The sequence below is a fragment of the Heterodontus francisci genome, chromosome 34, assembly GCF_036365525.1.
Source record: "Heterodontus francisci isolate sHetFra1 chromosome 34, sHetFra1.hap1, whole genome shotgun sequence".
In the NCBI taxonomy this organism is placed as follows: Eukaryota; Metazoa; Chordata; class Chondrichthyes; order Heterodontiformes; family Heterodontidae; genus Heterodontus; species Heterodontus francisci.
Window position 1 is genome coordinate 13,884,825 of NC_090404.1, and position 72,089 is coordinate 13,956,913.

General features: G+C 44.5%; 1 protein-coding gene and 2 gene segments (V, D, J or C); 1 reads left to right on the top strand and 2 right to left on the bottom strand.

The window, feature by feature from the left end:
- The window catches only part of LOC137348662 (T cell receptor alpha variable 17-like), a 711-nt gene extending 372 nt beyond the window's left edge, over nt 1-339 (bottom strand). The window contains 2 exon segments of the V gene segment in view: nt 1-176; nt 261-339. The exon segment at nt 1-176 is cut by the window's left edge and continues 372 nt beyond it. Coding sequence covers nt 1-176; nt 261-315 — 231 coding nt within the window.
- A 5,823-nt stretch (nt 340-6,162) lies between these two features.
- LOC137348663 (T cell receptor alpha variable 20-like) lies at nt 6,163-6,656 on the top strand. The segment is given in 2 exon segments: nt 6,163-6,208; nt 6,295-6,656. Coding segments are annotated over 2 exon segments (408 nt in total).
- On the bottom strand, nt 6,653-52,506 carry LOC137348664 (C-X-C chemokine receptor type 1-like). Its single transcript, XM_068013922.1, has 2 exons — nt 51,641-52,506; nt 6,653-6,734 (listed from the first exon to the last, which is right to left on the bottom strand). Exons 1-2 carry the CDS (start codon nt 52,504-52,506, stop codon nt 6,653-6,655), a joined length of 948 nt encoding a protein of 315 aa, XP_067870023.1.
- Between the last annotated feature and the right edge of the window lie 19,583 nt (nt 52,507-72,089).

Genomic DNA, 72,089 nt, shown 5'->3' on the forward strand with positions numbered 1-72,089 from the left:
TTTTCCACTCGATAGACGCTTTATTACCCAGTCCAGTCCGTGGCCGGATTTCTGTTTGTACCAATGCATGCCGTAAATGCTGGACACGTCATAGCTGCAGTTCATCTGCACCGAATCCCCACTCCGGACTGTTTTCGCAGCGGGAGACTGGAGCACCTGCTCCGTGAGACAGCGACCTGAAAGAACACATTCAGATCATGAAACACTGAAGCAACGTGAATAAAAAATAAACACAGCGGGTTATTGAATAGAGTTCCTACACGTTAGCAGCGCCAGAACGACGGGTAATAGATTCACTGATTCCAAGTAATACATCCTTGTAATTACAATGTTAATAAGAAAACGGCACACAGTTCGCCGCAGAACAGGAACATTGAACATTTGTCTGACGAAAGTCGGAGCCGCCCAGAGAAAGTCTCAGTCACGTGGGTTTGCTGCTCTTGGATTGGCTGGAACAGGACATTGCTCCCCGATGTAAGGAGGCAATTTGTTGATCCGCTGCTGCCTTCGCCAGCGGTTCACATCTGAACATGGAGTTGTCTAATGATGAGATTGTTCCTCTCCTCTTGTGAACGGAATTGAGGGAAATCCTATCCCTTTGTGATAGTGACTCTCTGAAGGGACAGGTCTGGCGCTGGGTGTTAAAATCCAGTAAAATCTTTTCCTTACCGAATAAATGGAGCCTGTGGAACTCCACCCCATAAAGGAATCAATATATTCCGGACTGTCAGAATAACCCTTTCTGAATGGGCTGGATGATTTTTGCAATTTATATAAATGACTGAGATAAAGGGACCGAAGGTATGGTTGCTAAATTTGCTGATGACACAAAGATAAGTAGAAAAGTAACTTATGAAGAGGACATAAGGAGGCTACAAACAGATATAGATAGGTTAAGTGAGTGGGCAAAGAACTGGGAAATAGAGTATGATGTGGGAAATTTTGAAATTGTCCACTTTGGCAGGAAGAACAAAAACGTAGCATATTATCTAAATGGTGAGAGATTGCAGAGCTCTGAGATGCAGAGGGATCTGGGTGTCCTAGTGCATGAATCGCAAAAGGTTAGTATGCAGGTACAGCACATCATTAGGAAAGCTAATAGAATGTTATCGTTTATCGGGAGGGGAATTGAATACAAAAGTAGGGAGGTTATACTTCAGCTATACAGGGCATTGGTGGGAGCACACCTGGAGTATTGTGTACAGTACTGGCCTCCACAGTTAAGCAAGGATGTAAATGAATTGGAGGCAGTACAGAGAAGGTTTACTAGACTAATACCTGGAATGGAAAGGTTGTCTTATGAGGAAAGCGTGGACAGGCTAGGCTTGTATCTGCTGGAGTTTAGAAGAGTAAGAGGCGACTTGATTGAACCATATAAGATCCTGAGGGGTCTTGACAGGGTGGATGTGGAAAGGATGTTTCTCCTTGTGGGAGAATCTAGAACTAGGGGTCACTGTTTAAAAATAGAAGGTCGGCCATTAAGTCAAAGATGAGGAGACAATTTTTCTCTCTCAGAGGGTCGTGAGTCTTTGGAATTCTCTTCCTCAAAAGGCAGTGGAAGTAGAGTCTTTGAATTTTTGTTTAAGCAGAGGTAGATAGATTCTTGATAAGCAACGGGGTGAATGGTTATTGGGGATAGATGGAAATGTGGAGTAGTCAGTTCAGCCATGAACGTATTGAATGGCAGAGCAGGCTCGAGGGGCCCAGTGGCCTACTATAATTCATATGTTTGTATGTTCGTATGAAACCTGTAGAATTGTACCTCATGAAGGAGTCAACAGATTCAGGAAAGTCTGAACAACCCTTTCCTAATAGGGCGGAGGAAGCAGGTGGAACTGCAGCCAATAAAAGAGTCAACACAGGAGAGAAAAGTAGATGTGTAGAGATTGCCTGACAGGGACCTGCCGCAGATATTGTATTGGAGCGCTTAGTCATTGCCTCACAGTGCCTCACTGCACAGTAATACACTCCAGCGTCTGATACCAATGTGCTGTCAATACCGAGAATGTTATAGTTTCTTTTTGGTTCAATAAAGAGTCTGAACCGCCGGTCAGTGGCGTTGCCGTTGATTGCAGATATGATAAATCTGGGGCCACGGTTCGGTTGTTCTCTGTACCAGTGGATAGCGTCGGTGCCGCTGGTGGTTGCATTGCATTGGATTTCAATCAATTGCCCCTCTTGTGCACACATCTGTTGTGGTTGGTGGATTAGAGCCTCTCCGCCGATAACTGTCGATGCAAAAGAGACAGAGAAATGAGAAATGATTAAAAAAAATAACCGCAAACGCTTTTTCTGCAGAAAACACTCACCCAAAATCAAAAAAGTGATAGTTGCAATTTCATTCATTGCGTTTTCCTGGTTTCTGCGCTCGGTGAATCAGGAATATTTCTAGAAAATCGAGTTATTTTGGCATAATTCTGACGTGCAAATGGTGATATTTGCTGCCAGGTATGAAGATAAGTATCGCTTATATATTCACTGAGGGTCAGGGAACAGTCCACGTGCTAATCTTGTTCTCCCTGACACGCCCTCTGGTGGCCCTATTTCTCACTTCTCGACTTCAAACAGTAATGGTCTCTGAGAACTTGCGGGGAACTGCAACGTGATGAGTCAGACACTTGTCCTTTGATCATCATGGACGTGGGGTCAAAGCCAGTCTAGGCAGAATGTGATGAGTGAGGCTGTGGGGAAGGCTTAAGTATGGGCGGGAGAGGCTTTTGAGGTTTGTCGCTGTAAGCAGAGCCGTGATATATGTATGGTGGACATAGCATAGGCTACACAGTATTGACTACCCTCGCATTCTACACCATTAGCCGTCACCTCATCACATATAAACTCCCGGGAATGGAATACAAAATAAACATTTGGACATTTTAGGAGGATCGAAAGCTCTCGATGCATCAGAGCGCAACCTGGCTGCCCATTCCAGTAAATACTTGATTTTCAAACCTGTAATTTAGAGAGAGGCGCGGGGGGAGGGGGGGGGGGGGGTGCGGGGTTGGGGGGGGGGGTGGGTGGCGGAGTAGAAATACAGGGAGAAAGACTGAGGAGAGATAGAGAGAGAAAGACAGATAGGGATGCAAGAAGAAATATTGAAAGATTGACACAGACGGAAAAAGCAGACAGCGATACAGGCAAAAAGACTGAGGGAGACTGAGCAAAGTACCAGTAGAGACACGGGAAGAAAGAGAAAGAGAGAGAGAGAGAAAGAGAGAGAGAGAGAGAGAAAGACAGATGCAAGGGAGAAAGACTGAGGGAGAGACAGAAAGAGAAACACAGAAAGAAGCACAGGGAGAAATACTGGGGGTGGGGGGAGAGACAAGGATAGAAACACTGATAGCGATACAGGGAGAAAGAATGAGAGAGGGAAGCACAGATGGGGATACCGGGATAAAGACTGAGGAAAAGACAGAGATAGAAACACACAGAGATACAGGGAGAAAATTGAGGGAGATACAGAGAGAGAAACACAGATAATGATACAGAGAGAAAATAAAGGGAGAGACAGAGAGAGAAATACTGATACAGATGTAGGGACAAAGACAGCGCGGGAAACTAAGACAGAAAGATAGATAGAGGTACAGGGAGAATGACTGAGGGAGGGACTAATAGTCCCTGGAGGCACAGGGAGAAAGAATGAGTAAGAGACAATGATAAAAGCACAGATAGTGATACAGGGAGAAAGACTGAGGGAACGACAGAGAGTGAAGCATAGACAGATATACAGGGAAAAAGACGGAGGGAGGGATAGAGAGAGAAAAACACAGATAACGATGCAAGGAGAAAGGCTGAGGGAGTGACAGAAACAGAAAGAAAGGCAGAGATACCAGGACAATAGTGAGGGAGGGACAGAACGCTAAACACAAATAGAGACCAAGGGAGAAAGACTGAGGGAGATACAGGGACAGAAGCACTGATGGAGATACAAGAAGAAATACTGAGGGAGGGACAGAGACAGAAACACAAATTGAAATACAGGGAGAAAGACTGAGGAGGTAACTGAGGCAGATACACAGACATAGGCACAGGGACAAAGACTGAGGGACAGCCAGAGACGCAAGCACAGAAAGAGATTCAGGGATAAAGACTGATTACGATACAGGGACAGAAACACAGACAAAGGTGCAAGGAGAAAGACTGAGCGAGAGACAGAGACAGAAACACATATAGAGGTACCGGGAGAAAATTAAGGGAGAGACACAGACAGAAAACAAAGGTAGGGATTCAGTGAGAAAGACTGAGGGATAGACAATGATAGAAACGGCGGCACAGTGGCGCAGTGGTTAGCACCGCAGCCTCACAGCTCCAGCGACCCGGATTCAATTTTGGGTACTGCCTGTGTGGAGTTTGCACGTTCTCCCTGTGTCTGCGTGGGTTTTCTCCGGGTGCTCCGGTTTCCTCCCACAACCAAAAGACTTGCAGGTTGGTAGGTAAATTGGCCATTATAAATTATCCCTAGTATAGGTAGGTGGTAGGGAAATATAGGGACAGGTGGGGATGTGGTAGGAATATGGGATTAGTGTAGGATTAGTATAAAATGGTCGGTTGATGGTCGGCACAGACTCGGTGGGCCGAAGGGCCTGTTTCAGTGCTGTATCACTAAACTAAACATATAGAGAGGGCAGGTACAAAGAATGAGGGGAAGACTGAGGGAGGAACACAGGTAGACGCACAGGGAGAACGACAGAGGGAGAGACAGAAACAGGAACACAGACAGAGATACCAGGAAAATACCGATGGAGGGACAAAAAAAGAAGCACAGATAGAGGCACAGGGAGGGAAACAGAGTGAGAAGCAAAGATAGGAAATGAGGGAGAGACGGGGAGAAAAACCGAGGGAGAAACAGTGAGAGAAATGACAGCGAGACAGCTGGAGAAATAGACGAAGATGCAGTGAAGAAGAAGCAGATGCAGCAACAGGGAGACATGTATAGTGAGGAACGGAGAGAAACAAATGAAACAACGAGACAATCAGAGGGAGAGATAGTGAGAGAAGCAGTGACTAAAATGGAAGCAGGAATTCTAGGGGGAAAACACATAGAGATATAAAATAGCATGTGATGCGGAAAGAGTTAATCCTGAAACATACTTTAAATTAAACTGCGGCGGCAGAGCATGTGGGCAGAAAATCAATTCAGTAAAAGGTAACTTGAGGACTGAGCTGAGGAGATCGCTGGTCACACAAAGAGTGGTCAATATTTGGAATGAAATCCCGGCAAAGTGGCAGAGTCTAAAAGCAAGAAATTAGTTTAATGCTGCCCAGAGGCAATTTCAGAGGTGTGGGGATTTTCTGGAAGAATGGATTAAGATGGGAAGAATGGCCTTCCTTATTCACCAATGCTTTGTAACGTCGGGGTTGATCAGCTGCAGTGAAGACGCAAACACGGTGCGGGGGCTCCCTCTGGTGGCGATATGTGGGTAAAATTTGCCTGGAAAATCACTGAATTCTCAAACTGCTGAAGGGGGTTGTGATCTTGTCACATTCCTCTTGTTCTTATTATTGTTACTATGTCAATACAATTTAATGCAGATAAACCTACACACGATGTTAATGCCAACTTCAGCATTAATTATCGTGCTACATACAAAGGATGTAAATATCTCTCGTGATTCATCGCTATCCTATATATTATAGGATTTTAATGCAACTGCTGCTATTTTACACTTGTCACTGAGCTGCGGTTATTATCTTTATCCATTATAATTGCTGCTATTAGAATGGAGTACTTCATGTGGGAAGCTCATTGGAACGAGAGACTGATTTTCTACTCTCTGCACTTGCATGGAACACGGCAGAATGAGACAAGGACAGTGAAAGCTAGAGAGACTCAGAGATGGAGAGAGTGGTGATAGAGACACAGGAAAACCGAAAGACATAGAGAAACTGATAGTAACGGAACCAAAGAGGGAGTCAGAGACTCCGAGAAGGACAGAGACAGAAAGAGGCGCACAGAGGAGTTAATTGGTCCACAACTAATACTGATTGGCTCCCAACTGTCATCAGTTCTGACAAACTAGCCAATGCTGTCCCTGAGAAACGCCCCTGAGTTCCTCAATAAGTGAAGCCTGTCCCTAATCTGAGTTTATTATTTAATATCAGACCAGAAGGGTCAACATAGTTTAAATATTCTATTATTTTCCTTGGAACTCTAAATCAGGCAGCATGTACACCCCATGTGCCTTACTGATATTACTGGTCGTGCTGACTGGTGAGTCTATGCTTAAGTGGTCAGCGTGTGTTTCAAGGGTTATACTTACCCACAGACTTTTTACAAATTCTATATTTATGTTACAGGAACGAACGGCAAAGATTCTGTGCACCAGGATCCGCCTGAATTGACGGTTCAGGAAGGACAGGCCATAATACTAAACTGCCGTTACTCGACAGCTGTTCCAGCTCTGTTCTGGTACATCCAGTGTCCCGGTGAAGCTCTGAAAGATTTAGTGACGATGTATAGCTCGGGAGCTAAAGATAAGTCTCCAATTTTCGCAGGCAGGCTCTCTGCTGGTTTACACAAAGAAAACAAAACGGTTCTTTTAAATATCTCCGGGGTTCTTCTCTCCGACACCGCTGTGTATTTCTGTGCCATGGAGCCCACACTGCTGCAGAGATGTCGCGGACCCCGGACAAAAACCCACACTGAGAGTTCCAGTTAGCGCTCAGCAGAGGGCGCTCTTCCACCGGTAAATAGAAGCAACCATTCAGCCTCCACAGTGTGAGGCATAGGGACCTTCCTAAAAGATAATAAAACACACAGCCCTCAACAAGAACAGGTGAGGACCACTTGTGGGATTATATTAGTTGATTTCAATTCGCATTTACACTATAAATAAACTTCATAAATCTATTTCTGTCTCCTTGATATACGTTCTGTCCTTTGCTGCCCTTTCTGTGCCTGACCACAATATTAAGCAGCCCTTTACCCCATCTCCCCTGTCAGTTTCCCAGATCCTACGACCGCGGCCTGGTCACAGGGTTCATTTGATCAGATTGTGTTGCTGGTTCTGCGACAGTGTATAAACAATGAATAGATTTCACCAGGTAGTGATTTCATTGTTTAAACAAGCGCCAAGCACAGAGCTCCCCCAATGTCCAGTGTCCTTGAGAATGTCTCTTTTAATGCTGGAATGTTTTCTGTCCCCATGAACAATCCTGGGCTGTTGGTGTTGTCATGGGATATTATCATTTCGAATAAAACTTAAAATAAAATGCGAATTTGCAATTTAAAATTAATGCATCTCTATTCCAATTTTTAAAATCCCCTTTGAAAAATAAAGTGAATGAACATTTTTCTGTCTGTAAATTTTTCTACAGTAACGCCAGTGAGCACATCATCTCACTGCCATCTGGGGCGGCTGCATGTATCTAGAAGTTACATCTGACTTCTTTCAGTTCACAAACAGTTTGTATTGAGGGAGACCATTCGGCCGTCCTTGGATTATTCAAATGAGTGATCCTAACTCCCGTCCGCTGTTTGGTATTCATTCTCTTCCTTTATCCATTGCAGGGCATTTTACTGCACCGCTGCATCCTGAAGTTTATTCCATAGCTTGATAGAGTACATAGGTAGAGACAGTTCGCATTGGCAGTAGGGTCGGCATTCAAAGGGCACAGGGTTGAGGTAATTGGGGAGATGATGAGATTGTTTTTTTTTAACACAGGGAGTTATGATGATCTACAATGCAATGCCTTATTGGGTAATGGAAGTAGATTCAACAGTAATTTTCAGGAGGGGTGTGTATAAATACTTGAAAAGCATCACATGGCATGCTTTCCTTTAGTAGCCGAGGCATAGAGTATAAGAGAAAGGAGGTTATGCTAGAACTGTATGAAACACTTGAGTACTGCGTACATAGGAACATAGGAGTAGGAGTTCGCCATTCATCCCATTGAGCACGTTCCGCCATTCAATAAGTTCATGGCTGAACTGATTACTCCACATTTCCACCTACCGCCTGTAACCTTTCACCCCCTTGCTTATCAAGAATCTATCTACCTCTGCCTTAAAAACATTCAAAGACTCTGCTTCCACTGCCTTTTGAGGAAGAGATTTCCAAAGACTCGCGACCCTCTGAGAGAAAACATTTCTCCTCATCTCTGTCTTAAATGGGCGACCCCTTATTTTTAAACAGTGACCCCTAGTTTGGGATTCTCCCACAAGGGGAAACTTTCTTTCCTCATCCACCCTGTCAAGATCCCTCAGGATCTTATATGTTTTCAGTCAAATCGTCTGTTACTCTTCTAAATTCCAGCGTATACAAGCCTAGCCTGTCCAATCCTTCGTCGTAAGACTTCAATGCCTTTTTTCCCCACACTATCCCTAAATCTCTTTATGCCATTGGTATTTAGAAATCTATCAATCTCTGCTTTAAACATACTAAATGACTGTGCTTCCACAGCCCTCTAGGGTAAAGAATTCCAAATATTCACAACCCGCATGGGTGATTGGTTAAGAAGGCTCCATGGGATCCAGGGCAATTTGGCAAATTGGATCCAAAATTGGTTTGGTGGCAGGAAACAGAGGGTAATGGTCGAGGGTTGTTTTTGCAAGTGGAAGCCTGTGCCCACTGGTGTACCACAGGGATCGCTACTGGGGCCCTTGCTGTTTGTAGTGTACATTAATGATTTAGAAATGAATATAGGAGGTATGATAAGTAAGTTCGCAGATGACACGAAAATTGGTGGTGTCGTGAGGAGGAAGGCCTTAGATTACAGGACGATGTAGATGGGCTCTTAAGATGGGTGGAGCAGTGGCAAATGGAATTTAATCCTGAGAAGTGTGAGGTGATGCATTTTGGGAGGACTAACAAGGCAAGGGAATATACAATGGATGGTAGGACCCTAGGAAGTACAGAGTGTCAGAAAGACCTTGGTGTACTTGTCCATAGATCACTGAAGGTAGCAGCACAGGTCGATAAGGTGGTTAGGAAGGCATATGGGTTACTTCTCTTCATTAGCCGAGGCATAGAATATAAGAGCATGGAGGTTTTGACGGAGCTGTATAAAACGCTAGTTAGGCCACAGCTGGAGTACTGTGTACAGTTCTGGGCACCACATTATAGGAAGGATGTGATTGCACTGGAGAGGGTGCAGAGGAGATTCACCAGGATGTTGCCTGGGCTGGAACATTTCAGCTATGAGGAGAGACTGAAAAGACTAGGGTTGTTTTTCTTAGAACAGAGAAGGATGAGGGGGGACATAGAGTCATAGAGTTATAAAGCACAGAAACGGGCCCCTCGGCCCATCGTGTCTGTGCTGGCCATGATTGAGGTATACAAAATTATGAGGGGCATTGACAGGTTAGATAAGAAGAGACTGTTTCCCGTAGCAGAGCGGCCAGTAACCAGGGGGTGTAGATTTAAGGTAAGGGGCAGGAGGTTTAGAGGGGATTTGAGGAAAACAATTCATCCAGAGGGAGGTTGGAATCTGGAATACACTGCCTGAAGTGGTGGTAGAGGCAAGAACCCTCACAGCATTTAAGAAGTATTAAGATGAGCACTTGAAACGCCATAGCATACAAGGCCACGGGCCAAGTGCTGGAAAATGGGACTAGAATAGTTAGGTGCTTGATGGCCGACACAGACACGATGGGCCGAAGGGCCTGTTTCTGTGCTGTATGACTCCATTACTCTATGACAACCCTCTGAGTAAAGAAATTTCTACTCATCTCTGTCCTAAGTGGCTTCCCCTTATTTTGAAATTGTGTCCCCTGGTTCTAGATTCCCCAACCAGGGGAAACATCTTAGTTGCATCTACCCCAGTCTATCCCTTCAATTATTTTATAAGTTTCAATGAGATCACCTCTTATTCTTCGAAACTCTTGGGAATATAGGCCCAGTTTCCCCAATCTCTCTTCATAGGACAGTCCCACCATCCCGGGAACAAGTCTGGTGAATCTTCGTTGCACTCCTTGTATGGCAACAATATCCTTCCTAAGGTAAGGGGACCAAAACTGCACAGGGTACTCCAGGTGCGGACTAACCAAGGTTCTATACAATTGAAGCAAGACTTCACTACTCCTGCACTCAAATCCTCTGACAATGAAGGCCACCATACCTTCTTAATTGCTTGCTGCACATGCATGTTAGCTGTACAGTTCTGGTAACCACATTACAGTGTGATTGAACTGGAGAGGGTGCAGAGTAGATTTACGAGGAAATTGCCAGGACTGGGGAATGTAGCTATCAGGAAAGATTAGATAGGCTGGGGTTGTTTTCCTTGGAACAGAGGAGGGCAAGGGGTGACTTAATTAAGGTGTGTAAAATTATGAGGGGCCTAGATAGAGTAAATAAGGATGACCTATTTACATTAGGAGATGGATCAAAATCCAGAGGGAATGGATTTAAAGTAATTGATAGCAGGATTAGCGAGGAGATGAAGAAACTTTTTTCAGCCAGAGGATGGGGGGATCTGGATCTCAGTGCCTGAAAGGGTGGTAGCAGCAGAAAGGCATTGAAAAATACTTGGATATCTGCTTGAAGAGCTGTAACCTGCAGGGCTACAAATCTAGTGCAGGAAGGTAGGATTACGCTGGGTAGCTCATCATCGACCAGCACAGACATGATGGGATGATTGGCCTCTTTCTGTGTTATAAATTTCTTATGACTTCTATTTCTATGAAACCTTCGCAGTGCCGTGCGGAATGAAGTGGGGAGTGGGATTATTTGGAAAGCTCTTTCAAAGAGCCAGTGCAAACACGATGGTCTGAATGGCCTCCTTGTGTGCTGTGCGATTCAGTGATTCTTTTTAGATGCACAGAGACATGTCAAGGCCACAGGAACACACGCAGCCACATGCACACTGAGGCGCGTACATACAAACCAAGAGCCACACAATGTTTCATATCACTTGGAACTCATTGATGTATAATCATTTGTAATTTGACTGAAATGGAAAGATGTGAGTTGCAGCAAAAAATCAAACACTGGCATTAATTCTCCCACGAACGCATCAAAATGTTTCCAAATGGTCTGACTAGTCACAAGGTTCAATGGCAAGCTGACCTCACTCAGTATTTCTTTCAACCCCCAGTCAGAGCCTGTACATTAGTGTAAAAACAGAAAATGCTGGAAATAGTCAAAGGGTCTGGCAGCATCTGTGGAGAAAGAAACAGAGTTAACCTTTCAGGCCTGTGATCTTTCATCAGTGTCAAGGTCCTGTCGTTTTTTTGGGGGGTGGTGGGGTGGGGGGGGGGGGTGGTGGGCGGGAATATGCAGTTTGCCTTTAAGGCTTGAAAAGATCAGTATTGCTTTAAGAACCAACAAGCCTCAAGAGTTATAGGAAGGTGCATATTTGTTGCCTTAGAAACAGCCGTTTGGAGACTGTGATTCAAAAGGTGCATTCTCACTACCATAGATACAGACACTGGGAGTGAGCATCAAGCGATACATTTGTTAAAATTCAATTTGAACTGGCTTTTTAGTTGAAGACAGTTTGTTCTAACGAGCAGATGTGAGGTAATGCATTTTGGAAGATCTAATACAGGTGGGAAGTATACAATAAATGGCAGAACCCTTAAGAGTATTGACAGGTAGAGAGATCTGGGTGTACAGGTCCACAGGTCACTGAAAGTGGCAAAGCAGCTGGATAAGGTAGTCAAGAAGGCATACGGCATGCTTGCCTTCATTGGTCGGGGTACTGAGTTTAAAAATTGGTAAGTCATGCTGCAGCTGTACAGAACTTTAGTTAGGCCACACTTAGAATATTGCGTGCAATTCTGGTCGCCACACTACCAGAAGGACGTGGAGGCTTTGGAGAGGGTACAGAGGAGGTTTACCAGGATGTTGCCTCATCTGGAGGGCTTTAGCTATGAGGAGAGGTTGGATAAACTCGGATTGTTTTCACTGGAACGACGGAGGTGGAGGGATGACATGATAGAGGTGGAAGCAGGTACGATAATGACATTTAAGAGGCATCTTGACAAATACATGAATAGGATGGGAATAGAGGGATACGGTCCCTGGAAGTGCAGAAGGTTTTAGTTTAGGCAGGCATCAAGATCGGCACAGGCTTGGAGGGCCGAATGGCCTGTTCCTGTGCTGTACTGTTCTTTGTTCTTTGTTTGTTCTTTGTTCTTTGAACACAGACACAGAGGACACGAACAGACAGCCATGGTGTTTAGCACTTGTAAAAAGAGTTCTCAACCATTTAAACTGAAGGAGTAGGATTTTTTGTCTGTTAATTATTATCTCTCAAAATTCTAAAAAAAGTCAAGCCAAAACAGAGATCTCTGGTAATTTAAATTGAAGAAAGAGAAGTTAGATGGTGACAATCTTTGATTCTATTGAAAGTGTTTGCAAGTCGTTAATTGCTGAAATTCACTGAAGAAGGAAAGCATCACCACCTGTTGAAGTTCAACGACGGACTATTCTACTGTGGAAGAACCTTTTATCCCACATTCGGACGACTGTGAGGACTTCAAGCAGCATTCCGTGAGGACTTCAAGCAACATTGGACTGTAAATGTGCAAGGACTCTATTTTTTTCTATTTTAAATGTTGTTTATATCTTCATAATGTTTAAGCATTCAGTTCTTCTAATTAAAGAGTTAATGTGTTGATTTAAAGACACCTGGTTTGGTTAGCCTCATTCGGGGGTTAAAAGATGGTACAATTTGGCTGGGTCTTTCTTTAATTTGGAAAGTTTTAAATGATATGTTAGGCGATCTGTGGAGTGAAGGGATTGAATTAACAGTGTGTTTCTCCCACCGCAATCAGAATGGTATATTTTGGAGCGGTCGGTCATAACATCAGAACTAGACCGGGTTGTACTGTAATCGGTTTCAAGCAAATAAGGAGACAGGGAAATGTGGCAAGGGGAGGAGAGAGGAAATGAAATGCAGAATGTAGGAGATACAAAATGATAAAAGGGAATGATAGTGCAAGGAAAAAGGAGATGGTAATGCGACAAGTAAAGAAACAGCCATAACGTGGCACAGGATCCAAGATATTAGCACTGATGCATAAATGTTCGGTCAAAGAGATAGTTTTTAACGACCGTCTTAAAGGGGGACAGAGTGGACAGGAAGCGAGCTTTAGGAGCATAGAGATACATAAATAAATAGATTGATAGACATATAGAAAAATAGACAGACAGATATTTAGAAAATTGAAAGAGATCGAGATATAAATAGAGAGACAGACACAGCTATATATAATTACTTGGACAGACTGATGGAGAGATTTGGATAGGGCAAATAGATACGTCGATTGGCAGATATCATTTGAATCCCAAAATGCAATAATAAGAAACTGAACAAAAGGGCAGCGAATAATTTTGAATAGAAGCTTATCTCTGTTCGTGTTGAGAATGTGGAAAATTCTCAGTGTCGGCAGCAGGATATGGAAATCTCAGTGCTCACTGACAGCTGAACTATTGCACAGTGTCACTGGCGACCAAGTTCTCTAGGTTATAGAGTCATTTTCGGAGCTGAAGGTGGCCATTCGGCCCATCAGGTCCATAAATAAGGGAGAAGTCAGGATGTGGGAATTTCAGTGATTACTGAAACACTCTTCCATGTACATTTATCACGCTGTGATTGCAGTGCGTTGGCCCATTGTCCTCCCAGTCCTCCATTAGAGAACGGAGACCTTCATCACCTCTGCCTGTGGTTGAAATTGACCGAGGCCCCAGCAGGTGAAAAGGTAGCGACTAGATCCCGGCCTCATCCTGCCCAATGTCAGATAGAGAAGTCTTTTATTATATCCGTCTGTTGCCGAATTTGATCCCAGGTCCCGGGGTCAGTGGGCAGTATGCCACACATGCACACTTAGAATACAATTAAGATTCACATCAGAAATCACATCTAACAGTGGAAGATGGTGGAAAATTGGGGGATAGATAGAGATCGGTAGAGATCGAGAGATAGATGCAGAGAGATAGAAAGGACGATAGAGCGATAGTGAGAGAACTGCTGCAGTCTGTGTAGTGTAGGTACAAATCCTTGCAGACCCACACTGCTGCTAGGGAGGGCATTCCAGGCTATTGATCCAGAAACAGTGCAGGAACGGCAATAAACTTCGAAGTCAGAATGGTGTGCGACTTGTCTTTGTCCTTCTAGGTGGCAGAGGTCGCAGGTTTGGGAAATGCTGCCGAAGAAAGCTTGGTGCGTTGCTGCAGTGCATCTTGTAGATGGTACACACTGCAGCCACGGAGCGCCAGTGGTGGAGGGCGTGAATGTTTAATGTGGTGAATGGGGTGAAGATCAAACGGGTTACTTTGTCCTGAATGATATCGACCTTTCTGAGTATTGTTGGAGTAGCAGTCATCAGCTAACTGGAGAGTATTCGATCACACTCCTGACTTGTGCCCTGTAGGTAATGGAAAGTCTTTGGGAAGGCAGGAGGTGTGTTGATCGCTGCATAATTCCCAGCCTCTGACCTGCTCTTGTAGCCAGAGTATTTATGTGGCTGGTCCTGTTAAGTTTGTGGTCAATGGTGACTGTGGGGGCTGCAGTTGAATGTCGAATGGAGGTATTGAGACTCTCTTTTGTGGGAAATGGTCATTGCCTGGCACTTGTGTGATGCAAAAGTTACTTACCACTTCTCAGCATGTGGGCACATTTTCTGAGAAATTGCGAATGGGAGTGAACACGGTGCAATCATTAGCAAACATTCACACTTCTGACCTTACGATGGAGGGAAGATGTAGCTGAAGATGGCTGAGTCTAGGACACTGCCCTGAAGAGCTCCTACAGCATTGCTGGAGCTGAGCTGATTGGCCTCCATCAACCATCTTCCTTTCCTCCAAGTATGACACCAACCGATGAAGAAAATTCCCCTGATTCCCCATTGACCTCACTTTTACTCAGGCTCCATAATGCTACATTCGGTCAAAGTCTGCATTAATGTCAAGGGAAGTCACTCTCACCTCACTTCTAGAATTGAACTCTTTTGTCCACGTTTGGAACAAGGTTGTAATGAGGTCCGGAGCCAAGTGCCCCTAGCAGGACCAAAACTGAGAACCAATGAATAGGTTATTAGTGCGTAGTTTAGTTTAGAGATACAGCACTGAAACAGGCCCTTCGGCCCACCGAGTCTGTGCCGACCATCAACCACCCATTTATACTAATCCTACACTAATCCCATATTCCTACCACATCCCCACCTGTCCCTATACATTTCCCTACCACCTACCTATACTAGGAGCAATTGCTAATGGCAAATTTACCTATCAACCTGCAAGTCTTTTGGCTTGTGGGAGGAAACCTAAGCACCTGGAAAAACCCACGCAGACACAGGGAGAACTTGCAAACTCCACACAGGCAGTACCCAGAATTGAACCCGGGTCCCTGGAGCTGTGAGGCTGCGGTGCTAACCACTGCGCCACTGTGCCGCCCTAGTGCCGCCTCATAACACTGTTAACAACCCTATTCATCACTTTGTAGATGGTTGAGAGCAGGTTGTTTGACTATAATTGGCCAAATTGGATTTGTCCTCTCTTTTTTGTGGAAAGGACATACCTGGGTAATTTTTCACATTGTCGGGCAAATGCCAGTGACATTGATGTACAGGAACAGCTTGGCTAATGGCACAGCTAGTACTGGAGCACAGGTCTTCAGCAATTCAGGGGGTTGTTGTCGGGTCCCATACTCTTCTCTGTATCCGGTGCACTCAGTCGTGATTTCTGCACTTGGATCCGGAAACCTAGCTTATCCCTATTCAGAAAATACTCTGCTCTATCTTGCTTAGGTACAAAGTAGATGACATCACACTTTCCGGCAATGAAATCCATCTGTCTCAGTTTCACCAACTTACGGAATCTAAGAGATACGTTGTATTGCATTTTCTGCTCTGACCTACATTATTTATTTTTCCACCTAACTTGGAGTCGTCAGAAAATTTATATATGCGACTCTATTATTTCATTCGACTCTTTTATTGGCATGATTAAAAACTGGCGCACTAGCACTGATTGCAGGTGATGCCACTAGTTATATCCTGCCAGTTTGAGTACGTAGCCTACACTTTCTCCTGCCTTCTAACCAATTCCCTATCCAAACCAATAGATTGACTCCATTTTTGTTAGTAGTTTCTTATGAGGAACAGTGTCAACTGCCACCTGCAAGTCCCTATAAGCAACAACCATAGACACTCCCTTATCTACCACGTTAGTTGCCACCTTTAGAATTCAACTAGGTTCTTTAGATATGACTTACCTTTACAAATCCTTGAAGACCCTTTCCAATCAGCTCATATCTGTCCAAGTGCTCAGTCATTCTGTCTCTAACAACAGATTCTAATGAACTTACTAACGACAGATAGGTCTATAATCTCTTAATTTATCTTACAACACTTAAATAGTGCAGCGGCATTGACAATTTTCCAATTCAAGGGGATAATTATTAAATCAAGAGAGTAATGCATCAGAAATCACTTCACCTATGCCTTTAACACCCTAGGGTGGAAGTTACAGTGCTCTGCAATCTTTAGTCTCATCGGTATATCGATTACAATTAGTTCCTCACCTTCATTTCTTTTCTTTTTTTCAGTTTTCCTTGCATCTCTCATATTTTTCCACATCATGTAGTGTGAAGTGTGATACTACAAAGTAACATTTAAGCAAGTCTGCCATTTCCTCAATTCCAATTACGATATAATTGTGTCTGTCAACAATGGGCCCACATTACTCTTACCCACCTTATTTCTTAACAAAAAACAGTTGTAAAACCATTTAGTCCTCTCCTTGATAGCCCAAATAAACTTTATCTCAATAGAGAGGTAGGCAGTATACGCTCATGTATCAATGGATAAATACAAGTCTATACGATAGAAAAATGTCACATTGATTCCCAAAATGCAATAACAAGAAAGGGCACATAAATGATTCTGAACAGGAACCTATCTCTGTTTGCAGTTTGTGTTTAGAACGTAGAAAGAGCTCAGAGTCATCATCAGGGTATGGAAATCACAGTGTATAGTGACACCTGATCCACTCCAAATCAGACTGGAGATCAAGGTCTGTAATAATGTTACTGCTATGGTCAGGAGACGGACACCTCAGTGTGCACTGGCAGGTGTCATAGGCTGATAGGCTGTGATGACAGAATACGGCCCATCGTTTCACTCAGTAGCCAATCAGAGATCTTTATCCCTACTGTCTGCAACTGGATTTGAACCCAGGGAACCAAGGATGAGTGGACAATATACATCCCACCAATCCTGGAATTACATGGAGATTCACATGAGTATTCCCATTGCATTGGGATGGAGGGAGGAGCCTGATGTTTGCATAGCAAAGACAAGCACCAACTGCAGATCCAGAACTATAAAATGTCACTGACGCCGGTCACTGCTTCAACTTGTTGGAAGAGGGTTGAAGGATTAACTGCAAATTTTATTTCAATCTTGCTTCTTCTTGTGCTAGATCTGATGCTCCACAATCAAAACAGACTGAACTGTGAGTCCACACAGCCATTCTATGATTTCGACACAGTAAAAGAGTAAGGAGTCCAAAATACACAGATTGAGAGGGAGTGGAAGGTGAGCGGTACTTTCAGCAGTTAAAGAGCAGGGTCAGTTTGGAGGGAGGCACATGTCACTGTCAATGAATGCAGAGTGCGGAAGGAGAAATAGGCAGTGAGGAGAGGAGAGTAGAGAGAGATGATGGGGGTATAGAGAGTGCGGGTGGGGAGTAGAGAATGAGGATGGGAAGTGGAGATGGGGGACTGGAGATCGGGGATGGGTAAATAGAACGTTGAGAATGGCAAGAGGAGAATAGAATGTGCGTATGGGGAAGTAGAGAGTGAGGATGTGGGAGTAGAGAGTGACTTAGAGGAGTAGAGATTGAGGATGGAGGAATAGAGAGTGGAGATTCAGGAGTGGAGACTGTGGAGGAGGAGTAGAGAGTGGGGATGGGTGGGTAGAGAACGGGGATGGGGGAGTAGAGATTGAGGATGGGAGAGTAAAAAACGGGGATGGATGAACAGAGTGGGGATGAGGGGAGTAGAGATTGAGGATGGGAGAGTAAAAAACGAGGATGGATGAACAGCGTGGGGATGGGGGGAGTAGAGATTGAGGATGGGGGAGTAGAGAAAGGGGATGGGGGAGTATAAAGTGAAGGTGGAGGAGTCGAGAGTGGGGATAGAAGGGTACAGAGCGGGGATGGGGAGTAGAGAGTGGTGCTTATGGGTTTGGAGAGTCTGGATTGGGAGAGTAGAGGCCGGGATTTGTGGAATACAGAGCGGGGATAGGATGAGTAGATCGTGGGAAAGGAAAATTAAAGGGTAAGTTCCCATTTATGTTCAATGCTTCTTATTGTGTATTTATTTATATTGGCTGGAATTGTACAGAAATTTGTTATTTAGGTGAGACTGGGAATCGGACGAAACTCGTTACTAGTGTAATATAGAAATCCTCATAGATAGAGAAAGATAAATGGAAAGAATGAGGCAGAGCCCCTGGATAAACAGGGCAGAAACAGAGAATGATGGTGAGTGCAGGTAGAAAGGTAATCAATGAAATGGAATGGAACAAAGATTGGGCAGAGATTGTGAGAGGGAAATAAATATATGGCAAACGGAGAGACTGGAAGAAGTAAACTGTGCGTAGCCAGAGAGAGAATGAGAGGGCGAGACAGCGGGGAGACAGACATATAGATTAACAGGCAATCTCCAGAGAGATCATGATGGAGAGCTTGAGAAACGGATAGAAGAGGAGAGAGACAAAGGCAGACAGTACCAAGGACACAAAGATATAAATACAGTGACCAGGGGAGATAGAGAAAAACAGTAATGAGCAGTTAATGTGTTGCAGCAGGAAGCCAGAGAAAGGCACACAAAGAGCAAGGCAGTGGTAGTGACGGATGAGAGAGAGAGAGCAAGAAGGGAAATAAGGAATAACAGGAAACAGAAGCACATGGGAGAAATCGAAAGCACAAGAGAGAGAAAGGTTCTGAAAACTTTACAGATGTTGGATTGGCTTGGTGATCTTGCCATAGTGAAGCGCGTCTTTGTGAACTGTTGGTACGCCTTTACATTTTCAACATCTATAAGGAATCTGAGATGATGAGTGAAAGAAACGAGGAAAATATGAAAAAGGCATGGATAGGCAAGGAATTCAAATCAATGCAAATAAATGATTGGTAAATGGAAAAATAGTGAAATGGAAAGGCAGCGTCATACACAACGAGGCTGCTTTTGAACCCAGGGGTGAAAGTCAGTCTTGAAGGAGTGAGACATCCCAATCCCTGCACAGCTACCTCTTTGAGGGAGTCAATGTGCAGATGTTTCCATGACAGAGAGGGACAGAATTATAATAGTCAGTGTACTTGTATTTCCCTGAGAAAGGGACTGAGAGACACCACTGATAGTTCCTGAGGGATAGGGACTGAGAGGTATCAATCAATAAAAATATATCTTCTTGAGGGAAAAGAACTGGGAAACATTAGTTGGTGTGCAAATGTAATAATCCTACCCCCGTTTTGGCTTTATCTCGGATCAGGCGTACCCCCCAGATGATCACTCTCATTTAATGTTGAGAAAGACAGATCTCACAGATACGTGAATGAGTCTGAAGAACAGATCAAACTCTCCACAAAGGAAAGGAACCAAATGAGCATATGGCCATACTTCAGGTAGCATTTTTTGCAAGCTTTATCAGATTATAAAAACCCAGATATTATAAGGGTTTGGGAATCTCTCGTGAATAATGTACCTCCCCACTGAAGTGTGTATGGAGATGAGTTTTTGTGTTTGCGATACAGAAGACTATATATTTTCTACATTATATAAAAGGTTATAAAAGAACTGAACATGCAATTCACATGAAATAGGAAGCCAATCGCAACGTTGAGGTTTCTAGGAAAAGAATGAAAGTATAATCTTAATTCTAGTAGAAAATCCAAGTTTTAAGTCTGAAAAAATGTTACAGTAAACTTCTTAAGATATCCATCAATATTTAAAGCAGCATTTACTTTAAATCCCCGAGTAGAACGCTACAGAGTTTAGTGAGATAGCTCTATCCCAATTAAAGGGAGAACTATCGTTACCAGAACACAATGAGTGCCTTTACTCTGAGAAACGCTGGAGTGAATTCAACGAATCTAAATATCCACTGTGCGGTTCCAATATTTATACTGTTTCTAAGCTGCATAACTAGTTTTTTTCTCTTTTTAACGTATGGAGGTTCATCACTTTTAGGAGTGAATCCCTCTTAGCAGAAGCTGCCTGTATGCTCAAAGATGTGGCAATTCCTACATCACCTTTTAGGAAGATACCCTGCTCCTATTTTTTAAATCCCTAATTCATAGGAAAATAACTCGTGTAACATAATAACGCATGTGTATGGCCGAATTCCTTCACAACGATTCCCCGAGGGCTGGGTGATTGAGAGATACCAATGTACAGATATCTCCCTGACAGCGCAGGACTGAGAGACACCAGTCAGTGTACAGATATCTCCCTGAGGGAGAGGGACCGAGAGGCACCAGTCAGTGTACAGATATCCAGAGATCTCCCTGAGGGAGCGGGACCAAGAGACACCAGTCAGTGTACAGATATCTCCCTGAGGGAGAGGGACTGAGAGACACCAGTCAGTGTACAGATATCACCCTGAGGGAGAGGGACCGAGAGGCACCAGTCAGTGTACAGATATCACCCTGAGAGAGAGGGACTGAGAGACACCAGTCAGTGTACAGATATCACCCTGAGGGAGAGGGACCGAGAGGCACCAGTCAGTGTACAGATATCACCCTGAGAGAGAGGGACTGAGAGACACCAGTCAGTGTACAGATATCTTACTGCGAGAGAGAGACTGAGAGACACCAGTTAGTGTACAGATATCCAGATATCTCCCTGAGGGAGTGGGACCGAGAGGCACCAGTCAGTGTACAGATATGACCCTGAGAGAGAGGGGACTGAGAGACACCAGTCAGTGTACAGATATCACCCTGAGGGAGAGGGACCGAGAGGCACCAGTCAGTGTACAGATATCACCCTGAGAGAGAGGGACTGAGGGACACCAGTCAGTGTACAGATATCTCCCTGAGGGAGAGGGACCAAGAGGCACCAGTCAGTGTACAGATATCACCCTGAGAGAGAGGGGACTGAGAGACACCAGTCAGTGTATAGACATCACTGTGAGAGAGGGACTGAGAGACACCAGTCAGTGTGCAGATATCACCCTGAGAGAGGGGACTGAGAGACACCAGTCAGTGTATAGATATCACTGTGAGAGAGAGGGACTGAGAGACACCAGTCAGTGTACAGATATCACCCTGAGAGAGAGGGGACTGAGAGACACCAGTCAGTGTATAGATATCACTGTGAGAGAGAGGGACTGAGAGACACCAGTCAGTGTACAGATATCACTGTGGGAGAGAGGGACTGAGGGACACCTGTCAATATACAGATGGATCCCTGAAGGAGAGGGACTGAGGAACAGTAGTTAATATACAGAAATTACCTTGCGAGAGAGGCACCAGTACTGGTATCTCATTTTCTAACACATAGGATGACAGAATTTTCAATACTTCAATAAGTCCATATCTGTACATTTTCAGACTTCAGAGTTCTATGTGATCGATGCAACTCTGCATTCTGGTACCACGGGATACTCTTGATCTTATTGTTTTTTTATTGGTTTCAGATAAGAACTTCAGGTCTTCGGATAATGAATAATAAAATATTATTAACATCTTGAAGACCCACCTGAACCCTTTAACAACAAATAATCATACAGTGCCATCTCAACAGTTATTGGACATTATCAGCTCTAAGTTTTCATACATTTTCGTTGGTAGTTCTTTATTGTTTGACATAATATGGCTACTTTTGTGAGTTGGAATGCAACAGTCGATAGACCCTGGTTGGAGATTCATTCAACCAATCAGACTGGAAATGCTACTGTTGGGCCCTTGATAGACAGTTCCTGTCAAATCAGCTTCAAGATACAATTGATTGTCCTTCCCGCTCTCCTTGGCCCACTCATTACGTTGGGTATTACTTTAAACTCAATTGCACTCTGGCACATCATACGAATGAAGAAGGTCTCATCGTCAACTGATGTTCTCCTGCTTGACTTAACCATCATCAACATCTTGGTCATCCTGGCTTCTAAACTTGCCCTTCTGCAATGTACAAAGGCACTTATCTCGGTGGTGTTACTGCGTGATATCAGCTTTATCTTAAATATCATCAACCTTCACGGCAACCCACTCTTCATGACCTGCATTGCTGTTGATCAATACTTCGCTGTTGTCCATCCCATCAGGTCTCGTGCCTGGAGAAAGTCCCAATACTGCATTGTTCTGTCCATTGCAATTTGGCTCACTGTGCTATCCCTGAGCCTGGCGCATTTATTCACGAGAAAGGCCACTTTAAACGGCCTACTTTCATGCAAGGCTCTGGTTTCATTCTGGGAGAGGAAACCAGTGCTTCTGCTGTGCCCCAAATTGTTGACATTTTTTATCCCAATCCTGATCCTGTTGACCTGCTATGCTTTGACCGCAAAGAAACTGATCAAAGTGGGAGTTGGTAAGGAATCCATGGAATTGATGAAGAGGAAAGTGCTGCGAACCATTTGGGCGATTCTGGCTCTTCTCCTTTTCTGTTTTGCCCCATTTCACATCATTGAACTATCCTTTGTGTTGAAGAATCTGCTGGTACCTTCAGAGGAAATCACAACGTGGTACCTTTGTACAATTCGGCCGTATACCTGGACTCTCACTTCCTTCAGCTGCATCCTCAATCCCCTCCTCTACATTTTCAGGTCCCAAAACTTTCAGTGGAGGCCACGTAGCTGTTGTGAGTAGAGTGTGGAAAGAGAGCAGGGTTTACGTTGTGATTGATACAAGGCTATGGGGAGAGAATGGAGCAGTGGGATAAGTTTGGGACTAATACCGGGCTATGGGTAGAGAGCAGGGCTGTAGGAATAGTTTGCAATTAACACAAGGCAATGTGGGATTAGTGTGGGATTGCTATAGGGCTACAGGGAGAGAGTGGCTGTAGCATTAGATTGACACTGGGCTGTGGGTAAAGAAGGTTCAATTGTAATAGTTTTGGATTGATACAGGACTACAGCAGGGGGTGGGGGGGGTGGTGCAATGAGATTAGTTTTGGATTAACGTAAGGCAATAGGGAGAGAGTAGGCATTAATATTAGTCTGATGCAGAAAAGTGGTTGCTGAGATTTGGTTGGGATTGATACTGAGTTACGGGGATAGTACGGGGCAGTGCTATTAGTTTAGGATTGATACAGGCATATGGGGAGGGAGCCGGGCCAGAGGATTGGATTGGGATTGATAGATTGCTACGAAGAGAGAAGAGATAGGATCACACAAGGGCCAACACGGGAATCAGTGTTTAGGATTTAAATGAATGATTTCGGATTGTGTCCTGTACCTTCTAATACCAGTTGGATCATATCCCAGTTTCTCCATGTAGACAGCTTAAAGTAAACAATTCATTAATTAGTTGCTTCTTCAAGGAGAAACGCGACCAGGATGTCAACATAGATGTTAATTCTCATCGCCTGTTTCTTTAATGGCCTGTTGGAGTTTGCTCCGAAATGCCGTCTGAATCTATGAATTGTAGCGTTGTAATCAATAAAATCTGCGTCTTTATGTTGAACAGGAAATCCGTTTCATTTCTTACTGAAAAAAATAGACAATTAATGATCCCAAACAAATAGCAATACCTTCCTCGTCTCCCAACAACAACAACTTCTGTAGTAAAACGACCCAAGGCGCTTTGGAGGAGCGTTATAAAACAAGATTTGACACAGAGCCACATGGGACGATATCAGGACAGATGACAAAAAGCTTCATCAAAGAGGTAGTTTCTATGGAGCGTCTTAATTGAGGAGAGAGAGAGGTAGAGAAGTGGACAGGTTTAGGCGGGGGGTGGGCGAGGGTGGGGGGTGGGAGGCTGTTGGGTAGGAGGGGGTGGAATTCCAGTGTTTCTAGCCGAGGCAGCTGAAGACATGGCGCCAATTGTGGAGTGATTAAAGTAGCAAATGCACCAGAGGCCAGAATTGGCGAAGCTCAGTTATCACCATGTGTTGTAGGACCTGAGGATGTTACCAAGGTAGAGATGGGCGGAGCCATGGAGGGAACTGAAAACATGGGCAAGAATTTTCAACTTGGGTTGTCAATGTAGATCAAAAAGAACATGGATGATGGATGAACAGGACTTGATGCGGGTAAGGAATATAGGAAGCAGAGTTTTGGATGAAGTCAAGTTTACAGAGAGTGGAAACCAGCCAGGGGAGCATTGGAATAGCCACGCCTAGCCTAACTAAGGCATAGATCAGGCTTTCAGCAGCAGGTGAGATCAAGCACCAGTGTAGCGAAGAAATGCTACCGAGGTGAAATCATGCCATCTTGGTCTTTGCATGGCTAGGTGGTTGGCAGCGCATCTTGAGGGGGAAATACGACGACAAGATTGTGAACAGTCTGTTGTAGCCTCAGACAGTAGCCACCGAGGGTTGGTGCTTGTGGCTAGTGAATGGAGTTAATGGTGAGGACAGAAGACAATGGGTTTTGTCTTCCCAGTATTAAGTTAGAAGGCATTCCTGTTTATCCAGTACTGGAGGTCAGGCAAGTAGGCTGACAAATTAGACTCAATGGGGGAGGCACGAGAGATAGTGTTTGGGTCGTAGAACTGGATGTCTTCAACGTATATGTGAAACCCGACATTGTATTTTTCGTTAATGTCACTGAGGGCAGCATGTAGTTGAGAAATAGGGTGTAGCCAAGGATACATCCACATTAAGAGGAAATTAGAAGACATTTTTATGGAGCAAACTTTGATATGAGCTGCACGGCCTGAGGCAGATGTTGCTGTGGAAGTTGATTGAATATTACATTTCAGAAATGAGTTGATATATATGTATAAAGGAAACATTTGTCGAGTTATGGGAAAAGATTGGGAATAATTGTACTAGCCAGTAGCAGATGAGGCGTCAATACTCACTGCATAAGAACATATAATAAATAGGAACAGAAGTAGGTTATTTGAATCATAGAATCATCGAGTAGTTCTAACAGAGAAGGAGACCAGATAATTATCCAGTTCCCTTACAACCTCGATTGAATCTGCCTTCACCACACTCTCAGACTGTGCATTCCAGATCCTAACCGCTTGCTGTGTAAAATATTTTTTCCTTATGTCGCTATTTCTTCTTTTGTCAATCAGCTCAAATCAGTGTCCTCTGGTTCTCGATCCCTCTGCCAACAGGAACAGTTTTTCCTTATCTACTTTGTCCAGACCCCTCATCATTTTGAACACCACTATCAAATCTTATCTTCATCTTCCCTTCTCTGCGGATTACAGTGCCACCTTCTGCAATCTATCCACATAACTGAAGTTCTTCATTCTTGGAAGCATTCTTGTAAATATTTTCAGCTCCCTCTCTGATGAAAGGTCATCGACCTGAAACGTTAACTCTGCTTCTCTCTCTACAGGTACCGCCAGACCTGCTGAGTATTTCCAGCACTTTTTGTTTTTGCTTGCAGATTTCCAGCATCCACAGTATTTTGCTTTTATTTTAAGGTTTTACACTGGTTTGGCATTACTTCCTTGCTTTGGTACTCTATGCCCCTATTTATTAAGCCAAGGATTCCTTATGCTTTATTAATAGCTTTCTCAACGTAACTTGCCTCTTTCAGTGATTTGTGCACATATACCCTCAGATCCCTCTGCTCCTGCATCCCTTTTAGAATTGTATCCTTTCATTGCTTATTGCCTCTCCTCTTTCTTCCTGCCAAATTGAATCACTGCGCATTGAATTAAATTTCTTCTGCCACTTGTCCATTCATTCCACCAGCCTGTCTATGTCCTTCTGAAGTTCTACACTATCCTCTGCACAGTTCACAATGTTTCCAAGTTTCATATCATTGGCAAATTTTGAAATTGTTTTCGGTACGCCCAAGCCTGGGCCATTATTATATATTGGAAACAGCAAGGGTCCTAACAATGACCCATTGGGAACCCCGCTATAAATCTTCCTTAGTCCATAAAGCAACCGTTCACCACTACACTCTGTTTCCTGTCACTCAGCCAACTTCCTGTTCATGCTGACACTGACCCCTTTATTCCATGACTTTAACTTTTCTAAAATGACCGTTACATGGGACTTTATTAAACGCCTTATGGAAGTCCATGTATCTCACATCAACCATATTACCCTCATCAACGCTCTGTTACCTCATCAAAAAAAAGAAAACAAAATTAGTTAAACACGATATACACGTCGCAAACCCCTGCTGGCTTCCGTTAATTAATCCATATTTGTCCAAGTGACTATTAATTTTGTCTCGAAATATCGTTTCTAAAATCTATCCCACCACCAAAGTTAAACTGACTGGTCTATAGTTACTGGGTTTTTGTCTTACACCCTTTTTTGAATAAGGGTATTGTTATGACCGCTCAGGACAAAGCCCCCAATCAAAATATACAATATCTAACACACTATCAATTCAATCCTCTCGCGGCACAGGTCACATTACATATCTTTAAGCTTTCCCAATTGAAGAAAGCAGCAGCCGAATTGAAACAATCCAGTAACCCCGAATGAGGCGAACCAAACCAGGTATCTTTAGATATCAACAAATTAACTGGTTATTATAAAACCTAAATTATTAAATACTACTAAGATAAACCAATATCTAAAGACCTTTTAACTTACTTTAAAATAAACTTACTCCTGCATTCGCATGCATATACTCAAACTAATAGTAGTTTGGTTTTTAATTAGCTGCCCGAAAAAATAAAAACAAAATAAAGTCTTTGCAGATTACTCTTCTGGCGAATGGTCTTCGGATAAAACACGGTCAAAGTTCACTTGCAGTCTTCCAAGGTCCGATGAATCCGAAGATCTTTACAGAGATAGGAATTTAGCAGTTCAGTTCAGCAGTTCAGTTCAGCAGTTTCAGTATTAAACTCTTCTTTTTCATCGATGAACACAGGAGATCAATAACTTGTTATTTCTTTAAGAAATTAATCTGGCTTGAAGATTTTTTTTTAGAATTTTAAGAGAAAAACTACCCAGGCTCTACATTGACTTAGAGAGAGCTCTCCTATTTCCTTCACATGCCAGATCCATCTGTTAACTGTAGTCAGTTTCAAAGTCAAAATAGATACATTGAAGTCCTGTTCCCCCTCTCCGTATGGTTGTTGCTGGGCAATCAGAATACACTTTGCCTCACAGTCTCTGGAGCTTGCTGCCTCCAAGCAGGACCGATCTTTTACAGCCTTAAAGGTGCACTGCAGTATTTCGCAAGGAGAAAGGAAAACACAAGATCGTGACTGTAGCAATTCTCCAGTTCTCTGGCACCACTCCTGTATCTAAGAAGAATTGGAAGATTATAGCCAATGGCTCCACAACTTCCACCCCTGCTTCCTTCAGCAATTTAAAATGCCTTTCATCTGGTCCTGATGACATATGATCTTTAAATACAGCCAGCCCATCTAATTTAGTTTAGTTTAGTTTAGAGATACAGCACTGAAACAGGCCCTTCGGCCCACCGAGACTGTGCCGACCATCAATCACCATTTATACTCTCTTTGGCCTCCTTATCTCGAGACACAATGGGTAAGCGCCTGGAGGTGGTCAGTGGTGTGTGGAGCAGCGCCTGCAGTGGCTATAAAGGCCAATTCTAGAGTGACAGGCTCTTCCACAGGTGCTGCAGAAAAATTTGTTTGTCGGGACTGTTACACAGTTGGCTCTCCCCCTGCGCCTCTGTCTTTTTTCCTGCCAACTGCTAAGTCTCTTCGACTCGCCACACTTTAGCCCCGCCTTTATGGCTGCCCGCCAGCTCTGGCGAACGCTGGCAACTGACTCCCGCGACTTGTGATCAATGTCATAGGACTTCATGTTGTGTTTGCAGACGTCTTTAAAGCGGAGACATGGACGGCCGGTGGGTCTGATACCAGTGGCGAGCTCGCTGTACAATGTGTCTTTGGGGATCCTGCCATCTTCCATGCGGCTCACATGGCCAAGCCATCTCAAGCGCCGCTGACTCAGTAGTGTGTATAAGCTGGGGATGTTGGCCACCTTGAAGACTTCTGTGTTGGAGATACGGTCCTGCCACCTGATGCCAAGTATTCTCCGGAGGCAGCGAAGATGGAATGAATTGAGATGTCGCTCTTGGCTGACATACATTGTCCAGGCCTCGCTGCCATAGAGCAAGGTACTGAGGACAGAGGCTTAATACATTCGGACTTTTGTGTTCCATGTCAGTGCGCCATTTTCCCACACTCTCTTGGCCAGTCTGGACATAGCAGTGGAAGCCTTTCCCATGCGCTTGTTGATTTCTGCATCTAGAGACAGGTTACTGGTGATAGTTGAGCCTAGGTAGGTGAACTCTTGAACCACTTCCTGAGCGTGGTCGCCAATATTGATGGATGGAGCATTTCTGACGTCCTGCCCCATGATGTTCGTTTTCTTGAGGCTGATGGTTAGGCCAAATTCATTGCAGGCAGCCGCAAACCTGTCGATGAGACTCTGCAGGCACTCTTCAGTGTGAGATGTTAAAGCAGCATCGTCAGCAAATAGGAGCTCCCTGATGAGGACTTTCCGTACTTTGGGCTTCGCTCTTAGATGGGCAAGTTTGAACAACCTGCCCCCTGATCTTGTGTGGAGGAAAATTCCTTCTTCAGAGGACCTGAACGCATGTGAAAGGAGCAGGGAGCATAAAATCCCAAAAAGTGTGGGTGCAAGAACGTTGCCCTGTTTCACGCCACTCAGGATAGGAAAGGGCTCTGATGGGGAGCCACCATGTTGAATTGTGCCTTTCATATTGTCATGGAATGAGGTGATGATACTTACCCATTTATACTAATCCTACACTAATTCCATATTCCTACCACATCCCCACCTGGCCCTATATTTCCCTACCACCTACCTATACTAGGGGCAATTTATAATGGCCAATTTGCCTATCAACCTGCAAGTCTTTGGCACGTGGGAGGAAACCAGAGCACCCAGCGAAAACCCACGCGGACACAGGGAGAACTTGCAAACTCCACACAGGCAGAACCCAGAATTGAACCTGGGTTGCTGGATCTGTGAGGCTGCAGTGCAAACCACTGCGCCACTGTGCCGCCCATCTTTGTCAATTTTTAGCCCATCAAATATCTCAAGTGCGTCCTCTTTCACTATGACTTGGGCAGCATCTTCTTCCTTCATAAAGACAGATGCAAAGTACTCATTTGGTGCCTCAAACATGCCCCCTGCCTCCATGCCCAAATCCCCATTTTGGTCCCTTATTGGTCCCACTCCTCTTTTCCCCACCCTTTTACTATTCATATGCTTGTAGGAAACATTTGGATTCCCTTTTAAGTTAGCTGCCAGTCTTTTCTCATGTTCTCTCTTTGTTACACTTAGTTATTTTTTCCACGTCCCCCAGAACTTCTTATCTTCAGCCTGTTCTCAATTGTATTATCTATTATCTGCCATTTTCACCCCTTTTCTGCTTCATCACACTCTCTATCACTTTCATCAACCAGGGAGCTGTGTATTTGTTTGCCCTACCTTTCCCTCCTCGTGGGAATGTACCTCGACTGTACCTGAACTATCTCCTCTTTAAAGGCCTCTTTAAAAGTTTTATTACAATCTCTGATTCCAAATTAACTTGGGCCAAATCCGTTCTTACACTATTGAAATTGGCTCTCACCCAATTCATTATTTTTATTCTGGATTGCTCCTTGTCCTTTTCTATAACCAACCTAAACCTCGTAATACTATGATCACTGTCCTCTAAATGTTCCCCTACTGATACTTGATTCACTTGATCTACCTCATTCCCCAGAACAAAATCTAGCAATGACTCCTTCCTCGTTGGGCCGGAAACATGCTGATATAGAAAGTTCTCCTGAACACAATTCATAAACTTTCCCCCCTCTGCTCTTTACACTATTACTATGCAGGTAATACTATCAGGATAGTAATACTGTCAGGATAATTTAAGTCCCCCACTGTAATTACTGTATAATCCTTGCGCCCTTCTTGGCCCCTGGAACCGACTCCACCAATCAGTAAGATCATTGCTGATATTCTAGCTCAACTCCACCTTCCCACATTATCCCCATATCCCTTAATTCCCTTAGTATCCATAAATTTAGAAATTTCGGTCTTGAATATACCCACCGGGTAAGCATCCACCGCCCTCTGGGTAGAAAAGTCAACAGATTCACAATCCTTTGAGTGAAGAGGTTCTAAACGGCCAACCCTTTATTCTGAGACAGCGAAGCCTAGTTCTAGATTTATCAGCCAAGGGAAGCATCCTCCTTGTCCTGTACATCCTGCTTTCCCTGCCTTCCCTGTTAAGCACCTTAAGAATTTTACATGTTTCAATGAAATCACCATTCATTCTTCTAAATGCAAGGAAATATAAGCCTGGTCTACTCAATCTCTCCTCATAGCGCAATCTCCTCATCGCAGGAATCAATCTAGTGAACCTTTGCGCACTCTCTCTAAGGTGAACATATCCTTCCTTAGGTAAGGAGATCAAAGCTGCACACAGTAATCCAGTTGTGGTCTCACCAGTGCCCTTTATAATCCTAATAAGACTTATTTCCCCTTATATTCCAATCCTTTCCTAATAAAGGCTTACATGCTGTTTGTTTCTTAATTGCTTGCAGTACTCAAATGCTATCTTTCTATAATTCGCAGACAAGGGCACTAAGGTCTCACCAAATGCCAAACCTTTCCAGTCTCTCACCACTTAAAAATATTCTACTTTTCTATTTTTCCTTACAAAATCAATAGCTTCACACTTCCCTCCTTTATATACATTAATATTTCCATCTCCTGACACCCCACTCCCCCCATTATATTATCACAGTCTCTGGTACCCAGAGTCACCTTGCTGTAGACCAGGTGTTAGTGCATGTTGAGATTTCCATACTCTCATGGGCCTTCTCCATATTCTCAACACGAACTGAAAACAAACAATGATTCATCATGGAAATCCATCTATTTGTATTTAAAGCAAATCATTCCTTTTATACAAAGTTTCTTCCGCTTGCTATTTGGTTTCCCCAAAGTCATATCAATCCAACTCGCTCTGCACCATTTCACCTATTTCTCTATCTGTCTATCTATCTATCTATCTATCTATCTATCTATCTATCTATCTATCTATCTATCTATCTATCTATCTATCTATCCAGCTATCTACCTCAAAGCTAATTAACTCGCTATATCTTTATCTATGCATCTGTTTATCTATCTTTTTTTTTCTGTGTGCACATTTGGGTCTATGACCTGATCTGCTATCCTTCAAAATGGGCTATTTTAACAAATACTGTGGCCATGTGCTGACTTTGAACTCTTTATCTCACCGAGTAATTCTTATAACCTAATGTTAACCTAGATAAACAGATAGATAAATAAAGAGACAGCAAGTCTACGTCCTATTAATTTATATCTGTGGATGTACCTATTAATCTCATTATCTATGTATCTATCGATTTAATTATTTCACGATAGATATCTAACTATGCATTTCTCTGCCTATCTTTGTACCATTTATCTATGTATTCCTCTATTTCTATATCTATATATGCAAGGTTTTATCTCTAAATCTCTATCTAACTAGCTGTCGTTATCCCTCTGTCTAGGTGGCTCGCTGTCCACCCACCCATTCATCTTTATGCAGGACTGAGAGGAGAAAGACCATGGTAAAGCCTGCTCAATCACCTAATCCTCTATTGTTAGCTGAATTAAGTTTCATATTAAAAAGATAGACATTGGTTTGGTGTAATGACACGACCTATTCACTCAATATGCTAAAAGTTGACTTTCTTGTAGATCTATCATCAAAGAAACAGTTTTCAAAACAGACAGGGCGATGATACATCCCATTTGAATCTGTATAATATTTTACATCAAGGTGAAACTCTTATACAGTCTTGTGTCATTCACTCTCTGACAATATTATTAATAAACCCTCAACACTCTAACCCTGTAATTGGAAGACACACTATATGGCCTCTCCTCACATGGTTCCAAACTGCAGGGAGCATTAAAAGAGATTACCCTCTCAAAAACTCCGACCTATTCAAGGTCTAAATATCTCACACATATTTCGGGGAGTGGGTGCTGATGAAGGCTTCATGTATGGGTACATGTATAGCTATGTTTGTTATAAAATCCTTCTCTCAAGTCTAAACTCAGGCATCCATTTTATTTTATCTCACTGTGTTTTCTATGTTTCATGTATGGTCTAGTGTCAGTTTGTCTTAGTTGCTTTGATTATCCATTCTGAATAAACAGCAGTTTCCCTCAGCTAGATTTCACAAAAAACTGCAAATCCAGAATATATCGGTCCAACATATCTCAAACACTTTACAGCAATGCACACTATGGCCAATCTCTCCCTTTTTAAACTCCTTTCTCTACATTTATAATAAAAACTGCCTATGTAAACATGTCACGTGTGATTACACAGGAATGGCGGTGTGACACTTCAGATTTACATCTCGCACCTTCATCATCTGTACTGCACAGGATCTTCTAGGTTGGATTCAATACTATTTCGTTGCTTTACAAACCATCCTAACTCTAGTTATGTACTTTTAAATAATAATATGAAACCATTAAATTGACACAAGGGCAAATGCATGAGTTTAATGTGGGAACTGGATTATTGCTGCACGCCCCTCATCCAATTCTCCAACAACATCCAAACCCATTCCACCTAAAGACTACGCTTGGCTTTGGCTGCCTTTGTGAAATAGTAGCTGAGTTGATTAGTAATGAACGAAAGCACTAATAACCCTTTCATCAGGCAGTAAAATATATGTCCATGTTCTTTTCTTTTCTTTTCTATTCATGTTCCAGACAGCTAGGGTCCCACTTCAGAGATCCTACAAACCCTGTTTCATATAGTATACAGGACGACGTACTCTGACTGCATTCCAAAGATGAAACCAACCTGGGGGTCCTGGTTGACAAACTCTTTTCGTTTTTAATCTCATTCTATTTGTTCCCCATTGACCTCCCCCACCACCCAGGCCTCCATTCTTATCAGTATTATCAATATTCAAAAGAAAGATGCCATTTGTTTGATGTAAGGACAGGACATTCATTCACTCAGTATGCTAAACGTGGACTTTCTTGGTGATCGATTGTCAAAGAAATAGTTGTTAAAACAGATAGGGGACGAGGCGTCCCATTTGAAACACTACAATATTTCTTTCTGGATGAAACTCTTAGATAGCCTCGCGCCATTCTTCCTCTGACAATAACTTACTTTATCCTCTAACCATTCCAGCCTGGTATTTGAAAGGCCCATGATGTGAATTCTCGGTGCATGTTACCAGACAGCAGGGAGCATTGCAATAGTTTAATCTTGGCTGAATGAATAGGAAATGGAGACATGACCTGGCAGCCACGAGATAATTTCCACACCCCACAGACAGAGCCCCACCTCCCGCCTCCCCACTTGCCCCACCCCAACCATAAGTTAAATCCTGCTAATTGCCGATAAATAATAGGATGAGAATAAAGTATACTGAAACGAAGGCAGAGTGCATAACTTTAAAATGGTGTATTCCACCCCCCACCCCCCCGCCCCCACACCCCGCCGCTCATCCATTCAACCCCATTCCACGTGAAGACTACAATTGATTTTGGCTCTCTTGGTGAAATGACAGCTGATGTCCATTGTGAGGATGGCGAAGAAATAATAACCCTTGGATCTAACAATGAAATGTATCCCAGTTTGCACTACTAGTCTATTCATGTCCCACAGAACCGGAGACTCATTAAAAGACCCTAAATGTCCTGTTTTTTGTATTATAAAGGGCGACGCAATCTGAGCACGTTCTAAGGATAGAAATCCATCTGGGGAATCTCGGTTGATTTTTGACATCCTTCTACATCACCCAACCTCACAATCTATCACAGCCGTTACTTAGCTGTGAACAATAAATTACAAATATGGTCAAGCTACATTTTCTCTGAACCGATACCATTTATTTTGACTTTTCATAAATTATTCTACTGATCTGCAAAACTAGTATTGAATTAGTAATTTTTAAGCCATAATTGAAGCAAATGTTGCATTTTATACTTAACAAACCTTAGAACGTTGGAGAGATGCCGTTACAAGTTCTTTACAGTCCTCGATTTTAATTACTCCTGTTTCCTCTGTCGGTCATTTCACTCATCTGCCGTTGTCCCAAGGACACGGGATAATCTTCCAGAAATACCCCAGGTTTTATTCTTCTGACAGGAGCCTGGAACGTTAAATGTGGGACGGCTATTCGGCTCTATGGGTCAGGTGGATAGATAGTTGTCCAGCTAGACAGAGATATGTAGATATTGATAGAAATATTGTTAGATAAAGCGATAAATCGATACATAAGCAGATATATAGATAGAAAGAAAATAGGTAATAAGTAAAATAAGTATCCGGTAGCCAGATAGTTACATGCATAGGTAAAAACACTCACGATATACGTGAAGACAGAGAAATAATCAAATAGGTAGATAACTCAAACGATAAGAAGCACATGAGTATTTGAGATTTATAGATACATGTAAAATAGCATTAGGTTAACAGACCTGCTACACAGCATATAAGATGAAGCTGCTTTAATTTGTATAGTATTTCATAAGTTGAAACTTCTGATCTAATTAATGCTACTCAGGATGTCACTGTCTTTCACACATTCTCTCAAATTCAATGTGGAAAAGAAGGAAGCGTGACTTGATGGCAAATCTGAAACCCCGATGATGTGGGATGGGATTGTGTGGGTTTCCAGCGTATTACACAATGTAGAAGCGCGCCTGGAGATGTACGAAGAGAGCTTGAGAAAGTAGTGAAGGAAGTGAAAACCGAGTGGTAAAACTGGATACCATATATGTAAAATGCTGAGACTGGATGTGATGGATCTATCGGATCATTAATCCCAAAATATCATTCAGGAAAGTGTAATTAGGAGTAAAGCAGAAAAGAAGAACCAAAATTCACCCAATTGTCTTCAACACTTTGTTCTTCATCAGTTCCATGGATTCCTGCACAGCTCCCACTTCAAGCAACTTCGTTACTGCCAGGGCGTAGCAGAATCAGTATTGGGATTGCAATATAGTTTCAGTAATTGGCATGAAGATTTGCCATTATCTCAACACTATAGATATATCCATTCATGAAACTGCATGAAGTATTATTGCTTCTTCTTTGCTCAGGGCAAACACTGCCAGGCAAGTTGCAATGGAGGCAGCATCGCTACCTTCTCCAGGCATGAGGCCTGATGCGATGGATACCAGCACATTGGTCAACAGCAATGCGGGCTATGACGGGTGGTTTGCTGTAAATGTTTATTAAATTCAAGAGAAGACTGTCTTCGTTGAGTAACCCAACTGAGAGAGAATCTATGATATTACCAATAATGTCAAGTGCAGAAGCGACGATAACCAATATATTGGTGATGGTTAAGTCAAGCCGGAGCACATAGGATGCTGATGGGAATTTCTTCAATCGTGTGATTTGCAACACTTCAATTGAGTTCCCAGCAACGTCCAAACATTTACTAAGCTAAAGAGACAGGGAAAGATTATAATTCTGATCTACTCCAATGCTTCAAAGGTGCTGTCGATCGAAGGGTCAAGTTTTGCATTGCCACTCTGAATGGATAAGTTGATCTGAGTCTAGCATTTGGTGACTATTAAATTCCAGCTCACAACAGTAGCTATTTGATGTTATGTCAAATAATAAAGAACAACAGATGGCAAATTTGAGGAAAATGTAAAGATATATTGTCCAATAAGAGTTGACGGGGAGATATGGTTAAAGTTTTGAGGTGCTGAAGATGATGCTAACCATTCTGTTCGAAAGCGAGATGTCTGTATCCTGACTAGTGTCTCCTACATCCTCTCCCTATTGGAGATAGCTGTATACTGACAGGTATCCGGCAGTCCCTCTCCCTCAGTGAGATATCTGAACACTGACTGGTGTCTTCTACACACTTTCCCTAAAGGAGAGCGGTGCCCGACAATCCCTTTCCCTCACGTGGGGTTCATAGTGACATTCTGTTAGATTTCAACCTGCTATTGTTAGACAGAGCAGGAAGCATCAAAATAGACAGGCACCTCATTTATCCTCGGGGTCTACTGTGCTATTCCAACTCCCTATTCTCCCATTGCCACTCTCTGCACTCCCATCTCTGCCTCTACACCCGATCCGCACTTTCAGCCACACACATGACTTTATTCCTTGCTCTCTACTCAACCATCCCCATTCTCCACCCTCGATCCATGGGTTCTACTCACCTTCACCAGTCTCTACACCCCAATTTCTACTCTCTACTCACCCTTACATGTTTACACTTACCAATTCCCATTTCTACTCACTACTTCCTGTCTCTATTCAGTCATCTTTCTCCACACGCACACACCTGCTCTTTCGCTGACAGTAATATTTTCCTCCATTCAACTTGCCCATGCCTCCTCAACTGCTGAAAGGTCCAATCACCTTTCTCTCTGTCTCAATTTTGCAGTTTTGGATTGCAATTTGAAGGAATTGGCTCCTTACCAGCTCAAGTACCAGGACAAGCAGGAAAGGCGAATTTTCAGGGGGGTTTCACCCGCCTTTCAACACGGGAAAGCAGCTGTTGGAATCAATGACCTTTTGTAATTCCCAGGCTGCAGTTGGTGCTGTTACTCTTGTTAATGTCATGGGCCTCGTCGGGCTCCTCTCAACTCCCATATTGGAATACGTTCCTGATGTCCACCTAAATGTAATTCCAGTATTGAATTGGGGTCTACTCCAGCCCAGACAGAGGGGATGAATTTCAAGTTGCATGTAGGGATTCGTTTGAACAGTTGGTCAGACACTGACCTCATGCCCTCTGGGACACGGGTCAAATGCATTCCAGTACAGCGGGCATTATGTTTTTCACTCTCTTATGGGGAGTGGGTGGTGCAGTGGGTTAGATACTGCTCTTTCATCCTTTGGGACTTGTAATCCTTTCCGCCATTAATCAACCCAACCATTATATAATACACACCCTTGTTCCCCCGTCTCACCCTGCAGCAGATTAGGTGGCGTTACATACAGGAATTTCCATCTCCTGGACGGCCCAACACCAATATATCATTATGGACCCTCTTCCCCAGTCCCACTCTGCAGTATATCAGGTGGCAGTACACACTGGGATTTCCATACCTGGATGGTGACACTGATGCGTTTCCGTAGTGTCAATATGAACTGCAAGCAAACATTTATCAATCATGGCAACCCATCCATCGGTACTTAAAGTAACTCATTCACTGCAGAGGGTTTTTATTAACTCTGCCATTTGCCATCTCCAAAGTAACATCAGTCTCTGTCTGCACCTATCCACCTCTTTTAATCTATCTATAGCTATACATGCCTCTCTACTGTCTCTGCATCTACGTTTCCCTCTATATTTTGTCTATATTTATCTATGTAGCAGCTTTGTATCTCAAAGCTAAATAACTCCTTATCACTTTATCTAATGGTGTATACCTATTGCCTATATCTATCTATTAATCTATTTTCTCATTATCTATGTCAATTTATTAATTTATCTATGAATCTCTCTCTCTCTATCTCAGTTGGTATATAGGAGGACAGGCGATGGAAATTATGGTGTGCACTGACACCTGATCTACTGCAGGAGCTGTGGGGGGGTGGGGGGTGGTGCGGTGCGGGGCTGCTGGTGTCAAGGGTCCTTATTGATATAATCAGTGTCGGGGAGGGGTGAAGCAAGAGAGTTGAATCTTAATGTGTACTGACACCTTGTCTACTGCACGGTGGGACCAGGGTCCAGTGTTTGTCACAGGGGATGAACGGTCTTGGAAAATGGAAATCTCATTGAGTATTGGCACATGATCTACTCCAGGATAGGACTGCGTAGTCCCAATTTGTCCCATTCCCCCTTTTCCCCCATAGTCGACCAAATGTGTTCTTTTCAAGCATACATCCATTCAAGTTTGCAAGTACCTATTGAATCTGCTTCCAACTCCTATGAGGCAGTGCATTTTAAATCATATCAACTCACTGCCTAAAATAGTCTCCTGGTCCACTCCTCCATCGCCTGACACCTCGTCCCCTTCCCACGGCACCTTCCCATGCAATTGCAAGAGCTGTAATACCTGCCCTTTTACCTCCTCTGTCTTCACCATCCAAGGCCCCAAACACTCCTTCTAGGTGAAGCAGCGATTTACTTGTACTTCTTTCAGTTTAGTATACTGCATTCTTTGCTCATAATGCAGAATCCTCTATATTGGGGAGATTAAATGCAGATTGTGCAACTGTTTTGCAGAACACGACTACTCAGTTTGCAAGCATGACCCCTAGCTTCTGGTTGCTTGCCATTTTAATTCACCAACCTACTCTCACGCCCACATTTCTGTCCTCGGCCTGCTTCAGTGTTCCCCTGAAGCTCAACACAAGCTCGAGAAACAGCCCCTCATCTCCTAATTAGTCATTCTATAGCCCTCTGGACTCAACATTGAGATCAATAACTTCAGATCATGGCCGCCATTTTGATTGTTCGTCTTTTCTTACCATATACCAGGCTTAAACTTGTTTTCATGTTTTTGCTTTTGGACAGAGTTGTTCATTATTCTGCCATTAACACTCTCTCTGGGCTAATGCTTTGCCTTTCACTACAACTATTGGCACTCCCTTTCCTTTTGTTCTGTGACATCTGTGCATTTAAGCTCTCGTGCCCTCCACCCTATCATAGACGTCCCCTTTTGTTCTACTTCCCCCTTCCCCCCTTTCACTTGCTCAAGTGGGCGGCACAGTGGCGCAGTGGTTAGCACCGCAGCCTCACAGTGACCCGGGTTCAATTCTGGGTGCTGCCTGTGTGGAGTTTGCAAGTTCTCCCTGTGTCTGCATGGGTTTTCGCCGGGTACTCCGGTTTCCTCCCACCACCAAAAGACTTGCAGGTTGATAGGTAAAATTGGTCTTTATAAATTGCCCCAAGTATAGGTAGGTGGTAGGAGAATATAGGGACAGGTGGGGATGTGGTAGGAATATGGGATTAGTGTTCTTTTGGGCCTCCTTATCTCGAGAGACAATGGATACGCGCCTGGAGGTGGTCAGTGGTTTGTGAAGCAGCGCCTGGAGTGGCTATAAAGGCCAATTCTGGAGTGACAGGCTCTTCCACAGGTGCTGCAGAGAAATTTGTTTGTTGGGGCTGTTGCACAGTTGGCTCTCCCCTTGCGCCTCTGTCTTTTTTCCTGCCAACTACTAAGTCTCTTCGACTCGCCACAATTTAGCCCTGTCTTTATGGCTGCCCGCCAGCTCTGGCGAATGCTGGCAACTGACTCCCACGACTTGTGATCAATGTCACACGATTTCATGTCGCGTTTGCAGACGTCTTTATAACGGAGACATGGACGGCCGGTGGGTCTGATACCAGTGGCGAGCTCGCTGTACAATGTGTCTTTGGGGATCCTGCCATCTTCCATGCGGCTCACATGGCCAAGCCATCTCAAGCGCCGCTGACTCAGTAGTGTGTATAAGCTGGGGGTGTTGGCCGCTTCAAGGACTTCTGTGTTGGAGATATAGTCCTGCCACCTGATGCCAAGTATTCTCCGAAGGCAGCGAAGATGGAATGAATTGAGACGTCGCTCTTGGCTGGCATACGTTGTCCAGGCCTCGCTGCCGTAGAGCAAGGTACTGAGGACACAGGCCTGATACACTCGGACTTTTGTGTTCCGTGTCAGTGCGCCATTTTCCCACACTCTCTTGGCCAGTCTGGACATAGCAGTGGAAGCCTTACCCATGCGCTTGTTGATTTCTGCATCTAGAGACAGGTTACTGGTGATAGTTGAGCCTAGGTAGGTGAACTCTTGAACCACTTCCAGAGCGTGGTCGCCAATATTGATGGATGGAGCATTTCTGACATCCTGCCCCATGATGTTCGTTTTCTTGAGGCTGATGGTTAGGCCAAATTCATTGCAGGCAGACGCAAACCTGTCGATGAGACTCTGCAGGCATTCTTCAGTGTGAGATGTTAAAGCAGCATCGTCAGCAAAGAGGAGTTCTCTGATGAGGACTTTCCGTACTTTGGACTTCGCTCTTAGACGGGCAAGGTTGAACAACCTGCCCCCTGATCTTGTGTGGAGGAAAATTCCTTCTTCAGAGGATTTGAACGCATGTGAAAGCAGCAGGGAGAAGAAAATCCCAAAAAGTGTGGGTGCGAGAACACAGCCCTGTTTCACACCACTCAGGATAGGAAAGGGCTCTGATGAGGAGCCACCATGTTGAATTGTGCCTTTCATATTGTCATGGAATGAGGTGATGATACTTAGTAGCTTTGGTGGACATCCGATCTTTTCTAGTAGTCTGAAGAGACCACGTCTGCTGACGAGGTCAAAGGCTTTGGTGAGATCAATGAAAGCAATGTAGAGGGGCATCTGTTGTTCACGGCATTTCTCCTGTATCTGACGAAGGGAGAACAGCATGTCAACGGTCGATCTCTCTGCACGAAAGCCACACTGTGCCTCAGGGTAGACGCGCTCGGCCAGCTTCTGGAGCCTGTTCAGAGCGACTCGAGCAAAGACTTTCCCCACTATGCTGAGCAGGGAGATTCCACGGTAGTTGTTGCAGTCACCGCGGTCACCTTTGTTTTTATAGAGGGTGATGATGTTGGCATCGCGCATGTCCTGGGGTACTGCTCCCTCGTCCCAGCACAGGCATAGCAGTTCATGTAGTGCTGAGAGTATAGCAGGCTTGGCACTCTTGATTATTTCAGGGGTAATGCTGTCCTTCCCAGGGGCTTTTCCGCTGGCTAGGGAATCAATGGCATCACTGAGTTCCGATTTGGTTGGCTGTATGTCCAGCTCATCCATGACTGGTAGAGGCTGGGCTGCATTGAGGGCAGTCTCAGTGACAGCATTCTCCCTGGAGTACAGTTCTAGGTAGTGCTCAACCCAGCGGTCCATCTGTTTGCGTTGGTCAGTGATTATGTCCCCCGATTTAGATTTGAGGGGGGTGATCTTCTTGATGGTTGGCCCAAGAGCTCTCTTCATGCCATCATACATTCCTCTGATGTTTCCGGTGTCTGAGGCCAGCTGAATATGGCTGCATAGGTGTTGCCAGTAGTCGTTTGCGCAACGCCTAGCTGTTCTTTGTGCAGTACTTCTGTCTGCTTTAAGTGCTGCGGATGTTAAATCGCTGGGGGCTTTCTTGTAGTTCAAAAGTGCAATGTGCTTAGCGGCTATGACAGGTTCCAGCTCTTCATTATGAGATTGAAACCAGTCTGCATTTCTCTTCGCACTTTTGCCGTAGGTGGTCAAAGCTGACTCATAGATGGCGTCTCTGATGTGGGCCCACTTGGTCTCAGCATCCCCTGTGGGAGTGTTTTGAAGGGCTGTTACAAGTGAATTTAGAAATTTTTGTAACAGCTGTGGGTGAGAAATTCTGCTCGTGTTGATGCGCGGGTGGCCCTTCTGCTTGGAATGATGCAACTTCTTTGGTCTGAGTCTAACCTTGCTGCACACCAGGGAGTGGTCGGTGTCGCAGTCCGCACTGTGGAAGCTGCGTGTGATTTGAACACTGTTTAAGGCGGCTCGCCTTGTGACAATGAGGTCTAGCTGGTGCCAACGACGTGATCTTGGGTGCCTCCATGAAACCTGGTGACAGGGTTTAGTGTGAAAGAACGAGTTGGTGATGCAGAGGTTATGATAGGTACACAACTCAAGCAGTCTCTGCCCGTTCTCATTCATCCTTCCAACGCCATAGCGCCCAAGGCAGGAGGGCCATGAGTCATGGTCGGCCCCAACCCTGGCATTAAAGTCCCCCAGCAGGAATAGGTGTTCGGTGTTGGGGATGCTGCTAATGATGTTATGGAGTTGTTCATAGAACTGGTCTTTAGCTTCAGGTGCGGAGCAGAGTGTTGGAGCATAGATGCTGAGTAGGTGTACTGGACCAGAGGTGGTGAGCAGTCGGATGGACAGTATGCGTTCCGAGCCATTTGAGGGAGGCTCTATCATGCTGAGCAAGGAGTTTCTGATGGCGAAGCCCACTCCATGCTGTCTTGGTTCTTCAGGATCCCTGCCCTGCCAGAAGAAGGTGTAGTCTTGCTCTGCTAGAGAGCCACTCGCGGGGAGGCGAGTCTCCTGAAGTGCTGCAATGTCCACATTGAATCTACTGAGCTCGTTGTTAATGATGGCGGTCTTCCGAGAATCGTTGATTTGTGTAAGGTCTTCCGACAGGCCAGGACACATAGTTCTGACGTTCCAGCTTGCAAAGCGAAGGGCTGGTACCTTCTTTCCTTTTTTCATGTTGTTTGGTGCGGTGTATCAGTCCGCCTTTCGGGCAATGACCCTGAGCTCCAAGCACCCATTGAAGCAGGCAGACTGTGGCGGGACAGAACCTTAGTGACCGGGGGCTGCCCGGTTTGAGGCGGGCGGTAGCTGTCCAGTGAGGTGCAATGACCTCTCCCACCGACAAAGGCAACCCGTGGCGTCCAGTTTCTACGCCAATTTATCTGGACTTATAACCCGTAACTGCTGCCTTCCGTGTTGTTTTAGTCGCTGTGAGGCAACAATGGAGTGACCTCTCCATGGCGCATGCCTGGGCAAATTTATGGAGGTTGAGAGTTGCCCAGTCGTCAAAACCCCCCTCTCGGCCTTTCTGGTGGGGTCCAAAGGAGTGCAGGACACGACGTTTGGCACCAGTATGGCTGCAGGAACTGCCGGAAACATGCCAAAGGTGACACATGACCGCCTACGGGGTTCCGCTCCGGATTTTCTGTTAGGGTTTACTCCCTTAGCCTTGGTCTCTCCCGAGACGCCCACAAGGCAGTGGGGTTGTTGGGGCCCCTACACAGGTGTAGGATGGTGCCGGTGGGAGGAGGGGATGCAAGGGGGAGGGGTAGAGGGAGGGGGTGGGGGGGGGGGTGCAGGGGAAGGGGGTGCGGGGTGAAGATGGTGCGAGGGGGGGGTGGGCTGGGACGGGGTTGTGAGGGGGTGAGCTGAGAGGGTGGAGCAGGGAAGGGGACAGGGGTGGGGGGGGGGGTGGAAGGGGGGTAAAGGGGGGGGGAGGGGGGTGGAATCTGGTGCAGGTAATAAGCCATTTCCTCAGTGCCCACCATCGACGTCCGGAAAGCTCATCCACGTCCTTCGGGAGGTGAAGCATCATTTGGCAGACTTAGAGGTGATTACATTTGCTAAGGGTTTTTTTTTTGCAGTGGTTTAAATAAAGTCATGCAGCATTGCCGACAGTGCGCTGCAGATGCTCTCCGAGCCATCTCCCGCGGGCGCTTTGAAGTTGCGGCCGGGGGGGCCGTTCGTGGATGTTTTGGGTGTTCGGGGCACCTTTTCACAGGACTTCTCTCGGGTCCCGCAGCTCCTTCTTCACCTCAATGGACTTACCACATGCCGTGGCTGCAGACACTCTGGACTGTGAAGACAGCAGGATCGGAGATTGAAGTATCGGCAGCTGTGCTCGTCAGTTTCATCCGGATCAATTTCATTGAGAAAACAAAGAGCAGGTGTGGCTGGGGGAGGGCAGTGGGCCCAGGTAACATACACTAAACTAACTGTTAACTTTTAGATAGGGCTAAAATGAACTGATTTAAAGAGCCAGGGGAATTTAAACAGTTTAAGAGGGCAGATTGGGGGAGAAAACGTTAGGGATGGGAGCAGATGGCCATGGATAGAGTTGAACAGCAAGGGAGCTTCCTAGGGAGCTTCCAGCCCAGGAGCCATCTTGAATCATAAGGGATTAGTGTAGGATTAGTATAAATGGGTGGTTGATGGTCGGCACAGACTCGGTGGGCCGAAGGGCCTGTTTCAGTGCTGTATCTCTAAATAAAATAAAAATAAAGCCTGTTATATTTCTAACCTTTGCCAGTTCTGATGAAAGGTCACAGACCTGAAACGTTAACTCTGTTTCTCTCTTCACAGATGCTGCCAGACCTGCTGGGCATTTCCAGCACATTCTGCTTTTAGTTCGCATTTCCAACATCCACAGTATCTTGCTTTTATTTTAGCATTAAATAGTTTCCTCCTCTCCAGTTTATTTTTCGCTGCTGACCTTAATCAGTGCCCTCTGGTTGCTGTTCCTGCGCCACTTGTACATGTTATCTATGTTTACTCTATCAAGACCCAATGCAGTTTTGAAGACCGCTCTTAAATCTCCCACAACTAAATCGGCTACAATGTGTTAGCTATGCCTCAGTTGTAACTCTTCCCATTTAACGCCAAAAGACTGTGTGTTCAAGCTCCATACGAGTGATTTGAGCATATGATCTTGTCTGCTACTCCATTACAATGCAAATGCAGTGCCACCTTGTCAAAGATGCTGTCTTTTGGATGAGGCATTAAACCAAAGCCCGCCATCCATCTCAGATGGAAGTATAACATCCCACGGTATATATTCGAAGAAGAACACTGGACCTCCCCTAGTGCCTTGGCTAATATATATCTTGCAGTGTGTAGATGCTGTGCTTCTACATTGCAACAATTTACACAACTAAAAATCTAATTCATCGACTGTAAAGTGTTTTGAGGCGTTCTGAAGTCGTGGAAGATGCTAGGAAAAAGGAAGTTATTTTTTCACAGAAAGAGGAATTCTCTTTCCATCGTCCTTCCCCCAATAGGCTCAGTGCCTACCCACTGGAGTTAGAACCTCTTGTGCCACACTGCCATCCACGCTGTTACTTCTAGAATGACCCAATGGTCTATCCTTGGACCCCAGTTATTTCTAACCTGCATCCTGCCCTTCAGCAACATCATCTGAACACATTAAGTTCCACACATACACTCACGGCACCCAGTTCTACCTCACCACTACCTCAATCGAGCCGACCATGTCTCTAAATTGTCAGACGGCTTGACCGATGTCCGGTACTGAATGAGCAGATATTTCTTCCAATTAAATATTAGGAAGCCCAAAAATAATGTCTTCATTCCATGCTACAAACTCCAGTCTCTAGCCACCGATTCCCTCGCTCTCCCTGGCAACTGCTTGAGACTGAACAGACCACTTGTATTCTCCATGGCGTATTTGACCAGCAGGTGAGCTTCTAACAACATATCCACACCATCACTAAGACTGCCTGTTTCCACCTCCATAACATCACATGACTCTTGGCCAGTCTCAGATCACCTGCTGATGAAACCCACATCTACACTGTTGCTACTTCTAGTCTTGACTAGACAATGCAAGGCCTCTCAAGTTCTGTCCTCCAGCAACATGAACTTATCCAATAGTCTGCTATCCGAGTCTTAACTTGGACTGATTCACATTCACCAATCACCCCTGTGCTTGCTGATCTACATTGGGTTTCTGTTAAACAGCAGCTAGATTTTAAAATCCTGATCCCTGTTTTCAAATACCTCTATGCCCTCGCCTCTCCCTATTTCTGCAATCTCCTCCAGTCCTACTATACTTGCTGATCTCTGCGTTCCTGAAATTCTGACATGTTATGCATCCCCTATTTAATCACTCTACCACTGGCGGCCATGATTTTAGCTGCCTTGGCGCTGGAATCTGGAATTCCCTAAACTTTGAGGTCTCTCTCCCTTTAGACACTTCCTAAAACGTAACTTTGTGACCAAACTTTTGATCTTCTGTCCTGATATCTTCTTATGTGGCTGGTTGTTGTTTGGCATTGCGCCTGTGAAGAGTATTGGACATTTTGCTACTTAAAGACGCTATACAAGTGCGGGTTTGGAGATTCAAGAAAGGCATTCCGATGTGTTTGGGTTAATAAACTGTCATTTATTTGAAAAAAAAAGTAGACAGGTCATTTGTTTAGCATAAAAGTGCAGGTTTTATTGACTCCTGATCTTGCATTTACATCTACAACATTCATAGATTCAAACAGCATTTCACAGCAAACTCCAACAGGCCATTAAATAAACAGACGATGAGAATTAGCATCTGTACTGACAAGTTGGTAGCGTTTCTCCTTGAAGAAGCAACTAATTAATGAATTGCTTACTTTAAACACAGGTAAGCATCGACATACAGAAACTGAAACATCACCCAACAGATGGTAGAATGTAAACTGAACAAATCCCACTGCAATCCCAATACCCTACTCTCCCCGCCACCCCCCCACCCCCCCAAATCCCTGTAATAACCCAAACTAATGTCACCGAATATTCTATCCCCATAACTATCAATCCCATACTAAACTCATTGGCCAGTCTATCCTCTATTAATCCCACTCTAATCCGACGACCGTCTCCCTCCAGAGAGACTGACATTAATTCAAAATTACTCCCATTTCTCCCTCTCATCTCCAAACCCTATATAAATCCCAAATTCTTCCGACAGCATCCCACCCGAGGGGTGTCTCTGACCTCTTTCTTCCTGTGTTAATCACAAATGAATCCCACTATTTCCTCTCTCCCCACAGCACTGTAATAATCCCAAACTAAACCCACAGCCCCTCTCTCCAAATAGCTCTCTATCAATCTTAAAAACTAAGGCATCTATGCCACTTTCTCCCCATGCCCAGTATGAATCCTAAAATAATCCAATTGTACACTCTCTTCCTGTAGCCTTATGTTAATCCAAAAGTACTTCCAGTGATCCCTTTGACCTTATCATTGTGCGACAATCCTGAACTGGGTGGCACAGTGGCGCAGTGGTTAGCACTGCAGCCTCACAGCTCCAAGGACCCGGGTTCGATTCTGGGTACTGCCTGTGCGGAGTTTGCAAGTTCTCTCTGTGTCTGCGTGGGTTTCCTCCGGGTGCTCTGGTTTCCTCCCACATGCCAAAGACTTGCAGGTTGATAGGTTAGTTGGCCATTATAAATTGTCACTAGTATAGGTAGGTGGTAGGGAAATATAGGGACAGGTGGGGATGTTTGGTAGGAATATGGGATTAGTGTAGGATTAGTATAAATGGGTGGTTGATGGTCGGCACAGACTCGGTGGGCCGAAGGGCCTGTTTCAGTGCTGTATCTCTAAAACTAAAAAACTATTTCCTTTGCTCCATCGTGATGGAAGGAGACAAATGCAAGATTTTCCCACTCCACCAGTTCGGAGCTCCCTAATTTTTTTTTAAAGAACATTACAGCGCAGTACAGGCCCTTCGGCCCTCGATGTTGCGCCAACCTGTGAAACCATCTGACCTACACTATTCCATTTTCATCCATATGTCTATCCAATGACCACTTAAATGCCCGTAAAGTTGGCGAGTCTACTACTGCTGCAGGCAGGGCGTTCCACGCCCCTACTACTCTGAGTAAAGAAACTACCTCTAATATCTGTCCTATATCTATCACCCCTCAACTTAAAGCTATGTCCCCTCGTGTTTGCCATCACCATCCGAGGAAAAAGACTCTCACTATCCACCCTATCTAACCCTCTGATTATCTTATATGTCTCTATTAAGTCACCTCTCCTCCTCCTTCTCTCCAACGAAAACAACCTCAAGTCCCTCAGCCTTTCCTCGTAAGACCTTCCCTCCATACCAGGCAACATCCTAGTAAATCTCCTCTGCACCCTTTCCAAAGCTTCCACATCCTTCCTATAATGCGGTGACCAGAACTGCATGCAATACTCCAGGTGCGGTCTCACCAGAGTTTTGTACAGCTGCAGCATGACCTCGTGGCTCCAAAGCTCGACCCCCCTACTAATAAAAGCTAACACACCATATGCCTTCTTGACAGCCCTATTAACCTGGGTAGCAACTTTCAGGGATTTATGGACCTGGACACCAAGATCTCTCTGTTCATCTACACTACCAAGAATCTTCCCATTAGCCCAGTACTCTGCATTCCTGTTACTCCTTCCAAAGCGAATCACCTCACACTTTACCGCATTAAACTCCATTTGCCATCTCTCAGCCCAGCTCTGCAGCTTATCTATGTCCCTCTGTACCCTACAACATCCTTCGGCACTATCCACAACTCCACCGACCTTAGTGTCATCCGCAAATTTACTAACCCACCCTTCTACACCCTCTTCCAGGTCATTTATAAAAATGACAAACAGCAGTGGCCCCAAAACAGATCCTTGCGGTACACCACTAGTAACTAAACTCCAGGATGAACATTTGCCATCAACCACCACCCTCTGTCTTCGTTCAGCTAGCCAATTTCTGATCCAAAGCTCTAAATCACCTTCAACACCATACTTCCGTATTTTCTGCAATAGCCTACCGTGGGGAACCTTATCAAACGCCTTACTGAAATCCATATACACCACATCCACTGCTTTACCCTCATCCACCTGTTTGGTCACCTTCTCGAAAAACTCAATAAGGTTTGAGAGGCACGACCTACCCTTCACAAAAACATGCTGACTATCGCTAATGAACTTATTCTTTTCAAGATGATTATAAATCCTGTCTCTTATAACCTTTTCCAACATTTTACCCACAACCGAAGTAAGGCTCACAGGTCTATAATTACCAGGGCTGTCTCTACTCCCCTTCCTGAACAAGGGGACAACATTTGCTATCCTCCAGTCTTCCAGCACTATTCCTGTCGACAATGACGACATGAAGATCAAGGACAAAGGCTCTGCAATCTCCTCCCTGGCTTCCCAGAGAATCCTAGGATAAATCCCATCTGGCCCAGGGGACTTATCTATTTTCACACTTTCCAAAATTGCTAACACCTCCTCCTTGTGAACCTCAATCCCATCTAGCCTAGTAGTCTGAATCTCAGTATTCTCCTCGACAACATTTTCTTTCTCTACTGTAAATACTGACGAAAAATATTCATTTAACGCTTCCCCTATCTCCTCTGATTCCACACACAACTTCCCACTACTATCCTTGATTGGCCTTAATCTAACTCTAGTCATTCTTTTATTCCTGATATACCTATAGAAAGCCTTAGGGTTTTCCTTGATCCTATCCACCAATGACTTCTCGTGTCCTCTCCTTGCTCTTCTTAGCTCTCCCTTTAGATCCTTCCTGGCTAGCTTGTAACTCTCAAGCGCCCTAACTGAGCCTTCATGTCTCATCCTAACATAAGCCTTCTTCTTCCTCTTGACAAGCGCTTCAACTTCTTTAGTAAACCACAGCTCCCTCGCTCGACAACTTCCTCCCTGCCTGACAGGTACATACTTATCAAGGACACGCAGTAGCTGCTCCTTGAATAAGTTCCACATTTTGATTGTTCCCATCCCCTGCAGTTTCCTTCCCCATCCTACGCATCCTAAATCTTGCCTAATCGCATCATAATTTCCTTTCCCCCAGCTATAATTCTTGCCCTGCGGTATATACCTGTCCCTGCCCATCGCTTAGGTAAACCTAACCGAATTGTGATCACTATCACCAAAGTGCTCACCTACATCTAAATCTAACACCTGGCCGGGTTCATTACCCAGTACCAAATCCAATGTGGCATCGCCCCTGGTTGGCCTGTCTACATACTGTGTCAGAAAACCCTCCTGCACACAGTGGACAAAAACTGACCCATCCAAAGTACTCGAAATATAGTATTTCCAGTCAATATTTGGAAAGTTAAAGTCCCCCATAACAACTACCCTGTTACTCTCGCCCCTGTCGAGAATCATCTTCACTATCCTTTCCTCTACATCTCTGGAACTATTCGGAGGTCTACAGAAGACTCCCAACGGGGTGACCTCTCCTCTCCTGTTTCTAACCTCGGCCCTTACTACCTCAGTAGACGAGTCCTCAAATGACCTTTCTGCCGCTGTAATACTCTCCTTGATTAACAATGCCACACCCTCCCCTCTTTAACCATCTTCTCTGTTCTTACTGAAACATCTAAATCCCGGAACCTGCAACATCCATTCCTACCCCTGCTCTACCCATGTCTCCGAAATGGCCACTACATCGAGATCCCAGGTACCAACCCATGCTGCAAGCTCACCCACCTTATTCCGGATGCTCCTGGCGTTGAAGTAGACACACTTTAAACCAGGTTCTTGCTTGCCAGTGCCCTCTTGCGTCCTTGTAACCTTATCCCTGACCTCACTACTCTCAACATCCTGTACACTGGAACTACAATTTAGCTTCCCATTCCCCTGCTGAATTAGTTTAATTGACACCTCATAGATTCACAGAATGGCTACAGCACAGCAGAGGCCGTTTGGCACGACGTTTCTACTCTTCCAATGTAACATCAGTAAATTATTTGCTCTCATAGTAGACCTATCCTTTGCAAACTGCACTGATGACTTAGAGTTCAAGGAAGTATTACACTATATCACCATCCATGAGGTCAACTACTCCAAGTGTTATTCCTGACTTTCTATATTATGCAATAGATGGCTTCTGACTTTGCCAACATAGTCACACAGCACTGAAAGGTCCTTCGGCCCACCGAGTCTGTGCCAACCATCAACCACCCATTTATACTAATCCTACATTAATTCAATATTCCCTACCACGTCCCCACCCCCCTCAATTATCCTACCACCTAACTACACTAGGGATAATTTACAATGGCCAATTTACTTATCAACCTGCAAGTCTTTGGCTGTGGGAGAAAACTGGAGCACCCATCAGAAACCCACGCGGTCACAGAGAGAACTTGCAAACTCCACACAGGTAGTACCCAGAACCGAACCCGGGTCGCTGGAGCTGTGGTGCTAACCACTGTGCTCCTGTTCCGCCCACAAGTTCGATCGATGGATGCAATTTTTTTTATAAACAAGATGGCGACAGATTAGCGAAGGAACTATTTGTCTGGTGTCAGCCGTTGTGTGATTGATAATATCTCGCCTCTGATTCAGAAGTTTGTGGGTTCAAGTCCCTATCCAGAGACTTGAACACAAAAATCCAGACCGACACGCCAGTGCAGGACTGAAGGGTTGCTACATTATTGGAGGTTTGGTCTTTCAAGTGAGGAATTAAGCCAAGGCACAGTCTGCTCCCTCAGTTGGCTAGCAAAAACCTTATGTCGCTATTTCAAAGAAGAAGAGGGGAGCTATCCACTGGCCTGCATGTATCTCTCAATCAAAAGTAGTAAAACATCTTATCTGATCATTATCATATTGCTGTCTTCGGAAACTTGCTGTGCATGAATTGGCCGCTGCATTGCAATAGTGACAAAACTTCAAAAGCTATTTTGTTGACTGTAAAGCACTTTTCAATGTCCTGAGGCCATTAACGGCACTACAGAAGTGTAAGTCTTTCTTTTACCAGAAACTCGCTACATTAAGCCACCACTGTCACAGTAGATAAATTGCAAAATTGAAAGGGGAATGTTGACGTGGCAATTAACAATGAGAAATGGTGAGGGAAAAGTGCGACCAACACTTATTAGGAGAGGGGAGGTTTGGAAATGAGAAGTGAATGTTCTACACAAGCCTTTTAGATAGATAGATAGATAAATATAGACCGGTGAGAGATAGAGATAAAGATAAATAGATACATGGACAGGTAGGTAGGTAGCTGGATAAATGATTGTAGATAGGCCAATTCGCATTGAGAGTCAATGCAACAAACCTAAGTCACCATATTTTATTCAGAGAGCCTTCAGCGCCATTTCAAATCTATGGTACCCCTGGTGGCCTTGTTTTCATCATATTCCCCTTTGCAATTCCGCATTGGGAAATAAGTAAAAGTTGCATTGGAACCGAGACTCGTGTCAATGTTTGGATGGGGGAGGGATCAGGGGGTCCACTGGATCATGCGTTACTGACGTCTTGCACACAACAGCAACCTGCCCTCCACTGAAAAGATTGGGATCTGAAAATGTACAGCAGGGGAGTGAGGATGGTGCTAAGGGAAGTGAGGGTCCAGGTAAATGGCCGAACCTGACAAACGTACCACTTTGTGATTTCTGTCGAGAGACCCAGCAGTTTCTTTATAAGAAAAAACAATTCAGTGATGTGAAATGGAGCAAAACAGAGAAGTAGTAGAGCCAGAATCGCCCAAATGGTTCTCAGCACTTTCTTCTTCATCAATTCCATGGATACCTTCCCATCTCCCACTTTGATCAGTTTCTTTGCGATCAGGACATAGCAGGCTAATAGGACCAGGATTGGGATGAAAAATGCAAACAATTCGGGGCACAGCATAAGCACTAGGTTCTCTTCCCAGAGCAAAGCCTGAGCACTGCATAAAAAGTTGTTGTGTGACGGGCCTTCTGTGGCGTAAAAGCACGCCAGGCTCAAGGCTAACAATGCCAGCCAAGCTGCAACGGACAGAACAACATAATATCGGAGCTTTCTCCACGCATGGGATCTGATCGGGTGGACAACCGCGATGTATTGGTCAATAGCAATGCAGGCCATGAACAAAGGATTGCCATAAAGGGTAATTACGTTCACGATAGCAATGATATGACCGAGTATCTTCACGAAGATAAATGTGAGTGCAAATTGCAGAAGGATAATTGTGAAATCCAGGATGACCAAAATATTCATAATGGTTAAATCAAGAAGGAGGACATCAGTTGGCGACGAGATCTGCTTCATTCGTATGATGTGCCAGAGTGCAACTGAGTTCCCAGTAATACCCAATACAATGAGTGGGCCAAGGACAGTAGGAAGGGCACTCAAGTACAACAGGAAGTTGGCAGTGTCGGCGCTGTCCATCGAGGGCCCAAGACTAGCATTTCCCGTCTGATTGGTTGAGTTGATCTCCAGCCAGGATCTGGTGACTGTTGTATTCCAGCTCACAATCGTAGCCATTTGATGCTATGTCAAACAATGAGAACAACCAATGAAAAATGTGCAGAAACGTAGATCATGTGTTGCCCAATAACAGTTGAGATCGCACTGTCAGATTATTTGCTGTTGAAGGAATAAATTAGGTCTCCAGGAGGTTAATCCTCTCTCATTGCTTCAGACCAGGTGAAGTTCTTATCTGAACTGAGTGGGCGCCAAATGATTCCCGAGGCACCTGGGTGCAGAATTGCAAAGATCATTGAGGATTCCGAAGCCTGAAAATGGAAAGAAATGGAAAAAGCTATTTAATTCTGAAAAATACTGTGATAGTATGTATGAAAACGTGAGGTTCTGTAGCAGCGTTTCTCAGTTCACCTGCCTTAGGGATGTATCTGCCTATTGACTGCTACTTAAGTGCCCTCTCCCTCCGAGATATATCTGTGCAATGATTGTTATCTCTCAGCACCTCTCCCTCAGTACTGTGCATCGATTGCTGTCTCAATGCCCTATCCATCAAAACTATATCTGTACAATCGTCGGTGCCTCTGAATTCCTCTCCCTCAGGGAACTATCTGTGCATTGGCTGATGTTTGTCAGTTGTTCAGCATAGTGGACATATCAGTGCACTGACTGGGGTCTTCTATTCCTTCAACATTGACCTTTCATCTCCAGCTCCAAATCCGACCTCGCTGTGTCTGCCTCTGACTTTATATGCCACCGTTTTTTTCATTCCCTAATCCTTTATCTCCCTTGTTTTTGCTCTCCATAGTTTCCTTCTTTACTTCATGCTCACCACTCTCTCTCGCTGTTTCCACCTTCGCAGAATCCTGGTGCTTAGAATGTAATGTTTTAACAAGTTCTGGCAGGGACGAACTTTGTTGTGGCAAATTCACAAAGCTAATCCAACTTCATGAAAGATCTCAGAAGCTTTCACTCTCTTCCGTCTCTCGATATCTCCATGTGTCCTCCTTACACACCCCTTCCCTCCCTCTTTCCCTTTTGTTTCTCTGTCTGTCTTCCCTTACGTCCCTTGTCTATATTTCTGTGTCTATCTTTCTCTGCTTGCTTGTCTCTACAAATTGTCTGTTCACCCTTCTTTTTCTATCTTTGTGTCTTTTCCCACTCTTTGCTTCCCTCTCTCTTCTCCTATCTCCATCTCTCATTCTTTCCATCATGCTTTCTCCGCAAATTGCTTGTTAATCTATCTTTTACTATCTTTGTGTACTCGTTCTCTGTCTCTCTCTGACTACACTCTGTTCACTTTTTTCAGCTGCTTCCTTTGCCATGAATTAATTTCCTGCTCACTATGTGTCCCCGATCTTTGTACCTTCCGCTGATTAACTGTGCAACGGTTTTATCTCATTCGCTTTGTTTATCTTTCTCTTTCTCTGAGAATTTCTATTTTACACCATTAACCAGGGTTGACTGATCCCAGTCTTCACTACGTGCAGTTAATCTGTTCAATTTCAACCAAATATTAATATAGAAAGAAAAACGCATCAAAGCACAAGTGGTAACAACAGAAATCCTCTACTGTCTATGTTCCCACCCCGTTCTCCATTCATCCATCCATGCTCTCGACTCCTCCATCCCTGCTTTGTACACATCCGTCCACTCTCTCCGCACACCTATGCTCTCTGCTCACCAATGCTTTCACGCCGCTCACCCATCCCCCCTTTGTACTGATGCATCCACACTACTAATCCATTCCCACTCACCCATCCCTGCTCTCCCCTCACCAATCATTGCTCACTACACAGCCATCCTTCACCCAATTCTGCTCTCTACTCACCCATCTGCCTTCCCTACTTACTCATCCCCAATCTCACTCACCCTTCCAAGCTCTCTGCTCAGGCATCCCTCACTGATCCAGCTGTTTGATCACCCATCCCTGTCCTCTATCATTCGCAGTGACATTTGTTTGCATCTAAACTGGCCCGGCCTATTCAATTGCTGAAAATATCACACACATTTCACTCCCTATTAATCACCGTGTTTTGGACTGAAGCTGTTTTGTCCTTACCTATGGACTGTTAGGGAATGTCGGTGTGGACTCACAAGTAAGCTTGTCATTAGTATGGAGAATCAGCTTGACTAGAAGAGCAAACGTAAAGTGAGAAGATTCAGGCAGTCCTTGATCCAACTTCCAACAGGTGCAAGCAGCTGCTGGGATTCGTGGCCTTTTATAGTTCCCGACCTTCAGCTGGTGCAATTACTTTGCTTGTCCATGACATTGGAGCCTCGGGCTCCTCCCTCCTCCCACGTGGGATGGGATTGCTGATGTCAATCTCAATCTAATCCTCGTATTGGTGAAAATGCTGGTATATTGTCTACTTAGACCTGGGACCTGGGGTTATATACAGCTACAGATAGAGGGGCTGCAGGTCCCCTCTCTCTCTCCTGGATGACTGGATTGGACAACGGGTCAGACAGTAAGATTTCGCTCTCTGGGTGCTGGGATCGAACACAGTAGCAGACACAGGGGTTGAACATCCCTAATAAAAGCCAACATGTTCACATAGATCAGGTGCCTGCACACAGAGATTTCATTCTCCTGACCATCGCAGTAATGTCATTACAGATCCTGGTCCCCAGTCCCACCCTGCAGCAGGCCAGGTGTCAAAACAAACTGAGATTCCAGAATCCACACCTCATACCCTTCCTATACTTACGGACCCGGATCTCCAGACCTATCCTGCAACAATTCAGGTGCCATCACAAACTCAGACTCATTCTCATATCCTCCTGAGCCCCTACCCTTTATATTATTACATAGCCTGGTATCTCATCTCACAGTGTAATCGATAAGTGTGTGGTACACACTGTGATTTCCATACCCTGATGATGTCTTCCAGCCTTTTCTCAACACGAACTGCAAACAGAGATACATTTCTATTCAAAGTCACTCACTATTCTTCTGTACACTTTTTTTGTTGATTTTCTTTTATAATCAACATGCCATTTCTCTGTCATCTATCAATCTATCCATCTAGTTATTTATCCATTTATTTATCTATCCATCTATGTAAACATATTGCTTTAGATAGAATTAAGAACTAGGACTTGAAAATAGATACAGCATATACGAAGATGATGTGGTGCGGCAGAGAACGCCAATAGACACAAAAGGATTATAATACGATTTTTAAAAATTCATTCATGGGATGTGGGCGTCGCTGGTCAAGCCAGCATTTATTGCCCATCCCTAATTGCCCTTGAGAAGGTGGTGGTGAGCTGCCTTCTTCAACAGCTGCAGTCCATTTGGGGTAAGTATACCCACAGTGCTGTTAGGAAGGGAGTTCCAGGATTGTGACCCAGCGACAGTGAAGGAACAGCGATATAGTTCCAAGTCAGGATGGTGTGTGACTTGGAGGGGAACTTGCAGGTGGTGGCGTTCCCATGTATTTGCTGCCCTTGTCCTTCTAGTTGGTAGAGGTCGCGGGTTTGGAAGGTGCTGTCTAAGGAGCCTTGGTGCATTGCTGCAGTGCATCTTGTAGATGGTACACACTGCTGCCACTGTGCGTCGGTGGTGGAGGGAGTGAATGTTTGTAGATGAGGTGCCAATCAAGCGGGCTGCTTTGTCCTGGATGGTGTCGAGCTTCTTGAGTGTTGTTGGAGCTGCACCCATCCAGGCAAGTGGACAGTATTCCATCACACTCCTGACTTGTGCCTTGTAGATGGTGGACAGGCTTTGGGGAGTCTGGAGGTGAGTTACTCGCTGCAGGATTCCTAGCCTCTGACCTGCTCTTGTAGCCACGGTATTTATATGGCTACTCCAGTTCAGTTTCTGGTCAATGGTAACCCCTAGGATGTTGATAGTGGGGGATTTAGCGATGGTAATGCTGTTGAATGTCAAGGGGAGATGGTTAGATTCTCTCTTGTTGGAAATGGTCGTTGCCTGGCACTTGTGTGGCGCGAATATTACTTGCCACTTATCAGCCTTTGGTATTAGAGGTGATATATTGACCTGGATTGAGATCTGGCTGACAGGGCCTCGGCCAAAATGTAGTTAGAGATGGATTTGGGCCTGTTTGGAGACCAGTCACCAGTGGTGTTCTGCAAGTTTTGCAACCATTGCTCTTCATTACTCTTGATAATGATTTGGAGTTAACCTTTGGGGGCATGATATGCAAATTTGAAGATGATGCAAAGACCTGTGCGAGTGCTAAGACTGTTGACATTGCTCGGTTTCTTCAGGTGGCTCTTAATGCATCGGGGGATTGGGGTGATGACTGTCAAATGATGTTTCATTTGGAGAAGTGCGGTGTTATATATGCATGGGCAGGGGAATACTCAACATTCACACAGTCTTCATGGTAAAACATTGAAGAAGGTGGACAAAGAAAAAGATCTAGGCGCTTCTGTGAATCGATTTCTGAAGGTACATGAGCAAAGATGTGAAGCAATAGCTAGAGCAAATAGAGTGTTGGGGTACATTCATAGGACCATTGATTATAGGAGGTGGAATACTATGTTGTACTTGTACAAGACCTTGTTCAGACCTCACTCGCAATAATGGGTCCAGTTTTGCTCTCTTCACATTGTGGATAATGTTGAGGCTCTGGAATGGGTGCTAAGGAGGGCCGCTAGAATACTTCCCAATATAGAGCATCGTAATTATCAAGATAAGTGAAAACATTTGGAACTCTAGATAGATGCACTTTACAGAAGTGTAGACGTGGGGTTGATCTGATTGAGGTTTATAAGGTGATTCAGGGAATAACCTGTGTTTCAGTGTTCCAGTTGGCTGATTGTTCTATTGAAGTATGTTAAGCACGACCAGGAGGCATATATTTTAGTTCAGCAAGGCCAGATCCAGGTTGGATGTCAGAAGATGGTTCTTTTCTCAAATAATTTTGTATTTCTGGAATAGGCTGTGATCCCATGTGTTGGACGTCATTCGTTGCTATCCTTCAAGAAAGAGCTGGACCCGTTTTTGGCTGTGGCAGATATCGCCTCTTCTGAAAGGTATATACTTCAAGGAATTCAAAGCCAGAGTGATCTCTTGGACTCGTTTTGATCACCTAGATGGATTGCAGAGGAAATTATCATATTTCTTCGCCCCTGGTGATTTTTTTTTTAAATCTGGATTTTTGCTTTTCACAGGGGTTCTCATGACTTTGGGTGAGGTAGGGAATGTATATCAAAATCAAAAACTGCGGGAACCAGAAATCGAAATAAACAACCAGAAAATGCAAGAAACACTCAGCAGGTCTTGTATCATGTGCGGAGAGAGAAACAGAGTTAACATTTTAGTTTTGTGACCTTTCATCAGAGTATTAGGGAAGGTTTGCGATTCACAATGTACTTTTTTGTTTATTTCATGGGATGTGGGCATCGCTGGCTCGGCCAGCATTTGGTGATCATCCCTAATTGCCCTTGAGAAGGTGGTGATGAGCTGCCTTCTTGAACCGCTGCAGTCCATGTGGGGCAGATACATTCACAGTGCTGTTACGGAGGGACTTCCAGAATTTTGATCCACTGACAGTGAAGGACCACCGATATAATTCCAAGACAGGATGGTGTGTGGCTTTCAGGGGAATTTGCAGCTGGTGGTGTTCCCATGCATCTGCAGCCCTTGTTCTTCTAGGTGATAGAGGTCACGGGTTTAGAAGGTGCTGTCTAATGACCCTTGGCAAGTTGCTGCTGTGCATCTTGTAGATAGTACACACTGCTGCCACTATGCATTGGTGGTGGAGGGACTGATTGTTTGTGGATGGGGTGCCAAACAAGTGGGCTGCTTTGTTGATTGTGTCAAGCTTCTTGAATGTTTTTGGAGCTGCACCCATCCAGGCAAGTGCAGAGTATTCCATCACACTCCTGATTTGTAGATGGTGGAAAGGCTTTGGAGAGTCAGGAAGTGCGTTACTCGCCGCAGGATTCCTAGCCTCTGACCTGCTCTTGTAGCCACGATATTTACATGGCTACTCCAGTTCAGTTTCTGGTCAATGGTAATCCCCAGGATGTCGATAGTGGGGGATTCTGCGATCGTAATACCATTGAATGAGAAGGGGAGTCGGTTAGATTAGCTCTTGTTGGAGATTGTCATTGCCTAGCACTTGTGTGGCACGAATGTTATTTGCCAGTTATCAGTCCAAACCTGGCTATTGTCTCTCTATCTACTATATAGTTATCTATCTATCTATCTATCTATCTATCTATCTATCTATCTATCTATCTATCTATCTATCTATCTATCTATCTATCGATCTATCTGTATTTGTGATACACTTCCATCCACTCCAGTAGAATGATGCAAATCTTAATGTACTTCCATGAATTTAAAAGATGGCTGTTATATATTCAACTCACTCTTCGGAATTATGGTCAGAGCCAGACACAGAGGAGAAGATGGTCTTCTGTCTCTGAAGTAGAATCTAGTGGACCAGAGTATCTGATTCTGGTCATTTGTTTTCTGGGACTTGTATCAAGACCAGCACCAGACAAATGGTATGAATTCTCCTCTCTCTGATGGGGGATTGGTGAAGCAATAGTTCCATCCCTGCAATTACAGGGTGATTACAAGAACAGCTGTCAGTACTCATTATGATTTCCATCTCCTGACTTGCCCCAATATATTCTTGCAAACGCTGGTTCCCCAGTCCCACCCTGCAGTAGATCAGCTTGTCAATACAAGATTTCCATACTAAGTGATGAGGCTGAGCATTTTCCACATACGCAATAGGAACTGCAAATAGAGATCGGTTCCTATTCAAAGTTGCTCATGCTATTATTTCACATTCAACATAACATTTGCCTTTCTGCCAATCTATAACGTATCAACGCCCATCTATCTATCCGTTTATCTATTATTATGTATCTAACCATTTACCTAGCGATCATTCTATGTACATCAGAATTGTAACTACCTATCGCTCGGTCTACATATGTATGTGAATCTGTCCATGTGTGTTACTTTCTATCTATGTATATTTATCTGTGCAACCAACTATATAACTTACTATCTCAGCAGCTGTCGAACTATTTATCTATTAATATCGATATATGCATATCTGGGAAAATCTACACATCCATTTATATATGTGAATTCCACTTCCCTGTACCTCCATTGTTTGTATGTAAAGCTACCCCACGACCTGCTGCTGCTGATTACAGCTACGCCTACCAGGAGATCTGCTGCACGGTATGAGATGCTCATCTATCTTGCTCCACCCTCACACATCCACTGTAGCTCATCTGCAACTGCTCTGTGCCGCCTATTGTCCAACTACGCCTAGGTCGATCCCGCTTTCTGTTCCCCTCCACTTTGCCCTCTAGAAGAGATCTCTGTAGTTTTTCAGCTTTAATCAAGTTCCAAAATACTGAAATGTTGTTTGCTCGATATCATTTTTTTACAGTCATTTTGGTCTTGCAACGTCAAATCCCTCTTCATTTGTCTTATGGCCTGCATAAGGAATTTTATGCATACGTCTTAGCATCCACATTTCAAAGGTCTCTATTTTCTTCCACAGATCTTTACTTATTGTTCAGGTTTGTGAGTTATGCAGCAAAGTGGATATAATGTAGCATCGTTTGAGATTTTCCCTTGCAGAAGACTTAACTCTAGTTTCTTCTAATGTGTTCCTTCTAACTACCATTGTTTTTTGTCTTTTTGCTGTTCATACTCAATCCATATTCTAGACTTCTAGATTTTATCTGATCTACGATATTTTGTGGGGCCTGTTCTGAGTCCACAGGTAGCGCTGTGCTGTCAGCGTACTGTAATTTTGTTATGGTCTTGCCTCCAATGTTTACACCTGGAAATACATCTAATTCTCTGAATATTTGTTCTGTGCACAGATTGAATATTTTTGGCGACAGCTATAGCTTTGTCATAGTCCTGTCTTCGTTTCAAACATATCTGATTGTCCATCTTTTAACCTGATGCTCGCTATCTGATCCGAATACAGACTCTGCATAAATCTTACATCTTTACTGTCAATGTCACATTTCAGCAACATGTCTGTTAGCTTATGGTAATAACCACGATCGGACACTTTTTTTTTCATAATCTATAAAGCATGTGTAGATGTTCTTGTTTACTATTAGACATTTATCAAAGATTGCTCTTAGGTTAAATATTCCCTCCCTGGTCCCTACTCCAGGTCTAAATCCAAACCGTGTTTCACCAATTTCTGCTTCAAAGATGTTAGTATTTCTTTCTATTATGATTTTCAATATCAATTAGTGTGATGACTCATTAAGCTTTTAGTTGCAAACTGATTGCACGCCATTTTAAAAAAAATTCTTAGGTATCTTAAGAAATAATGAATGTCTGAAGTCACTTGGAATGTATCCTTTGTTATCTTTTTGATCACAAATTTCTGCTATCACTTCTCATCTGCTTCTCCAATGGCTTTTAGGTGTTCTGTTGTTAGTTAATCGGAACTTTTCCAGTACTTAACAATTTCAAAACATTTTTACCTCTGATATCATAATGTTTGGTGCTTCCTTTGCCTCTTTATCATGAAAACTCCCTCGATATGGATCATCATACAACTTACTAATATATTCTGCCCATCATTTTTTCCGACTGCATTCCTTCCAAACAAAATATTACCATCTTTACCTTTTATTCCACTATCATTTGTTTTCCCTTCCTTTCTATCTGTCAAAGATTTCACCTTCTGGTGCATTTGAATTCAATTAATAAATCTGGAACTAAAACGCTAGTCTAATGATGGCCATGAAACCATTTTCGATTGTAGTAAAAGTCCGTTTGGTTCACTAATGTCCTTTTGGGAAGGAAATCTGCTATCATTACCTGGTCTGGCCTACATGTAACTTCGGACCCACAGCAATGTGGTTGACTCTTAAATGTCCTCTGAAATGGCCTAGCAAGCCACTCAGTTGCATCTAACCACTGCAAAGTCAAGAAAGAATGAAACCAGATTGACCACCCGGCATTGACCTTGACACTGGAACTGACAACAGCAAAAGCAGCCGGTCGACCCTGCAAAGTCCTCCTTCTGAATATCTGGGGGCTTGTGCCAAAGTTGAGAGAACTGTCTTGCAGACTAGTCAAGTAACAGCCTGACATAGTCATACTCACAGAGTCATACCATACAGACAATGTCCCAGATACAGCCATCACCATCCCCGGGTATGTTCTGCACCACTGGCAGGACAAACCCAGCAGAGGTGTCGGCACAGTGGTATACAGTAGGGAGGGAGTTGCCCAGGGAGTCCTCAATATCGACTCCAAACCCCATGAAGTCTCATGGCATCAGGTCAAACATGGGCAAAGAAACCTCCTGCTGATTACCACCTACCACACGCCCCCCCCCCCCCCCCCACCACCCCTCTTCAGCTGATGTTCAACATGGAAGAGTACTCCTGTGGTAGGAGGAAGTACTGAGCGTGGCAAGGTGCTGATGTAGTCTGGATGGGGCATTTCAATGCTCATCACCAAGTGTGGCTCGGTAGCACCACTACTGACCGAGCTGGCCGAGTCCTAAAGAACATAGCTGCTAGACTGGGTTTGTGGCAGGTGGTGAGGGAACCAACAAGAGGGAAAAACATGCTTGATCTCGTCCTCACCAACCTGCCTGCCTCAGATGCATCTGTCCATGATAGCATGGGTAGAAGTGACAACCGCACAGATCTTGTGGAGTCGAAGTCCAGCCTTCCCATTAAGGATACCCTCATCGTGTTGTGTGGCACTATCACCGTGCTAAATAGAATAGATTTCAAACATATCTAGCAATGCAAAACTAGGCATCCAAGAGGCGCATGCTGTGGGCCATTAGCAGCAACGGAATTGTGCTAAACCACAATCTGTAACCTTACGCCTCGCCATATCCCTCACTCTAAATTTATCATCAAGCTGGGGGACCAACCCTGGTTCAATAAACAGTGCAGTAGGGCATGCCAGGAGCAGCACCAGGCATATCACAAAATGAGGTGCCAAACTGGTGAAGCTACAACCCAACTTGTGTGCCAAACTGCGTAAGCAGCATGTGATGGACAGAGCTAAGCGATCTCATAACCAACGAATCAAATCTAAGCTCTGTAGTCTAGCCACATCCAGTCATTAATGGTGGTGGATAATTAAACAACTAACTAGAAGAGGTGGCTCCACAAATATCCCCATTCTCAATGATGGAGGAGCCCAGCACATCAGTGCAAAAGATAAGGCTGAACATTTGCAACAATCTTCAGCCAGAATTGTCGAGTGGATGCACAGTGGCAGCAGTGTGTACCATCTACAAGATGCACTGCAGCAATTAACCAAGACTCCTAGAGAGCACCACCCAAACCCGCGACCTCTGCCACCTAGAAGGACAAGGGCAACAAATGCATGGGAACACCACCACCTGCAAGTTCCCCTCCAAGTCACACACCATCCATCTCGGCCTCCTCCTGATGGCCCCAGCAACATGGATGCCAGTCTTCAGCCAATTCAAATCACTCCGTGTGATATCAAGGAACGACTGAAGGCGCTGGATATTATGGGCCCTGACAACATTCCAGCAATGGTACTGAAGACCTGTGCTTCAGGATTTGCCACGCCCCAATCTAAGCTGTTCTAGTACAACTACAACACTGGCATCTACCTGGCAATGTGGGAGATTGTCCAGGTACATCCTGTACACAAAAAACAGCATAGTGGTGCAATGGCTAGCACTGCAGCTTCACAGTTCCAGCAACCTGGGTTCGGTTCCGGGTGCTGCCTGTGCAGAGTTTGCAAGTTCTCCCTGTGACTGCGTGGGGTTCCTTTGGGTGCTCCGGTTTCCTCCCATATGCTAATGACTTGTGGTTGATAGATAAATTGGCCAATGTAAAAATTGCTCCGAGTGTAGGTAGGTGGTAGGAGAATTGAGGGAAGGTGGGGATGTGAGAGGGAAAGTGGGATTAGTGTAAATGGTTGGTCGGCGTGACTCATTGGGCCAAAGGGCCTGTTTCAGTGCTGTATCTTTCTGTGATTTTAAGTCCAACCCGGCCAGTTACCATCCCATCAGTCTACTCTCAATCAGCAGCCAAGTAATGGAAGGTGTCAATGACCGTGCTATCAAGTGGCACTTGCTTAGCAATAACCTGCTCACTGATGCTCAGTTTGGGTTCTGCCAGGGCCACTCAGCTCCTGAACTCATTACAGACTTCGTTCAAACACAGACAAAAAGGCTGAACTCAAGAGCTGAGGTGAGAGTGACTGCCCTTGACATCAAGGCAACCTTTGACCGAGTCTGGCATCAAGGAGCCCTAGCAAAACGGTTGTTGGGGGACATCTCTCTGATGGTTGGAGTCATACCTAGTGCAAAGGAAGGTGGTTGTGGTTGTTGGAGGTCAATCATCTCAGCTCCAAGACATCACTGCAGGGTAGTGTCCCAGGCCCAACCATCTTCAGCTGCTTCATCAATGACCTTGCTTCAATCATAAGGTCAGAAGTGAGGATATGCACTGATGATTAGTCAATGTTCAGCATCATTCACACTTCCTCAGGTACTGAAGCAGTCTGTGACGAAATGCAGCAAGACCCGGAAAATATCCAGGCTTTGGCTGATAAGCAGCAAGTAATGTTTTCACCACACAAGTGCCAGGCAATGACCATCCCCAACAAGAAAGAATCTAGCCATCTCCCGTTGACATTCAATGGCATTACCATCACTGAATCTCCCATTGTCAACATCCTGGAGGTTACCAACTGAACTGGAGTAGCCATATAAATACCGTGGCTACAAGAGCAGGTCAGAAGCTAGGAATCCTGTGGCGAGTAACTCACCTCCCCAAAGCCTGTCCACCATCTACAAGTCAGGAGTGTGATGGAGTACTCTTCACATGCCTGGATGGGTGCTTCTCCAAAAACAGTCAAGAAGCTGGATACCGTCCAGGACAAAGCAGCCCGCTTGTTTGTCACCTCGTCCACAAGCATTCACTCCCTCCACCACTGATGCACAGTGGCAGCAGTGTGTACCATCTACAAGATGCACTGCAGCAATGAAACAAGACTCCTAGAGAGCACCACCCAAACCCGCGACCTCTGCCACCTAGAAGGACAAGGGCAACAAATGCATGGGAACACCACCACCTGCAAGTTCCCCTCCAAGTCACACACCATCCTGACTTGAATTACATCACTGTTCCTTCACTGTCGCTGGGTCAAAATCCTGGAATTTCCTTCCTAACAGCACTGTGGGTGTATCTACCTCACATGGACTGCAGCGGTTCAAAAAGGCAGCTCATCACCACCTTCTCAAGGGCAATTAGGTTTGGACAATAAATGCTGGTCTAGCCAGCGACGCCCACATCACATGAATAAATACATTTTTAAAAATCTTTCATTTTGTGATTTCTTTCCAGCTCCAATATTTCATCACACATTCATTATCCAACTTCTATTTAACCTGCCTCCAGGTATTCTTTGTTTTCTTTTCAACTTCATCATACTCTGGCGTGTTTCTTTTCTTTCCCCTTTCTATCATATCTTATCTGCCATCCACTCATTGTCTCTTTTTTTCAAGTCTTGGTAATATTTCCTTTGTATTCTCGCCTTCATTTTTTGCGATTTGTTTTCTATTTCTTGTTCTGAGATTTCTGTTTGTTCTGTTTCCTCAATCCTGGGATATTTATACTTATTTTTTTACTTTAAGAGTGAATGCCTCTCTGACGTTCTCATCCTTCAGCATGTCAAGGTCTAAACGGCTGCACAGCTTGTTCTTTCTTTGGTATTTCTAACTTAATTTTTGCCACAAGGAGACAATGATCTAAATTTATATACGTGCCAGGATATGTATGAATGTTCTAAATACTGTTTCTAAAACGTCGTTTCACCATCTCATAATCTATTTGATTTCTATACACAATGGCGAGACTTCTCCAAGCGTGCAGTCTTCATTTAAGGTTTCTTTAAAAAGGTGTTTGCCGCCATCAGATCATTTTCTTGACAAAATTGTATCAATGTCTTTCCTCTTACATTTCTCAATCCAAGCCCCTATTAACCGGCATGCGTTCCTGATGTTCCTTCACTGACATTAGCGCTTAGGTCTTCCCTTACAATTACCACATCAGTTGACCTGACGATCATAATTCTTCAGGATGCCACCATAAGATGCCTCTAAGTTCTGCTCACTGGGATCTTGTGTCGGGGCATAAACTTGTATGACGTACAGATCAGGTGTATTTCGTTCTTAATCATCATCACTCTTTATGAAATTGACCAGTAACCTTGAAATGACCTCTTGTATCCTTTGTTTACTAGGATTCCTACGCCATTCCTACGCTTCTCATCTTTTGAGAAGTGAAGCACACGATTCTTTTTGCCCATCTGACCAGAATCTAACCATCCCACTTCTGCAATCCCTAGTAACTCAATACGGTGTCTATACATCACCTGTATGTAATTATCAAGCTTTCCCACTTGACATAAAGTTCTTATATTCCTTGTTCCAATTCTCAAGCAGCTACCTGTTACATTGATGGTAATAGGTTCAGAAGCTGACCTCTCTTGCGAGTTTAGGTCAACTTCGTCATTGATCTGTCAGTTACTTCGTTGGGCAAGGGCTTCTCCTATCCTGTCGCTATTTACTGCAAAATCGGTTTCAGGGATCTTAACTTCTTCTGTATCTTCTATTCTTTGATTATGACTTTCCATGACTAACTCTGGGGCTTATACCGTGTGAGGTTCCAGACTTTTCATAGGTGACTGACCACATTATCTTACTAAGCGTCATGACTGTGCCCTTAGGTGTGTCACACGCCTTGTTGGTCTCTGCTTTCTGAGTCATTGTGCTACTAACTTGTAGGACTGTTATACTGCACCACCGTTACCAGTCTTCATGCACATTAGTAGGGGTGATGTCCCCACACTACAGCAGCCGAAGCTGATGAGCCCCTCACTTAGTTTTGCACGACTACTGAGACGAGATCGCGGGGTATGGCCGCTGGTGAGCACATCCAGCTAATTGGAGTAATAAGTGAGAAATTGGAGATTTGTAGGACACCAGTTTCCCCTACACACACGCCTGTTGGAGTGGGTGCGCGGTTTGCCAGATGATCAAGGATGCTAGCCCTCATAATATCTCCCATATAGCCAATGGCCTAGGCCACCAGACTCAGGGCTACCAATGACAGTCAAATTGCAATGGAGAGAGCAGCGCCTTCACCAGGCATTAGACCTAATGGGTTGGACAACAGCGACGTATTAGTCAATGGCAATGCAGGTCACGAAGGGTAGGTTGCTGTAAAGGTTGAAAATATACAAGAGAAGAATGACATCACTGAGTAACCCCACTGATATAAAATCTACAGTATTACCAATAATGTCAAGGGCAGAAGCAACAATAACAAATACATCGGTGATGTTTAAGTCAAACAGACGGGCATCAGGTGCTGATGAAACTTTCTTCAATTGTATGATATGTCACACTGCAACTGACTTCCTGGTAATATCCAATGCAAGCGCTAAGCTATAGAGACAGAGAAAGACTATCATTTTAATCTGCTCCAATGCTTCAAAAGCCCACGACTTGCATTTACAGTCTGATTGATTGAACTGGTCTCATACCAGGGTCTGGTGATTGCTACATTACAACTCACAAAAGTAGCCATTTGATGTTATGTCAAATAATAAAGAACAACCAATGATAAACGTGAGAATGATATAAAGCTTTATTGCCCAATGACAGTTGAAACTGCACCTTAAGATTATGTTCCCAGTTGGGTCACCAACACATTAATTCTATATCATGGATTCAGACTGGGCGACTTACCTCTCTGAAAACTATGGATACCATTAGATATTAGAGGTCCCAGTGACACCAGAATGCGGAATTGTAAAGATGAAGCAGAAAACTCAATCCTGTGAATGGGCAGATATAAATAAAGTTATTGGAGTACTGAAAATGATTTCATCCTATCTGTTAGAAAGCGAGGCATCTGTACACTGACGAGTGTCTCAGCAGCTCTGACTCCCCCCATAAAGATGTATGCTCGCTGACTGGTGTTTCCTATACCCCATTCCTCATGGAGATATCAGTATGTGGGCGGGTGTCTCTCTCTGTATTTCTCTCTTAGCGAAATATCAGCAAATTGACTGCTGACTTTCAGTCCCATTCCCTTGGGAAATATCTGTACTCTGTCAGTTGTTCTTCAGCCCCTAGTTTTGATGCGGCTGTAAAGTGATCAGCATCTCAGTTCCCTCTCCCCTCGGGAAGTATCCACCCACTGACTAGTGTCTCTCAGTCCCTCCGCTCACAGCGATATCTATACACTGACTAGTATCTATCAGTTGCTCTCACAGAGGAAAATATCTGTGCAGTGACTGCTGACTCTCAGTCCCTATCCTCAATGAGACATCTGTACATAGAAACATAGCAAATAGGAGTAGGAGTCGGCCATTCGGCCCTTCGAGCCTGTTCCACCATTCAACGAGATCACGGCTGATCTTCTACATCAATGTCATTTTCCCGAACTATCCCCATATCCATCGACATCTTTAATGTTTAGAAATCTATCGATCTCTATCTTGAACATACTCAGTAACTGAACCTCCATGGCCCTCCGGGGAAGAGAAAGATTCACCACTCTCTGAGTGAAGAAATGCCTCCTTATCTCAGTCCTAAATGGCCTATCTCTTATTCTGAGACTGTGTCCCCTGGTTCTAGAACGCCAAGCCAAGAGAAACATCCTTTCTGCTTCTACCCTGTCGAGCCTGGTAAGCTTCAATGAAGTTACCTCTCATTCTTTTAAAATCTAGAGAATATATGGCCAGTCTCCTCAATCTCTCCTCATAGGACAAACTCGCGATGCCAGGAATCAGTCTGGTGAACCTTCATTGCACTCCCTCTTTGGCAAGTATATCCTTATTTAACTAAGGAGACCAAAACTGTGCACAATACTCCTGGTGCGGTATCATCACACTGGCTAGTATCTCTCAGTCCCTCCCTCTCAGGGATCTATCTGCAGACTGATCGTGTCCCTCAGTCCCTCACTGTAAGGGAAATATCTGTCATCTGAATGGTGCCTCTCAGTCCCTCTCCCTCAGGGAAATATTGTCTCTTGTCTCGCAATCCCTCTCCCTCAGAGTGATACTTGCATACTGACTGATGTCTCTAATCTCTCCTCTCTCAGGGAGATAACTGTACACTGCTGGCGTCTCTCTGTCCCTCTCTTTCAGGGACATATCTGCACATTGACTGGTGTCTCTAAGTCTCCTCCTCCAGGGAGATACTTCGACACTAACTAGTGTATCTTAGACCCCCTCCACTCTGGAAATTATATCTACACTAAATGATGTATCTCATTCCCTCACTTTCAGGGAGATATCTGTAAACTGACGGATGTCTCTCAGGTCCTCTCCCTCAGGGAGATATCTGTAGATTGACTGGTGCCTCTCAGCTCTTGTCTCTCAGGAGATATCCGCACAAAGAGAGATGTCTCTCAATTCTCTCTACCTCAGGGAGATATCTGCACACTTACTAGTGCCTCTCAGCCCTTTGCTCTGTAGAGATACCTGCACACTAGTGTTTATCCATCTCTTCTGGGGGGAAGTATCTTTACAATGACTGGTGTCGGTCAGTCCTACTCTCCAGGGAAAATATTTATACATCCTGATTTTTCCTCAAATGCTCCTTCTCTCTACTCCACCATCCCAAATCTCTACTCTCACATCCACACTTTCTACTCACTCTTCCCCACTCCCTACACTCCCAAGCCTGCACTCGATTCCACCATCCCTTTCTTTACTCACAAATCCCAGTTCGTTATCTTTAACAGTGGCATTTGGCTGCATCCAATCTGGCCCTGCCTATTCAACTGCAGAAAGTGCCAGTCACCTGCCACTCTCTCTTAAATACTGTGTTTTGAATGAAGCAATTCTTTCTTTACCTGTAGACTGTGCACAATGTTGATTTTCACTCACAAATGAACCTGTTATTATTATTGAGAGTTGGCTTGACTAGAAGAGCAAGTGAAAAGTGAGACGTTTCAGGTTGACTTTCATCCAACTTTCAACCAGTACAAGCAGTTTCTGGGACTGGCACCTTTTATTGTTCCCAAACTGCAGTTTCTGCAATTACTCTGCTCTCCCATATTATTGGAAACTCGATTTCCTTCCCTTACGCCTATTGGATTGTATTCTTCATGCATACCTCCATATAATTTCAACATGGTATATTGTTCACTCATCCCTGGTGTTTTGGGTTAAATACAGCCCCAGAGAAAGGGGAGGAAGTTCGTTTCTCTCTCCTGAGAGACTGATTTGTGCAGTGGGGCAGACAATGACCTTGCAGCCATGGGACCCGTGTTTAAATACAGCCCCAGACTGGCTGGGTGGAAGTCTCCTCGCACTCCTGAAGGACTGGTTTGGGCGGGTGGCATAGATGGTAGATATTGCAAAGGCAATGGAGTATAAAAGTAGGGGAGTCTTGCTACAGGGCTTTGGTGAGACTGCATCTAGAGTACTGTGTATAGTTTTGATTTCCATGTTTAAGGAGGGAAATACTTGCGTTGTCAGCCACTCAGAGAAGGTTCAGTAGGCTGATTCCTGGGATAAGGGGTTTGGCTTATGAGGAAACGTTGATCAGGCTGTGTTATACTCATTAGAGTTTAGAAGAATGAGTGGTGATGAGTGGTGATCATATTGAAATACATAAAATTCTGAGGGGGATTGACAGGGTAGATACTGAGAGGATGTTTCTCCTCGAGGGGGAATCTAGAACTAGGTAGCACAGTTTCAAAATAAGGGATCTCCCATTTAAAATGTGGCACTGTGGGCCATCAGCAGCAGCAGAATTGTACTCAACCACAATCTGTAACCTCATGGCCAGGCATATCCCCCACTCTACCATTACCATCAAGCCAGGAGACCAACCCTGGTTCAATGAAGAGTGCAGGAGGGCATGCCAGGAGCAGCACCAGGCATACCTCAAAAAGAGGTGGCAAGCTGGTGAAGCTACAACCCAGGACTACTTGCATGCCAAACTGTGTAAGGAGCATGTGATAGACAGAGCTAAGTGATCCCATAAATAACGGATCAGATCTAAGCTCTGCACTCCTGCCACATCCAGCCGTGAATGATGGTGGACAATTAAACAACTAACTGGAGGAGGTGGCTCCACAAATATCCCCATCCTCAATGATGCGGGAGCCTAGCACATCAGTGTGAAAGATAAGGCTGAAGCATTTGCAACAATGTTCCGAGTTGATGATCCATCTCGGCCTCCTCATGAAGTCCGCAGTATCACAGATGCCAGACTTCAGCCAATTCGATTCACTCCACGTGATATCAAGAAATGACTGAAGGCACTGGATACTGCAAAAGCTATGGACCCTGACAATATTCCGGCAATAGTACTGAAGACCTGTGCTCCAGAACTTGCCGCACCCCTAGCCAAGCTGTTCCAGTACAGCTGCAACACTGGCATCTACCCTGCAATGTGGAAAATTGCCCAGGTTTGTCCTGTACACAAAAAGCAGGACAAGTCCAACTCAGCCAATTACCGCCCCATCAGCCTACTCTCAATCATCAGTAAAGTGATGGATGGTGTCATCAACAGTGACATCAAGCGGCACTTGCTTAGCAACAACCTGCTTAGTGATGCTCAGTTTGGGTTCCGCCAGGGCCACTCAGCTCCTGACCTCATCACAGCCTTGGTTCAAACATGGACAAAAGAGTTGAACTCAAGAGGTGAGGTGAGAGTGACTTCCCTTGAGATCAAGGCAGCATTTGACCAAGTATGGCATCAAGGAGCCCTAACAAAACTGAGGTCAATGGGAATCAGGGGGAAAACCCTCCGCTGGCTGGAGTCATACCTAGCACAAAGGAAGATGGTTGTGGTTGTTGGAGGTCAATCATCTGAGCTCCAGGACATCACTGCAGGAGTTCCTCAGGGTTGTGTCCTAGGCCCAACCATCTTCAGCTGCTTCATTAATGACCTTCCTTCAATCATAAGGTCAGAAGTGGGGATGTTCGCTGATGATTGCACAATGTTCAGCACCATTCGTGACTCCTCAGATACTGAAGCAGTCCATGTAGAAATGTCGCAAGACCTGGACAATATCCAGGCTTGGGCTGATAAGTGGCAAGTAACATTCGCGCCACACAAGTGCCAGGCAATGACGATCGCCAACAAGGGAGAATCTAACCATCTCCCCTTGACATTCAACGGCATTACCATCGCTGAATCTGCCACTATCAACATCCTAGGGGCTACCATTGACCAGAAAGTGAACTGGAGTAGCCATATAAATACCGCGGCTACAAGAGCAGGTCAGAGGCTAGGAATCCTGAGGCGAGTAACTCACCTCCAGACTCCCCAAAGCCTGTCCACCAACTACAAGGCACAAGTCAGGAGTGTGATGAAATACTCTCCACTTGCCTGGATGGGTGCAGCTCCAACAACACTCAAGAAGCTCCACACCAACCAGGACAAAGCAGCCAGCTTGATTGGCACCCCATCTACAAACATTCACTCCCTCCACCACCGACGCACAGTGGCAGCAGTGTGTGCCATCTAAAGTATGCACTGCAGCAATGCACCAAGGCTCTTTAGACAGCACCTTCCAAACCCGTGACCTCTACCAACTAGAAGGACAAGGGCAGCAAATACATGGGAACATCACCACCTGCAAGTTCCCCTCCAAGCCACACACCATCCTGACTTGGAACT

Coding starts and splice junctions, on each gene's coding strand:
- LOC137348664 (XM_068013922.1), bottom strand. CDS start 52,506: ATGGCTACGATTGTGAGCTGGAATACAACAGTCACCAGATCCTGGCTG. Junction 6,735..51,640: donor TCGACAGAAATCACAAAGTG/GTACGTTTGTCA, acceptor ATTATCTTTTAG/GAAGGTCCCTATGCCTCACA.